The 60,948-nt window shown below is 37.5% G+C and overlaps 3 protein-coding genes across 12 annotated transcripts; 1 reads left to right on the top strand and 2 right to left on the bottom strand.

Moving 5' to 3' along the window:
- Positions 1–279: 279 nt before the first annotated feature.
- Positions 280–3,455, bottom strand: LOC104425344. 6 transcript variants are annotated; one of them, XR_005550671.1, is made up of 7 exons: positions 3,430–3,455; positions 2,646–2,719; positions 1,905–2,000; positions 1,638–1,763; positions 1,437–1,545; positions 1,066–1,313; positions 280–634 (listed from the first exon to the last, which is right to left on the bottom strand). XR_005550671.1 is itself a non-coding variant. In XM_039311711.1 (7 exons), exons 2-6 carry the CDS (start codon positions 2,665–2,667, stop codon positions 1,305–1,307), a joined length of 366 nt encoding a protein of 121 aa, XP_039167645.1. In that variant the 5' UTR covers positions 2,668–2,719; positions 3,430–3,455; the 3' UTR covers positions 280–634; positions 1,066–1,304. The 6 variants fall into 6 exon arrangements, 5 of the variants coding, with proteins under 5 accessions (XP_039167645.1, XP_039167548.1, XP_039167600.1 ...); XM_039311711.1 differs by having other exon boundaries at positions 1,437–1,549; XM_039311614.1 differs by having other exon boundaries at positions 1,066–1,261; positions 1,437–1,549.
- Positions 3,456–3,461: 6 nt separating this feature from the next.
- On the bottom strand, positions 3,462–5,839 carry LOC104425343. 5 transcript variants are annotated; one of them, XR_005550552.1, is made up of 9 exons: positions 5,618–5,839; positions 5,441–5,541; positions 5,131–5,238; positions 4,893–5,027; positions 4,608–4,779; positions 4,383–4,469; positions 4,217–4,252; positions 3,618–3,706; positions 3,469–3,521 (listed from the first exon to the last, which is right to left on the bottom strand). XR_005550552.1 is itself a non-coding variant. In XM_039311510.1 (6 exons), the coding sequence occupies exons 1-4, from the start codon at positions 5,532–5,534 to the stop codon at positions 4,610–4,612; spliced, it is 507 nt and encodes a 168-aa protein (XP_039167444.1). In that variant the 5' UTR covers positions 5,535–5,838; the 3' UTR covers positions 3,462–3,521; positions 4,217–4,252; positions 4,383–4,609. The 5 variants fall into 5 exon arrangements, 1 of the variants encoding a protein (XP_039167444.1); XR_005550546.1 differs by having other exon boundaries at positions 5,441–5,838; XR_005550549.1 differs by having other exon boundaries at positions 4,608–4,761; positions 5,441–5,838.
- Positions 5,840–15,041: 9,202 nt separating this feature from the next.
- Positions 15,042–22,781, top strand: LOC104452742. Its single transcript, XM_039316421.1, has 9 exons — positions 15,042–15,079; positions 15,158–15,234; positions 17,745–17,859; positions 18,293–18,783; positions 19,076–19,236; positions 19,317–19,478; positions 20,318–20,483; positions 21,484–21,669; positions 22,456–22,781. Exons 1-9 carry the CDS (start codon positions 15,042–15,044, stop codon positions 22,779–22,781), a joined length of 1,722 nt encoding a protein of 573 aa, XP_039172355.1.
- Positions 22,782–60,948: the final 38,167 nt, after the last annotated feature.

Below are 60,948 nucleotides of genomic sequence, written 5' to 3'. Positions count from 1 at the left end.
GCTCCTTCGAGCATTTGCAGCTCCCTTGAGCGATCGTGGTAGTTCGAGTTTCGTCGAGCGATGAGACCGTAGGTAAGCGAAGATTAAACTTGACCTACCTTTGCTTATGTGATCCTTGAAGGGCTTTATCTTGTAGATATGTTCTACAATCAAGATCGAGGGATCAGGGAGACTGCAGCTCGCTTGGCAAAACTAAAAAAATAAATGTCGTAAATTTAAGTGTTTAAAGTCTTAATCCTATAGAATTGACTTGAATGCTATGGTGTCTATAGATCTCTCGTTTTATGCGAGTTTCTCTCTACCCTCTGGTAGTGCTGTTTTTTCCCCAAAACCCTAGAGTTGATCACGACAATCACTCTCGCTTTTCTCTGTTCCTTCCCATACAATGATGTTTCAAAAAGGAAAACCCAAAAAATTTCTCATTCGATCTAGATTACACTGAGAGCAGTGGCCTCCTCTTCACTCGAGAGAACAATTGTGTTGGTCGAGGCTGGGTCAGATGGAATCCACGCTCTTGGGGCTTGATTAAGGTAGGAGTTCATCCTCATCGTCTAATGGAGAGAAGAAATGTCGACTGGGATATATGCAGCATTTGTTGTTGGAGTGATTTGATTCTGAGACTTGACGAGGAAACCTGATGCACGTAGTCATGAGTATATGTCAGTCAGATGTTTGATAAAAGAACCAGAAGACTTTGAGAAGAAGACGGAAGTAATGAAAATTTATCTTGCCCCCAACAGTATGTGTTCATGCCGGAGTCTTTCCCTGCTCTTATAACCAGTCTTTTCTTTTATTAATCTAGTCAAATAGTATGGAAAGTAAAGAAGAAAACGAGTTGCGGGTGGCAGCATTATGTAAACGACTCGGACATCTATGGTCTGAGGAAGATGTGGTTGAAGTAAGCCCAGAGATATCAGCACAAAAAAGAGATGAATGCAACAGAACAATTATGGGCAAACTATATTCTAGACCCAACGTCAATTTTCCTGCATTTTTCACTACTATGAAGAAAGCCTGGAAGACAGAAGCAGTAACGTGTGCACAAAAAGGACCAGGTCTCTTTACCTTCGTCTTTCAATCAGAGGAGGAAAAGGAGAGAATTATGCAATCTGCACCATGGTCCTACTCGAGTAATTTGCTCGTCCTTAAACAGTGTGAGCCTGACATTCCAGAACATTGTTATGATTTTTCCAGAGCTGCTTTTTGGGTAAGACTTGTAGGTATACCCCCTGGTTGGAGGATCGAACCAGTTTACCATGATCTGGGAAATAAATTGGGGCAAGTAAAGGATATCCAGCTAGAATCTATGGGCACTATGCAGCAAAAAGAGGAAGAGTAAGAGTAGAAATTGACTTATCTACTCCTCTCGAAAGCAGGAGCCATTTTGGATATCGGAAATAAATGGTTGTGGGTCGAATTTAAATACGAGCGGTTACCTCATTACTGCTACTCTTGTGGAAGAATTGGCCACTATGCCCAAGATTGTCTAGAAATTCCTTACTCAGAATCACCTTGGGCAGTTGATAAAATTGGCTCCTATGGACCCTGGCTGAAAGCAGAAGTAAGTGATCATAGTCCTTATTGGGAGGCTTTTTATGGAAACATTGATGAAGAACTTATAATAGAAGAAACTATACCTGCAGTATCATCTCCAGCTAGGGAGCAGGATATAATAGCACGAGAGAAAGGCCCAGAAATGAGACTAGAAGCTTGCAGCAATAAGCGAGCAGAAAATTCCAGGGAGCAGGAGATTATGGAAGTCCCTATTTCAAATCAGCAGGTAATCAAAGATCATGGTAAACAGGTCATGTGTTCAGATGTTCCCATACAGACTTCTTTGAAAATAGGAAAAAGTAGTAAGAAGCACATGAAGGTGCAGAAAGCAAAAAAGCAGAAATGCTTACCTGCACCATCTCCAATTCTCATAGATGACTCGAGTATGATGGAGACTCCAGTGAAGTTGCTTGCAGAAGGAACAGATTGGGCTCTGGTGGCTAGCCCTAATAAGCCACCACAGACGACATGAAAATTATCAGTTGGAATTGTCAGGGGCTGGGCAACCCCCTGACAATCCAGGAACTACGAGCTTTGAATGCTCTCGAAAGGCCCAGTATAGTTTTTCTTATGGAAACTAAAAACAAAGCAACGATGGTGGAAAATATTTGCAGAAAACTTCAGTTTCAGCACCTATTCCTAGAAAATCCTATAGGCATATCGGGGGACGGCGTTGATGTGGAATGGGGAAATAACACTGAAAGTGCAACACAGCTCCAAACAGTTCATTGATGTACATTGCACTGATTCGGCCAGAAAACAAGCTATGCAGATCACTTTTATTCATGCTTCAACAAATTTTGAAGAGAGGCAGAAACTATGGCAACAATTGCAAACAATGAAACCTCACAGCTCAATTCCATGGATATGCATGGGGGATTTTAATGAGATTCTATATGTATGGGAGAAGGTAGGGAAAAAGAGGCGGATAACAAAAGACTTGCAGCTTTTAGAGATATGCTCAATGAGATGTCTTTGATGGATATGGATAGCCAAGGATGTGCATACACATGGGCTAACAATCGAGAAGGGGGGGATTTGGTTAAAAAACGATTGGACAGGGTGTTATGTACTTTGGAATGGCGAATTACCTTTCATGATGCGGAAGTCCATGCCCTTCCAGCAATAGGTTCGGACCACAGTCCTCTTGTCCTTAAGCTATACCCTGAATGCAAGAAAAGAAGAAGAGAATTCAAAATGGAGGCTTTCTGGCTTGAACATGAAGAATATCCTGGAGTTATTCATAACACCTGGAGCCATACAGCTTATTCCCAGGCCACATTTTCAGAAAAACTCCAAGCGACCTCAAAAGAACTCATACAGTGGAGCAAGGAGAAGTTTGCTTATGCACCCAGCAGGATAAAGGAGCTCACTCAAACATTAACAGCCATAACAAATCAGTCACAAGAACATACAAGCAGAAAGGAAGTACAAAGCATTATACACCAGCTAGACATACTGAGGAAGCAGGAGGAACAGTATTGGGGATTGAGATCACGAATTAAATGGTTACAATGGGGAGATAAAAATACAAAATTTTTTCATGCCACAACAGTTCAACGGAGACACAGAAATCACATTACAATGCTGCAACTGGAAGATAATCGATGGTGTCGGGATCCAGGAGCTATTAGAAACCATATTCAAACTTTTTACAGCAACTTATACAGAACAGCAGGGCAAAGAAATTATCAGCCAATACTAAATCAATGCCTATCCCCTATTAATGACAGTATCAATGCATCATTAGTGGCAAAACCTACAATGGAGGAAGTGCGAGAAGCAGTTTTTCAAATGGGAGCATTGAAAGCGCCTGGTCCTGATGGTTTCAATGGGCTTTTCTATCAAAATGCTTGGGATATTATACAGACTGACCTGTTCCAGCTTGTACAGAATTTCTTGATGATGTATTCGGACCCTCATTTGAATCGAGACTTATATAACCTTGATCCCCAAAGTGAAAAATCCTGAGATAATCAGTCAGTATAGGCCCATCAGCTTATGCAATTTCAGTTATAAAATTATCTCAAAGCTATTAGCAAACAGATTGAAAAAGTGGCTACCAGAGATAATCGAACCAGAACAGAGTGCATTCGTTCAGGGCAGACAGATACAAGACAACATCATAATTGTACAGGAAGTGTTACATCAACTGCGCATTACAAAAAGAAAGAAAAAACATCAGGCAGTACTCAAATTAGATATGCAGAAAGCATATGACAGAATAGAATGGGACTTTGTTCGGGATTGCATGCTGAAAATGGGATTTTCTGAGAAATGGGTTACTCTAATCATGCAATGCATAACAACAGTGACATTCAGTGTCAAGATCAATGGCGAACCAACCCCTTTTTTCAGTCCATCCAGAGGGCTCAGGCAAGGAGATCCTTTGTCTCCTTATCTATTTATCATTATCACAAATGTGCTAACATGGCTGATGCAAAAGGCGATTGCGGATGGCAGCATCAAAGGTATACAGCTTAATAGATCCTGTCCTAAGTTATCTCACCTTCATTTTGCGGATGATGTCATTTTTTTCTGGATGCTACTCTAATGGAATGTCGAATTTAACTCTCACACTAAACCAGATCTTGTTATGCAACGGGGCAAGCGGTAAATTTAAACAAGTCAGGAGTTTATTTCAGCAAGAATTGTCCCTTACCACTTAAAAGGAACATGGCACATGAGTTGAGAGTACCTGTTTTTGAAAAGACAGGCAAATACTTAGGCCTCCCTACAGAATGGGGACAATCCAGAAAAGAAGTTTTCGCATGGATATTAACAAGGGTCAACGCAAAGCTGGAGGGTTGGAAGGAAAAGTTACTTACTAAAGCCGGAAAGGAAATCTTGATTAAGAGTGTGGTGCAGGCCATCCCTACCTACGCCATGTCGATCTTTAAATTGCCAGTGTCGATCTGCAAAGCAATTGAAAGGCGAATAGCTTCATTCTGGTGGCAGAAAGGGGATAACACGAAGGGCATACACTGGAGGAACTGGGAAGTTCTGAAAAACAGAAAAGATGAAGGAGGGATGGGGTTTAAAGACTTAATTACCTTCAACTGTGCAATGCTTGGCAAACAAGCATGGCGGCTTCATACTTCCCCGAATGCATTATGGAGTCAAGTTTTAAAAGGCATATATTATCCTCAGGGCGATCTATGGAGTGCACAAAAGGGCAGGAAATCATCTTGGGGCTGGAATAATATCCTGTTGGGTCGAGACACCCTCAAAGCAGATGTCAAATGGTCAGTCGGGGACGGCAAATCCATCAAAATAAGAGAGGATAAATGGTTATCACAGGAATTCACAGGAGGGCAAGTCACTCAAACAGAACCTACCTGGGTGGAAAGTTTGATTAACGAAGAATCTCGAACTTGGAAGCAGTCTCTCATTCAACAGCTTTTTGAGGACAAAATAGCCAACGAGATCCAAGCCATTCCCTTGAGCAAGAGCCCCAAACCTGATACCAGAATCTGGACAGGAAACAGTACAGGGGAATTTACAGTCAAGAGCGGTTACAACAGGGCTCGTTTATCCAACAATCGACTAAATCAGAATAGAGCAACTTGTTCTTACCAGCCTCCACGCACTTTATGGACACAGATCTGGCGCCTATCAGTTCCACCACAGATCCGAACCTTTCTCTGGAGCATATGTCAAAATGCTGTTCCCACAAGGGAAAATCTATACAAAAGAAAGATCAGTCCAGATCCATTATGTCAGCTGTGTTATACGCAAGTTGAAACAATCGAACATCTATTCCTCTACTGTAGATGGACGAAACAGATCTGGCAAGATACACTTTTGCAAGGAATAAATATCACGAAACATCTTAAGAGAATCGACCAGTGGCTTCTGGCGGTTTTTGAACCAAGAAGAGATTTACCTAATCGGGAGTTCATCGCTGGGGTTCTATGGCAAATCTGGAAGGCGCGAAACTCCTGGATCTTCCGAGCAAAGGTTCCCAAACCGGCGGACATCCTTGAACTAGTACGAATCCAGAATACCGCCTTCAGCAAAGGGACGAAGAACCAGTCCGGCCAAAGAACGACCCAATACCTACCGGAGTCATGGACACCACCGAGAGGTCGGGAATTGAAATTGAACGTCGACGCATCATGGGTTCCCGGCGAGTTTCTTTGTTCCGTTGCTGGAATCGCTCGGGATGGAGAAGGGCGTGTAGTTGATGGCTTCACAGCAGAAGCTAGGGTTTCTTCGGCGTCTGAAGCGGAAGCGAAGGCTGTGTTACACGGGATATGCTATCTCAAGGAGTTAAAGTCAACACACGTGGGAAGCCAACCAGTTCAAGGGATCTGCGAAAGTGATAGTTTGGCTGTCGTGGACTTCATCATGGGCCGGGCCAGGACACCTTGGAATTTAAAAGATATCATCCAATGCTGTAGAGACGAGCTATCCAAGTGCAACAATGTATCCGTAACATATTGCCCCCGAGACGCGAACAAAGCTGCAGATTGGCTGGTACGTACTCATCGAGCCAAGAAACTTCCGTTTAATTGGGTACATACACCCCCTTATTTTCTATGGGAAATTTTAGTTGCAGATTGTAAACCATCGTTGTCTTTTAAGACTACTTAAGCGAATATATATATATCACTTTTGACCAAAAAAAAAAAAAAAAAAAAAAAGTCTTAATCCTGAAAATTTGAAATATAAAGTTGTTTGATGACGATTACAAAGTGATGGCTGAATATAATTGAATTCTCGCCGAAATATAATGATGACATTTGTAAATTCTATGCGGCAAGATTCTAATTACCATCGGTTATTTTTCTACTGAATTAATTAAGCCAGCCAATCCACATTGGAGTTCACCCACCTCTAGGTAAAATTTACAGTTCAACGCAGTCACGGGATCGCCCAACGCCGGCGATACGTCTTTGGAGCCCCAGTATATGTTGGTAGGTTATGCGGGGAAAAAAAATCCCTTACCCATCACGTAAGCTGGAATTTTGATTTAATTGATTCTTCTAAGTCAATCCACGTTAAGCTTATCAAACAAGCTTAGCCTTAATAATAGTTGAGTATTCAATTTTTAGCGCTTAATTGGGTCAGCAAAAGGCCTAAAGAAACTTTATCAGAAAATCTTTACAAGTTTAATAATCTGATTGCACAAATCATAAGTTCAAGTGGCGCCTGAACCTCTTTCTTCCCTATTTTGAACCTTAGCTCCACAAAAAAGCAACAGATGGAGATTACGATCACGTGTGATAAAATTGAAAATTCTTTACAATTATTTATGTTGTTTCGATTAAAAGAGTTTGAATCAATCTCTGTAACTTTTTCAAGGTTGGGTGGTCAGCTATACCACGGTGCAATTCAATACTTAATTAGGCTCAATTTGTTTCGTAAAAAATGAATTATATGAAATTTTTTTCATAAAAACGATCACTTATATCACTTACAAAAATGAATGAACGAAGAATATTTTCATCGTTCACAAAGATGGTTAGGCATAAATTGTTATTGATAATGAAAACATTTTCCATGATCTAATTATTTTAAGAGATATAAGGGATTATTTTTAGAAATTAAGGGATTATTTTTAGAAATTTGTTTCTCAAATTATTTACTTTTTACAAAACAAACGAAGCCTTAGTCGTGACTATAATCTCTTCTCAAAAAGCACGAAATACAATGATGAAGTAATTAAAATAGACCTTTGGTTGCCTTTTCACTGGCTATACTCGACTATGGATGAGGTATGTGGCAAGATTTGGTTTCTGTGAAGGTTGCTCGACGGTTTTCTACAATTTGTAAGTTAGATATTTTATATTGTTGAATTTATATGAATCCACATTCGGAAAAACTAATTCATAATTTTTATTTAAGCAATTGAACAACTATCGAAGATTAAGAGTTCTCACGAAAATGCAACAATAAATCATCTCTTCATCATTAATTCGATGGAGAGCCATATTAATTCACCTCTAATTTTCCTAGCATCCATGTAGAGCACGTATATTTAATCAACAAACTATAACACGCATTCCTTAGTTATTACAATTTGTAGTCACGTGTGGTTAGAAGTGATTAATGAATTTTCTGTCACTTGTTCAAAGCCACGCGTAGATGATCACCAATAGCATGTCACCCATTGACGGGAGATCGAGCTCAAAGGATTTAGCTTAAACTTGCGTCGAAGGGGAAAAAAAAAGAGCTCATTTATTTGTAAGAATAGGTGCACTGAAAATCCTAAAATTTATCTTGTAATTGAGTACTAAAAATTAAAAAGAGAACGATCAAGTCCTTCCGTTAATTTTATCCAATTTGACTAATAAAAAATGCTGAGATGACTTTTCATATTATTTTTTCTCTCATACGCAGCATTAATATGGCTAAAATATGAAAGATAAGGCTAAAACAATGTTGTTTTGAACCAAATATGATTTTTAAATCTAAAGATTATTTATACCAAATTAAAAATAAAAAAGGAAAAGGAAGTCAAAACGATGCGACGGCCGGGGCCTGATGACCCTCATTGACCCACAACCGGCCATCACCCACCATCGCCCTTCCGTCGATTTTTTTGGTGTTGGGGAAGGGGAAGCCCTCTCGTGGTTCTTCATTTGCATTTCAGGACCTATTTTTGAATTCTTTAATAGCTCAGTTCCATGTCTAAACGAGATCCATGTCTAGATGCATCAAAATGTTTATCCTTTAAATCTCTCTCTCCCCTCTGTCTCTCCACAGGAAACAATGGAAGTAATGCTGCTCGATTGCCAACACAACCACAACAACATGCCACGTGGAACCAAATTATTGACAGTTTGAACCAAATGGAGCCTCCAGCGTACATGGGATGACCTCTCGAGTCTCAACCGGACAATAGAATCTGTTTTTTTTTTTTTTTTTAATTCTTTTCACAAATTGGTACAACCACGTTTACTTTCATGTCACGAAAAATTCAAAATTGGTACATCCATACTAAATTTATCCCAAATTTCCAATCTTTGAGTTTTTTTGTTATATAAAAGTCAATTTGGGATAAATATGATATAAATATATTAATTTGATATTTTTGTAACACAAAAATTAATTTAGTGTAAATGTGGTACAAATGTACTGTTTTGGGATTTTTGTGACACAAAATAATTTTTAGATAAATATGGCACGGGTGCATTAATTTGAGATTTTTTGTAGCATTAAAATTTAGATGAAAGCAAAAATACTTAGAAATTGTTTTTACGGATGACAAGAGAAGGTTATTACATGCTGCTACCAAAAGCGGTAATCTATTAAGGAATGGTGGAGGACATTTGGTTAATATATGACAATGGTGGTCGTACATCATAGGAAGGTTCTATGAAATGTCACTAACATGCATGCTTCACTACAAAAAATTAGACTAGCGGCGACCCTTGCTGGCCCTTCCCGCTGGTGGTGGGGAGCTATGTTTTCCTTTTCCCTTTTTTTTTTTTTTTATTTTTGTATTTTTGTATTTTTGTATTTTTTATAGGTAGCTTATTTTTAAATAATTTAAATAACATTTGTATTAAAAAAATCAAATTTGGACCACATTGTCCTCGACTGTATTTTCCTTCTTTTCTTTCCATTTTCTGTATTTATTTGAAGTTACCTTATTTTTTAATATAATATAAATAAAATGTATTAAAATTTTAGATTTGGACCAAAATGACATTATTTTAGCGTTATGTTTCGTGTATGAGTCACATCATTGCTATTTAGGAGAGAGAAAAAAAAATTCATGTCATCATTGTTATTTAGAAGACAAATTGACTTAATTGCATCAATTCGATAAATTTAAAATTTAATTACTTTTTAAAAAACAATTATGATTCAGTTATATTTTCATGATAAAATTTAGTATTTTAAGTGCATCTATCTAAAAAAATATTGCAGATGCTACTTCAAAAGGTCGACGGGGCCAATTTCCTAAATCAGAGAAAAGAAACTGAAAAGAAATCTCGGAAATGGCGAGGTTTCCGAAAATGTTCCATAAAAGTCACTTTTCTTGAAAAATCATGCCCCGTGAGCCCACTCCTGCGGACGCTACAAAAGCAGACACACTCCAAAAGTTACGTACTTTGATTTGGTGGATGAATGGATTTGTTGTCTCGTTCCCTAAATTCTAGGATAATTATAAAAAAAAAAATGTAAATCTACTGTGTTAATATTAATTAAATCTTATTTTATTTAATTTGACCAATTTAATTATGAATCTTTTAATAATTTGTCAATGTAGTTCTTTCTATCAATTTTGATTGGAAATCGTTAATATACCGATTTAATCAGTGCTACATATCTTACATGACATGATTAATGCTGACATTAATAATCTTTACATCTTGTTTATATATATTTTCATTTTTCCCCTTCTTCCCACACCCACCACAAGCAAGGGTTATTAGCACTTGGATCCCGACTAACCAATCATATTCATAGTCTCGACCCTAATCCTCGTGAGAAGGGCCCAAAGCATACAACTTTTTTGTTTTAAAAAAAAGTGGGTCTTAAAGAAATAAACATTTGGAGCCAAAAGTCCTCTATTAGCCACCATTCTTGAAGTCGCAAAACCATTGCCGGCTAGCCAGCCAAACCTAATTTAATTGTCTAATGTTTATCACAAACAAATGCTTTTCAGTAAAGATTCTGTTGTTAGTATTACATTAGTACTTAAATTTAATTGATTCATTCATTGATTTTTGTTGCTTAAATCTGAGAATTCGTATTCAAATTCCTAGACAATTGCATCTTTATCTACGTTTTCCAGGAATTTGAGAATTACTCCTTAGGCTTCCTCATGTTCTCTTTCCCTAATTACAATTATCTACATTGTTCACGATAAATTATTTGAAATCGATCTCGATAACATTTTGGAGGTCGGGTGCTAAGCTGTACCACGGTGCAATTCAATGCTCAATTTAGTCTTATCTATAATCTGTCTCTTCTTTCTTGCTCACTCTCTCACTTGCACGAAACAGCCCACTTTCTTTTCTTTTACTCTTTTTTTCCCTTTTTGTTTCGTGCTAGCTGGGCCGCCCATGGAGCTGGAACCGGCCAACACGTCGCTGTTACTTGAATTCAAGCTGGACATGTCCTCTGCAGATCGCGTCAAGTTAGCTCGCAATTTGACTCGATTCGACTCACGATTCTATTCCTCCCGCTCATGTGGAGAGTTTGTCGAGGCAATACGGGCCGTCGCCGACCATCCTAAAGGGTTGCCGGAGGTAGCGCACGATGGCGATGGGGCAAGCCATCCCTCCTGCTCGAATTTATATGTGAGTATGCTCGTCTGCGTGTGATGATGGAACGATGTTGTTCCTTGTGGGATGAGGGACCGCCCGCGAGGGAGGGGACAAATGAGATTGTTACGTATAAAAAAGGTTGTACACATAAAGGACCGCCCGCGAGGGAGGGGACAAATGAGATTGTTACGTATAAAAAAGGTTGTACACATAAATCTATGATGTTGGGACAAATTTAAATTATCTAATTGTACGGTAGGGTAAAGAGCCAGAAATCTAAGTTATCGGGGAGCGAGATTACCAGCACATTTGAGTTTTAACTATTATTCCCGAGTTTTGGTAACGGTGGTATAAAGTAATAACAACTTAATTTATTAATTGATAATACAAAAAAAAAAAAAAAAAAAAAAGCCCAAGACATTCGTGAAAGTGTGATGTTCAATCGCAACGTAATAAAATAGTGAAACTGCATATCTATGAAAAATGAAAATTTTTAACTTGGGATTTAATAAAAGGAAGAATTGACTTTTGAAAAAAAAAAAAAGAGGGGTTAATTCTATGGAAAATCAAAAATTGATACATTTATGATAAATTTATCAAAAATTAATTTTGACAACAAAAAATCCATAAAGGACACACTTGTGATGAATTTACTTCAAGCTTATTTTTGACAACAAAATATACAAACCTGGTATATATGTGACAAATTTAACTTTTCTAGTTTTCGTTAAATTGAATTAGTACAATAAAAAATCAAAAACTGATAAATCTATGACAAACGAACGATATAAATCTAATTTGGTATATTCGTCAACTAAGTGCGTGTCATCCAACTTAGTAATTTGCAGTATAATTTAACAAAAATTAATGTATGGTAAATCTATTACAAATATATTAATTTGGAGTTTTTCTTAGTATTAACAGAAAAAAATATATATATAGAAGAATGACTTAAGAGCTAAGCATGGGACCGCTCACATAAATTGCTTTCTAAAGCATGGGATTGACATGGCTTTCTAAAAATATTCAATGTCGGTACAACATTTGCTATGACCTACCATTTTCACGTGTGCGTGGTAAGGATCAGGTAAGCATTTGGCTCTCTCTCTCTCTCTCTCTCTCATTTTCAATTGATTGGAAAAGAGTCAAACGCCATGGGGTTTTCTTTGACCGATAGAAATAAAGTACGAAGTCCTCTGCACGTGGAACCAAAAGGTGGTGGGCTTAGGCCGAACTTTTGACTTTGCCAAAAAAAAAAAAAAAGAGTCAAATGTGGAAGAGGAAACCCTAATTGACTTCACATCACCCATTAATTTTGAAGTAACTCATCTCTTAATTCGATTGAAGTTGATTATGTTTGTAGTGTTTAAAGTTGTTTAACAATCTTAATTGTGCTAAGGGTGGAACTCATAAATTTTCAGCAGTCAATTGGGTTATCAAATTGGTCTTATGTATGACTTTCACCTTTAAAAATTCTTACGAGTCCAATTATTCGTCGATCCGCAATTGATCCCGTCCGATCAAAAGCCTCCTAATAAACATTGCAATTTCCTGGTTCTACCAAAGCATTTTTGGAGTGGCAGTCGTTGCAGGGACCGGTAGTTAATGGGTAATCTAACATCTGAAAACTATCAAACATGCTGCTTTTTTTGCTCGAGCACGTCGGACGAGGCTATCAAATCATATGAACCAAAAAATTTATTGTTGGAATATAATACATGGAAACGACAAAATCTTACAATTTACGTCAACACGAAATTATTAGAGAAATAAATGAGAAATAATAAGGATATCATAAATTTATGTGATTCGGTCCGAATATCGGTATTTATGTTTACGGGAAGAAGCCAATGCCAGTAATTCACTATAATTAGAAAATCGAGTTTAATCGCTTACATGCTTTGAGTATTTTATATATCTAGATTTAATTCAAAATTCAAAATATTTATAGATAAACAACTCACTTGGATATAGACTCACTCAAGACAAAATTATCGCACGTTCGCTCAAAACAAAATGCTCTATGTACGCCGAAAACAAGAACTCCAGCATCTATTCTTTTTCTCATGTACATGTTGCTTCGCATCCTCCTTTTCTTTTCTTTTTTCACGTACGTGCTGCTTCGCGTTCTCCTTTTCTTGATCGCGTCGATGGCTCCTCTTCAACGACCTGTGGCTCCTTTTTTTTTTCTCATAGGGTTTTAACCGCTCACCTCCGAACCTTCTATTTTATCTCTATATGTGCCAAATGTCAAAGACTCAAAAGTTTGTCCTCGGCCCACCACCTTTTGGTTCCACGTGCAGAGGACCTCCTACTTCCATCAGTCAAAGAAAACCCCACGGCGTGGAATATTGTGTGCTCAAAGTCAAATATTTGACTTGGGGCCCCACCATGATAACCTACAGAGGAATTCATCTCCTCTAGATAAAAGAGGAAACTTTTATTTTATTTTATTTCCTCCATTATGCAACTATAAGAAGTCCAAAAAATAAAAAAAATAAAAAATTCATCATTCAATTTGAAATCTACTTGAAAAAAATTTATTACCAAATTCAATATAATAAATCGTTATCCAAATTTAAACTCGAGATATTAATTTAACACAAAACATGAAAAATCACCCATGTTTGTCATGCCACTGCATATATGCCGTTCTCTTTCTTCTTCTCTCGCGTGCGACCAACCAGTCTAAACTGGCGTGGAGACTCCAGCAAGCGAGAGGCCAAAGTTCAATCACCATGGCGAGACGAAAGAGAGCTCACTTGCTTGCGTTGAAAATTTTTTCTGTAAAATGCTTTACGTTGACGAAAGAGAGCTAACTTAAATCCAGGTTTTTTTTTTAAAGTTTTATGGAAAATTTTGTTAATATTCATCCTCCAGGATGAAGCACGGGCATCCGTACCCTTTAATACTATTGATCAATAAAGCAAAATCCTCTTCTAATAATATGCAGATTGGAAAGTATATTATATTAACCAGATGAATATTTGCTTGGAAGCATGTCAAAAAGTTGTAATATCAGAATCGTATAATAATATTATAATGATTTGCCATCAATTGTATTATAAACCCAAAAAAAAAAAAATACTTGCATAACAAATCAAGTAACAATAATTTTTTTTTTGACATCATCAATTTAATGAGATCCATATTAATTTGCCTACAAAATTCCTCGAATGTACATATATATTCTCAATAAATAACTAATGACGCACATCTATAGTCACCATTTATTAGTAGTAGCCACGTGTGATTGAAGGCGACGAGTAGGATTTCTTAATGCGGCAGCCTTTCAGGGAAATGTACTTCGCTTTTCTTGGAGAATGAAGGGCCTAGCTCCTTCAGACGGTACAGAAATAAAACTCCACTGATTACCGAATCATTGCTTTGAGTTTGAGCTTGAGTTCGTGCATAAATTCTTCATCGTCTCTGCTACATTTTTGTTCCCGTTTGTCCAGAGACAAAATCCTTCCAAGTCCTTGAAAAGCTCCACCAAAGAAAAGAAAATCATGTTGACGCAAAAGAGAGCTTTTGCTTCCACTTCTTGGGCTCAACCAAGTCAACTCAAGCGGCCACGCACCGCTGGAACGAAGTAAGCTCGCTCTTCCCTCTTCACGTTTCGATGTTTGATCAATAATTTGATGCTGGTGTTCGTTTTAGCTTTACTTGAGGGATACTCGATGAAGAGTTCTTGAGTTGAAGATTCTTGGAATGAGAAAATATGGCAAAGCCTGCGTTGAAGCCTAACATTGATTAGCTTTTGGCTCGTGACAGTCCTAGATCGTTTTCGTTCAGTTTTTTGTTCGTGGGTTTGTGCTGTGGCTTAGATATGAAGCATTAAAGACCTCCAATGTTGCCGTCTGGAATCTGTTTTGCGATTTCGGCATGGGCCAATCGCAGCATTTCCTCCTTGTTCGAATTAAACTCCATTGGAAACTTTTACCCAGCTAGTGAGCTATTATCGTTACTGGGTTACTTTGCTGTCCTTTTTGCTAAATTTTCCTATCTTGATTGTACTTTTGTGGCGATCTGCATCTGGTCAAATATGGCACAGGTCTGGGAAGACAAGGAGTTGGTTTATCGAGAAGGTTGTCCGGAGAGTGGTAAGATGAGTAAAGTCTTTATTGTTCTTCAATCACCGATCTCTTTGATTAGAAGCGTTTGGATGCATTTCTGACCTTCCGGATCACAAAATGATCCACATTTTCAATGAAGTGACTTGGCCATAATTTTTTCCTTGAATCTTGGAAAATGCGGTCAATGACAACTTGCAAGTTGAAGGAGGACAATGAGAATACGTGTGATGTGAAACTTGAATGAGATATATACGTGATGGATTGCAATGTAATTCTTCGCTATTGCTCTTTGCTGGACAGGTCAGGGAAGAGCTCAGGGAAGGGTTCAGGGAAGAGTGGGAGCGTGTTAAATCTGACTTGGCTGAATGCTGTCAAAGGTGAATATATTTTGTTTAGTTTCTTGCTAAATCTGCATCAACTGATTCCCCTATGGGAATTCCCATGTGTATTGTCTTGCCAACTAGAAATATCATCGAGTATCATTAGTCAGTGATCCATGATTCTGTTCAGCAAAGTGTAAAACCTGCACATACATCTTTTTGTCAATCACCGAAAGGACGGTGCATTTGTCGATAGCTGGTAATTAACTTTACTTGCTTCTGTTATCTTTGTACTGCATAAATATGTATTCCAGCTTTACGCTGGCTTTTCTCTGTCGCCGTAGGTTAAGGGAATGCATCTGATGAGTCTGGTAATTGGGCCTGACATTCATATGTACTAGTAACTAAAGTGTTACCTATAGATATTTGTCTATCTGTTATGAATAAGTCCACAAGACAGCAGTTGTTCCCAATGTCAATTTCCATGGTGCAGTTCCATGGAGAATCCTTTCAAAGAGGTGATGCAACAGATAAGCTCAATGAAGAATGCTGTTCCAAAACTGGTAAGATAAACAGCGTTCATAAAATTTCCGCGTGTTGATTGTTTGAACAGCATTCATTGAGCACGAACTTTGCACATCTTCTTTTATAAGTAAATTTTCATTTTATTGGACAACCTGTGGAAGAAAAACAAGGAAGGTGACACCCCATATGAGTCCATTGCAGCATAATGTCCCACATATACAGCCGAGTCGAGGTGCCAAACCTTCCTGTAGATGTGAACTCTTGAGGAAAATCAGTCAGCTATCCCTAAAGTAACATTTATCTGCTGAGCAATGGCCCTTTTACTCGGCATTGACGAATCAATGGGACATCCTGTTGAGGAACCTATTTTAATGGGAAAGCCTGATAAGTCATCAAGTTGACTTTCAATCTGATTGCACTACACATCAAATGACAACATGACATCACAGTCTTCCCCATCTACGGTCCCAACTGCAAAAGCAAAATACTACCCACAAAAACAAGATGCAAAACCGTGCTACCAGATTACAGCAAAGTTAGCCAACAAGAACTCACCAATTTCTCCTCAAACACTTAACATCAGCAGTAAGTAGGGGTGATCGGTTCCCGGTTTGGTCCGGTTCCACCTTGGAACCGGGAACCGGACCGGGAGCACCGGTTCCCAAAATTGCGAACCGTGGACCGGACCGTTTGGTCCTAGGACCGAGAACCGGACCGGACCATTGGTTCCATCGGTTCCGGTCCGGTCCGGTCCGGTCCAAAAAAATCAACTATACTTTTTTGCACTAAAGAACTAAAGAGTGAACGCGCTCTTGACTGATCAATTCAATTCGATTCTCGGGCAATTCAACAAAACTAATCACACGTGTTCCACGTGCAAAATATTCAAACTTCACTTGTGTGATTCACGGGATCTCTTGAAGTCTTAGTCCCACGTCGGAACTATCAAAGAGATTTTTTCTATAAATAAAAGAGTAATAAAAAGGATTTTAATGGTCTCTTGGCCACATAAGAGGTTGCTACCTCAAATTGCAATTTTGGTTGCAATAAGTTATCATGTTTATATGTTTTATTAATTCTATGTATATAAATTATATATAAAAAGTTTGGTTCGGTCCGGTTGGTCCGGTTCGGTTCGGGTTCCCACCTTGAAACCGGGAACCGGACCAACCGGCCACCGGTTCCAAGATTAGGAACCGGGACCGGACCGCCGACCCGTGGGAACCGCCCAAAACCGACCGGTTCGGTCGGTCCGGCCGGTTCCCGGTTCGGGCGGTTCCCGTTGCACACCCCTAGCAGTAAGTGTCTTATTTCCATTGAGAATCATAGAGAGGTCACGACAGCCTTGAGGGGATATATTTTCATGCTTTGCTAAGTTCCTTTCTCTCCAGAGATAATAAATTGTTGCATTCCAAATAAATTTATCCTTCCAATCACTTGCAGATCTAGGAATTGGGAGTAGCTATAAAACTTGTTCCCAAAATCTGCTTTGAGAATACACACTTAAAGAGCAAGGGCATTCAAGATTTTTCATGTTGTCTGCATAGCATACAAGTGCTATCAATGTCAGATCCAATATGTGCAACCTATTGTGAATGACTAGCCAAGTTATAAAGCCACATTCTGGCACATTAGGCTTAAACCATACGAGCTTAAGCCAAGTAAGTTTGTTTATACATTTCCTCACGAGCTTCCAAGCCACCTTTACAGAGAGAGCCCCTTTATGATCCAGTAAATACCACTTTGTCTACAGAGCCAGAGTTTGGAGCAATCAAAATACCACTTTGTCTTCAGATCCAGAGTTTGGAGCAATCAACCGACACAAAGCCATCTGAGTTTCAAGCAGATCATCAGAACTTGCAGGAGGCCATCTCCATGCATTAGTCTCAATAACATCCACAACGGTGGCTTTATCACCTAAAGCTGATCATAACCATTCCAAAGCACATGTAACATTTTACACGGACATGGAATGAAAGGAGATAAAGAAAATGCTTAGGATAGTTCATATAAGCTATTTATACAACTGCTGATTGGTTTAGTATCCCTTCTGCTTCATTTATTCGATGTCTCCAACTTCGGCAACTCTTCTCTTGGTGGTTTTGGACAGATGGAAATAGTGGAGCTCACGAATGATCACTCTCCCCACCTTGGATGGTATGAATGCTCTTCCCCTGTGATGCTGGCTTTCTGTGCAGTATTGATTGGTTATGCATTGTTGATTTTTTGGGGAATAATAGGCTGACTTTACCACTAACCCAAAGTAGGCAGTCAGAGCTCAGTTTACAAGTAAGCCAGAATGATTAGGTCATGCGCTAAATTGTCAATGCTCTGATTTAGAACATAATCATATGTATCTGGAGAGCAGTGCAGCATTATATTTGGTTTTATTTTACTTTTTAAAAAATTTGCATTGTTAAACTCTCTGAGACAATGCATCTATTTATCCTAGTAGTTTCCCTGGCAGTAAGACTTGTCCAAGTGAGATGTTTGGTAGTTTGTCTCTATGTGTTATAACTTTTCCAATTTTCCGCTTCTATACCTGTTCCTGTTTCTAATGGTTGTTTTTTTTTTTTTCCGGAGAATGCAGTACTAATGCTAAAACTATGGGAAAGAATGATGTGAGAAACTTCCGGCTTCACATTCCAACCAAACTGTCCAAAGATGTATTTACCGGACAGAAACTAGAAGGAGAATGTGGTGCTCGCATTTCTGTTGCCTTGATTGATGCAGATACAGGGGAGGTTGTTAAATCAGGCCCGGAATCCTCCATTAAGTTGGACGTCGTTGTGCTTAAAAGTGACTTCAACAAAGATGAAGAGGACAACTGGGCTCAAGAAGAGTTTGAGAACTACGTGGTTAAAGAACGTGAAGGAAAGGTGCTTTTGACAGGAGTTCGCCAGGTGACGCTCAAGGGAGGTGTTGGGGAGCTGGGAGAACTGGTATTTATGGACAATTCCAGTTGGAACAGGAGTAAAAGATTTAGGATAGGGCTTAAGGTGGCATCAGGTTATTGTGGGAATACACGAATCCGGGAAGCAAAAACAGATGCCTTTCGTGTCAAGGAACATAGAGGAGAATGTACGTCTTTCAGTCTTACAGTACATAAACCTTGTCCTACATTTATGACTGACAATAAACATAGTTTCGGACATCGCGTCTCCTATAATTGAGAGCTTCACTTCATATGAACCATTACATCTCAAACGAAAATTCTGATAAATAAAATATGATCTGCTTCTATGTTATTAGAAAATGTTGACACTTCGAATCAGTTTTGGGAGAGGGTCTGCGCGCCTGCGTGCCATCAGAAGCTACTCATCAATCTAATAGGGACTAGGACCTTACTGTATATGTCCTCTTCATTTTACAGCAAACAGGAAACATTATCCACCTGCATTTGATGATGAGGTCTGGAGGCTGGAGAAGATTGCCAAAGATGGGAAATCTCACCAAAAATTGAAGGAAGCCGGAATACATAAAGTGGGGGACTTTCTACAGCACCTGTCTACAGACTCCAAGAAACTGAGAGAGGTAAGCACTTAGTTAATGATTCCCAATTATGGTTTGATTGACTATGGAGATCGTAAGTCTTGCGTGTTCACTCATCATAGGTACTTGGAAAGAGAATAACACAGAAGAACTGGGAATCCCTCAAAGATCATGCAAAGACTTGCAAATCCTCGATAACTTATTTGAACAATCCTAATGGCATGAGGGAGCATGCTGCTGCATTCAGCACTGATCATGAACCAACCAGCCTAATCGAAGACAAGGTATATTTTGCTACTGATCGACTTTCTGCCCGAGAGAAGGTGAGTAACTAAGAAGTTCCTCCTGAGTTTTGTCAAGCCAGTCCATGCACAACACACCATCATGCTGAGTTCATATAATATGTCCCATATTATCTATGTAATCAGTAATTTGATGTTTACTTGTGGCTGTGTGGCTTAATAGGTGTTAGACTTGATCAGAGATATGGAAACTTGAAAAGAGGAGTTGGTTGGACATCTAGATGCTTTGTTTTTTTATTTGTCGGTAAAAGTAATATGAAGTGCCTGTGGAGAGAACAAAATGAAAATCTAGATGCTAGTGATTTTGAGCTTTCGCTCTTTGCGATGCAAAGTTGAGGATGGTGACCTTGTAAATCTAAGTGGCCTTCTGTAGAGAGCACTTTCAGCCGTTGATTCGCTGTCATCCATGACAATTTGCAACCATAACTTTTCGAGTCTAGAACAATGAAGATCTTAATTACTTGCACGATACAAGTTGATGTGTGTCTTGATTATTCACTGGTCCTTTCTCAATCAACTTTGCATCTTTACCCTGAGGAACCTTGCCTTGATTGTACTCTCCATTGCATCTTTGGAGCACCTCACTTTCATGTGGTGCAGAAATGGGTGGCGATAGGCCTAAAGTGAATTGAGGTTCTTTCAATGTTATTCTTTATTCTTCTTTCTCTGTGCCGCTCTGAGTGCAAGTTCGTCCATTGGAATGCAACATTACTTGCGCAAAAAAGAAATTGTAGCTTCAAGTCAGAGCGTGTACCTTTTATAGTGGAGATAAATACTCCCATCAGTCCAGATTAAAGCGGTATGCTGTGTTTTTCTTCCAGAACCATGAAGATACAATCGGGAAAACCTCAAGCTCTTTTCCATCTCAAGTCTCTGACCAACAAACTGTAAATCCCGCGCCTGTTCAACATAATATGGCTCCAGGTACCTGTGCTCCTCCAGTTGGTCCGGAAGCTCCTCTGGCAAATGCGGACTCCACTGCTGACGGTACGTGCTCCCAAACACAAAACTTTCTCTCCCTATAAGCACATACAAAGATGTGGCCTGTGAAATAATGATAGAAAATAGGACTTTCCACTTGACTGTTGAGCTTTAATACATAAAAGCAACGTGTTTCAGATCCTAATGATTTGGGTTCCGCGTTATCTGAAGACATTTATTTGTCCAGCTACCCCATCAATTGAACTTGCATCTAAAAATGCTGAGAAATAGTTTTCACTGACGATGAACAAACAAGATGAGTAGATTGCTGCAGTCACTACCGAAAGCAGTAATATAATAGATTCAGTACAAAGGCAAAGGGCAATAATTAAGTACTTACATTTTGTCAAGGTTCAGTTTCAAAGATGCAACTTCAATTTGGACATGAAAGATTTAAGAGTTGAAGTAACAAAATGACCGATAAGGACATGCAATGTCAAGAATATTAAATATCTTAATGCTAACTTATCAAGAAGAGATATATTCTGTAAGATCTGATTGTTGCAAAATGAGCCTCATTCAATACACTCTATCCATATGGCCATATATATGTATGTATTTGTTCAAACAATAAATATATGTGTATGAATGAATGTATGTTTGTGTGAAAGGCCAATCAATTAAAATGCAATTAAAAAGTTAGATATGAATAGTATATAATCAAGCAATAAATTAAAACATGGCACACGGTGACATGTTTGTATGGGCATTTTTATCAAATAGCGACTGAAAAATCATATTAGAAAACGAGTTAGGTTGTTTAAACTTTTATATAAAATAGTCAATGTGTGAAGGGAAGGGCCTTGTCAGTTGAAGCACTTAAAAGATTACAAAGATCAGTGGCAAGAAAAATTAAAGAGATGTGAAGGGTGAGGAATATTAATGCTGGTAACTATTAATGGGAAAAAAATTTATGAGATCGTACACCTGTGCTCATGTAGGCCCATATTAATTTTTTTTTTTGAGAACATGTAGGCCCATATTTACCAACCACATTTTTCTCCAGGACATGATGATGTAACTGGTTTGCAATCGTCAATAGAGTCCCAAGGTACCATGAAGGATCCAGCTAATGAAGCTCGCTCTCCGCATCCGCTCAGACATGTACGCCACGCGAGCGATCTAATTTCTCCATTAAATTGCCAAGCCACCAGGCCTAGCCATAGGATCGGTTCGTCAAGCCGAATGCGCTGTATATCGAAGGAAAATGTTTCTCCCCCTATGTCACTGCGAGCCTCAATGTCAAGCTTCCCATATGGTAAAAGCTCATAACCATTTATTTGAATTTTTTTTTTTTATGAGATTGTACACCGTGCTCATGTCGTGCATGTTTGTATGGGCATTTTTATCAAATGGTAACCCAAAGATCATATACTAGAAACAAAGTTAGGTTGTGCTCATTTCGGCCCATATTTACTAGCCACTTTTAATGTTCTACTTCTTTCTCCAAGACATAAAGATGTAACTGCTTTGCCATCGTCAGTACAGTCCCTAATTACCTATTTTGAAAATCCCATGAAGTCTCCAGCTAATGGAAGTGTTCCTCTCGCTCCATGTCAGCCCACGCCTACAGAGTGCTCGAGTGCTCCATTTTCCATAGGAGAGAATGCTATTACTCCTACTGTCAGCCAGTTCCAGGATTTCCCTTCCCAACCGATCGTGCCTAGCCATGTGTTCGGTTCACCAAGCCCAATGGACTATACATGCGATGGAAATGTTCCTCCCTTTGAACCACGCCATGACTCATCATTAAGCTTCCGAAATGTTAAGAGCTCATAATCATTCATTGGAAAAAAAATTCATAAGACCGCACACCTGTACTCATGTAGGCCCAAATTTATTAACCACGTTAATGTTCTAGTTATTTCTCCAGGACATAATAGTACAACTGCCTTGTCATTGCCAGTACAGTCCCAAAATACCTATTTTGGAAATCCCATGGAGTTTTCAGCTAATGAAATTGCTTGTCCCGCTGCAGGTCTACCCCAATCTGCAGAGCGCTTGAAAGGTCTAACTTGTCCAGAAGATAATGGCAATACTACTTTCGAATCGCCACCACCGTTCCCACATAAGAATCTACTGGATGCCCCGCGTAGGCGACTGTTCGATCACATCGGGGAAATGAGCTCTCCGGAAAATGGGCTTTATCCCTTGTCCAAAAAACACCATGTTTATCAACCTGAAGACGATCACGTGATGGAAGATTTGCCATCCAAATTTGCAGACGATAGGACGAATTCTGCGAATCTACAAAATATTGACATCTCTTTTCCTACCTCACCATGGTACCGTGGTTTTGTTTAGGCACCAGAATAGGTGTTATGGCTGGCTCAAGGTGAAGGCAGAGATGCAGTGGGGTTTCTTCCTCAGGATGAGAGGGGTCTGAATTGTGCAGTTTGATGGGATCGCCAATTCAAGTCCAGGGCTTTCAGAATACCCCTCGGAAGTGTAGGTAGATGGTTTCAAGTAGACATAGAGAAAGAAGGCTGCATAGGAGTCATTCTCAGCGGTTCAATTCAGTATGGAGGTGAACAAGAGAAAGTTGGGTAGAGTCAGATCGAAATGTTGGCTCTGATTGATTATACGAATTCTTATTATTAGCTTTATTCAAAAGTAGATGCAATTAAAGACGTGTACTACGAGATTGTAAGGAGAGGAGGGCGATTGGGATAGCCGGAGCTGATAAAGGTAGTCCAAAAAAGAGTTAGAAGGCATGGAGCTTTGCTCCATTATTAGACATTGGATGGAAAGCCACAAAAGTCCACAGACTGCCTAATTGGCACCACCGAGACAATTCTTCTTGGTGCTTTAGGCCCAAGTGTGGGTCTGTCTTTCTGCGTTGCTTCGCTCTTCTAGTTAAAGCTCCGCATTTTCTGCTCTAGTACTTGTAGTGCTTGTGTGTTGGCTTAGCCGTGGGGGCGTGTGCACCCAAAAAAAGAAAAAAAAAATAAATTAATATTCAAAAATAAAAAAAAAAAAAAAAATAAGTTGAAAAAAAAAAAAATTTAAAAAAAAAGTAAAAAAAAAATAAAATAGAAATTGAAAAAACAAAACATTAAACATTAAAAAAATAAATAAATGAAGTGCAGGCTTGATTTGGTGGTTCTTTCTGTTGCCATTGGGTAAGAGGATCCTTGGATTACTCCTGTCAGATACGATCGATGGCAATTTTTTCATAGAGGAGGGCATATTAGTTGCTTGTCTATTGGGCCCTGTCATCATTGCATTATCCATTTGTGTATTGAACAGCTTTGCTTAATGCTTTGTTAAGCAGATTTATTCTTTCATTAGAAATTGCCTCTCTACTTCAATTCTCTTAACATCTTTCTTCGAAAGTTTTCTAGTTTTTTCACATGTGAAGATTGCACAGGCAATGAAGCTATATCAGAACACAAAGCACTATTAAATTAAGATGTCTAAGTTCTCTCGATATTCTCTATTCATCAGGACTGCTAGTTTTATAATGAAGTTAGAGTTACAAATTAGGAGTACCTACTGAAGAAGTAGCAGAAGTAAATCCTACAAGTAGATCGATTAAAATCGTTGGTATGTAGGGCTAAATGCTCTAGAGGGGGTGACAGCCCTGACTAGCCCCTCCTTAATGCTATGTCCGTTTACAATGCAACATTCGACCATAGAAAATTTCTCTTGAAAATAGACAAATAACCACAATTCATCCATACAGAAAATGATTAGAACAACATAAACAGGCTTGTGGCATCGAAAAAGCCGACCTTAAGCTTTAAGCTCCTTCAAGCATCTACAGGTCCCTTGAGTGCCGGTCATGGTATTTTGAGCTTCCGAGCGATACAATTGCCGGTAAGCAAAGATTAAGCTTAACCACCTTTACTTATGTTATCTTCGAAATTTCAATTTTCAATATCAAGGGCTTTTATCTTGTAGATATGTTCTACAATCAAGTTTCCTCATTGCCTATCCCAAATAATCAAATGTCATGTGCTGATTCATGATGATCAAAAAGCTCTATATTGATTATCCATTATTTTCTACAATTTACTTGATTGTATCTTCCATTACTGTTTCCATAACTTGTTTCACTAAAAAATGATTATCCACTGCTGCGCCGTTTTTTTTTCTGACATCATACTTTTTGCTACTATTAACGGACGCGCGACCATTCATTTCCCGGGATCAGAGACTATAGCTTGTCTATTAAAACTGAAAAATAAATGCTGAAAATTTCAGTGTTAGAAATCTTAATCCTCAAAAATATAAAATTCTTTGATAACAATTACAAAGTGATGTATGAATATAATCGAACTCTCGCCCAAATATATACCAATGATATTTATTGTAGTAAAATAGATGCAGCGAGATTCTATTTACCATCGATTATTTTTCTATTGAATGAATGAAGTAAGTCATTCCACAATGGAGTTCACTCACCCCTCGGTACGGTTAACCGTTCAATGCAATCATGAGATTACTCAACACCAACATTAGGTGTTTGGAGAGCTAGTATCTGTCGGTAGTTTATGCGGTAAAAAAAATCTCTAACTTTTCACGTTAGGTGGAATTTTTATTTAATTGATTCTTTTAAGTCAATCCACGTTAAGCTTATGAAACAAGCTTAGCCTTATTAATTGTCGAGTATTCAATTTTTTCCGTTTAATTGGGTCATCAAAAGGCCCCAAGAGACTTTATCAGAAATTCTTTTGCAAGTTTAATTATTTGATTGCACGTATTAGAAGTTCAAGGGTCACATGAAATGGAATGGATGGAGATTATGAGCATGCGCGATAAAATCGAAAATTAATGGATGGAGATTATGATCGAGAGCAAGCCCATGAGAAAAGGAAGCAGATAGAAGATATTTTTTTTTTTGTCGGTCCTATTTTACTTCTATTCTAACACTCACTATTAAACTTTTGTTCTGCCTCATTGCTGGGCGTGGGAGTCAAAACTAACATTTGAAACTAATTCGTCCCCACCCCAACCCCCTCAGAATGTGGTAATTCGAATCCTCCACCTTCCCCTTTTATGTTGAAAGGATGGCCACTGAGGCAAACCCCAATGGTTATATAGAAGAATTTAACGGTGCAATGAAGCTTTATCTTCTCATTGTATCATTCACCCGCATACAAACTCATCCAAATCCATTTGGTGCACCGAGAAGGAAAAAAAAAAGCTGTACAAAAAAGCCTTTCTAGATAATTTTGGCTTTTTACATTAACATGTAGCAACGAAACCTAATAATTTAGTTAAGCTGCAGGATTAAAATAGTTTAGACTACAATACAGTACAAATGCAATTAGTCTTCCAATTAAGGCTCCACATTGGATTAAAGGGTTAATATCACAAAAAAACTCAAATCTGGTACATTTGTGATAAATTTACCATCAAATTAATTTTTTGACCATCAAAATTCTATACTAGTATATTTATGTCAAATTTACTCTCTGTTATTTTCTGTTAAATTTGATTAATACCATGAAAGAATCAACAAATTTGTACATACGTGACCAATGGAGAGTAAAACCTTAAATTGATACACCTGTCAACTATCATGTGTTATTCAATTTAGTAATTTGACGGTATAATTTAATGGAAATTAATAAAGGATAAATTTATTACAAGTGTACTCATTTGGGATTTTTTGTGATATTAATCCTATATTAAAAATGCTTATTATATGGCTGTTTTCTTGGTGGAGTTGAATCATATTATCATAATTTCATTTGTTTTGGAACATTTGCGCGTCACAAAGAATAATCGAGACAAATAGATGGTGTACGAAACATCAGCTTGGTGAAAGAGAGAGATTGTGACAACTGGGAATGACCAAATTAGACGAGCATGGGAAGCCGCCAGGGGTGCTTTGGTTATCCCGATGTCCATGGAAGAATCAATTTGTAGAAGGCCCGTAAAAAGAGTTCTCATCATGAAAAAATCCAAACTAATATATCTTTTATAAATTTACCTCCAATTAATTTTATGACCATCAAAAACCCAAAATTGATATATTTGTAATAAATTTACAATTTGTTAGCTTCTGTTAAATTGGATTAATATTATGAAAAATCATAAACTAGTACACCTGTGATAAACGGATGGTCAAACCCTAAACATATCATCTAACTCAGCAATATGAAGATAAAATTTAATCTTTCAATTATATACGTGCACTTCAATACATGGGATGACCTCTCAACCAGACAATAAATTCTGTTTTTTTTTTAAATCTTTTCCCAAATTGGTACACCCACGTTTACACTCGTGTCACAAAAAATTCTTAATTTTACACTGATTATATATATCTAAAATGTGTTTTCATGTCACAAAAAATTTCAAATTGGTATGCCCATACCAAATTTATCCCAAATTACCAATCTTTGAGACTTTTTGTTATATAAAAGTCAGTTTGGGATAAATATGATATGAATATAACAATTTGAGATTTTTTGTAACACAAAAATTAATTTAGCATAAATGTGGCATAAATGTAACGTTTTGGGATTTTTGTGATACTAATGTTTAGATGAAAGCAAAAATGCTCAGAAATTGCTTTTACGGATGACAAGAGAAGGTGATTACATGCCACTGCCGAAAGCAGTAATCTATTAAGGAACGGTGGAGGAGATTTGGTTAATATACGACAATGACCATCGTAGATCATACGAAGGTTCTATGAAATGTCACTAACATGCATGCTTCATTGCAAAAAATTTAGACTAGTGGTGACCCTTGTTGGCCCTTCTCGGCAGTGGTGGGGAGCTATGTTTTCCCCTTTTTTTTTTTAAAAAAAGGTTAGCTTATTTTTAATATAATTTAAATAACACTTGTATTAAAAAAAAATCAAATTTGGACCACATTAGTCCTCGATTATATTTTCCTTCTTTTCTTTCATTTTTCTATATTTATTTGATGTTACCATATTTTTTAATATAATATAAATAAAATGTATTAAAAATTTAGATTTAGACCAAAATGACATTATTTTAGCCTTTTGTTTCGTGCATGAGTCACATCATTACTATTTAGGAGAGAGAAAATAACAATAATAAAAAAGTCATGTTAGCAATTTTTAGTTAGTCAAGTTGAACAAGTTAACAATTGACTTGATTGCATCAATTCAATAAATTTAGGATTTAATTATATTTATTTAAAATTTTATGATTCAATTATATTTTCATGATAAATTTTAGTATTTTTTTTGTAAGGATAAATTTTAGTATTTTAAGTGCATCTATCTAAAAGAATATTGCAGATGCTACTTCAAAAGGATGAGGGGGCCAATTTTCTAAATCGGAGAAAAGAAACTAGGAAGAAATCTCTGAAACGGCAAGGTTTCCCGAAAATGTTCCATAAAAGTCGCTTTTCTTGATAAATCATGTGCCGTGAGCCCACTCCTGCGGACATTACAAAAGGAGACACACTCCAAAAGTTATGTGCGTCGATTTGGTGGATGAATGGATTGTTGTCTCGTTCCCTAAATTCTTGGGTAATTATAAAAAAAAAAGATGTAAATCTATTATGTTAATATTAATTAAGTCTTAATTTTTTTAATTTGATCATTTTAATCATGAATCTTTTAATGATTTGTCAATGTAGTTATTCCAGTTAATTTTGATTGGAAATAATTAATATAGTGATTCGATTAATGCTAAACTGTCTTACGTGGCATGAACGATGCGACATAAATAATCTTTGTACCTTATTCTTATACATATATACATATATACATATATATATACATATATATATATATATATATAATTTTTCTGTATTTTTTTCATTTTTTCCCTTCCCACACCCACCAGTCACCACAAGTGAGGGTTACTAGCACCTGGATCCCGACTAACCAATCATATTCGTAGTCTCAACCCTAATCCTCGTGAAAAGGGCCCAAAGCATATAATAAAATAGAAAAAAGTGGGTCTTAAAGGAATAAACATGTTCTCTTTCCCTAGTTACAATTATCTACATTGTTCACGATAAATTATTTGGAATCGATCTCTGTAAAATTTTGGAGGTCGGGTGCCATGCTGTACCTCGGTGCAATTCAATACTCAATTTAGTCTTATCTATAATCTGTCTCTTCTTTCTTGCTCACTCTCTCACTTGCCCGAAACAGTCCACTTTCTTTTCTTTTACTCTTTTTTTTTTCCCTTTTTGTTTCGTGCAAGCTGGGCCGCCCATGGAGGTGGAACCGACCAACACGTCGTTGTTACTTGAATTCAAGCCGGACATGTCCTCTGCAGATCGCGTCGAGTTGGCTCGCAATTTGACTCGATTTGACTCACGGTTCTATTCCTCCAGCTCATGTGGAGGGTTTGCCGAGGCAATACGGGCCGTCGCCGATCATCCTAAAGGGTTGCCGGAGGTAGTGCATGGTGGTGGTGAGGCAAGCCGTATTAATTTGCCTACAAAATTCCTCGAATGTACATATATATTCTCAATAAATAACTAATGACGCACATCTATAGTCACCATTTATTAGTAGTAGCCACGTGTGATTGAAGGCGACGAGTAGGATTTCTTAATGCGGCGGCATTTCAGGGAAATGTACTTCTCTTTTCTTGGAGGATGAAGGGCCTAGCTCCTTCAGACGGTACAGAAATAAAACTCCACTGATTACCGAATCATTGCTTTGAGTTTGAGCTTGAGTTCGTGCATAAATTCTTCATCGTCTCTGCTACATTTTGTTCCCGTTTGTCCAGAGACCAAATCCTTCCAAGTTCTTGAAAAGCTCCACCAAAGAAAAGAAAATCATGTTGACGCAAAAGAGAGCTTTTGTTTCCACTTCTTGGGCTCAATTAAGTCAACTCAAGCGGCCACGCACCGCTGGAACGAAGTAAGCTCGCTCTTCCCTCTCCACGTTTCGATGTTTGATCAATTATGTGATGCTGGTGTTCGTTTTAGCTTTACTTGAGGGATACTCGATGAAGAGTTCTTGAGTTGAAGATTCTTGGAATGAGAAAATATGGCAAAGCCTGCGTTGAAGCCTAACATCGATTAGCTTTTGGCTCGTGACAGTCCTAGATCGCTTTCGTTCAGTTTTTTGTTCGTGGGTTTGTGCTGTGGCTTAGGTGTGGAGCATTAAAGACCTCCAATGTTGCCGTCTGGAATCTGTTTTGCGATTTCAGCATGGGCCAATCACAGCATTTCCTCCTTGTTTGTAATTCAGGCATCACAATATCCATAAGATCAGTTATAACTAGACCTATTATTGAGAAGTCAAGAATATATGTGACGGGTTTATAGTTAGACTAAATCTTTAAATCGTCTCCGGTCGATGGATTATTGAGTGGATATTAATAATCCTGTTGAGACCGGTGTGTTCATAACTTCACCATTAAGTATTGGATACTCAAGGGAATGATGAGTCACAAATAATTGAATATTGTGATGCTTGAATTAAGAACACAAGTGTTTGTATTAGACAAGTTCACTGAATGTGACGCATATGGAATGATTAGCGACATGGAAGTTTTTAGTGTGGTCAATGTCTAATTGTTCATGTTTTGTTCTTGTGTAAATAATCTTTAGACTTGAGGCACATTATTAACTTGTGTGTCCAACAACTATGGTTCACAGCTGCACGTAATGTAGGGTTGTTGATCCGTCTTTATACCTGATGGTTATAGTTTGTTCATATACGAAGTTACACGTGTACGTAATATGGAATCTGTCTCATTGTTACATGCAAGATAAAATAATGATGTCCTATGCAATCTGATTATGACAATGTATTGAAATCCTAGGTCGGGATTGTAACCGAGAATAAATTATTTATGTCTTGAATAAAATACATGTCAATTAGATTTGTGCATATGATTGAATTTGTGACTTGACAAATATTCCATAGTCTTTGTTTGATCGGGACATAGTAAGACAAATAGATTGAATTACACTATAGCCGAAGCTAACATGTTCATTATGTTCTTAAAATATTCACAATATCTGGTAGCCATGACATATTGCTAGATTTCAATCATGACTTGTGGGACCCAAAGATTAATCGGGACAATTAATTCTTTTGGGAGTACTAATGTGTTAGTACAAGTCTCACTACCAGTTTAGTGATGATTATAGGGATGTCACATACCATACACAATTAGAATAACGTGGAACAAGAGAAAAATAATGTTGTAAATGTGTTTGCAATCACTGCAATCGAATTAAAATTAAATTAAATGAGATTTAATTTAATTTGTATTATAATCATGAGCCTACGTGCATATGATGCACACGCATGCCCAAAGTGAATATATGTTAATGTATTCCAAATACACACATAAAGATTATGTCCTCTTTATAAATGGATTGATTAATTATTTTATTTAATTAATCAATGTGAGTTTCTTTTAAAATAAAAATAAAAATAAAGAGGGTGCATCGTGCATGAATGGTTAGCAATTGCTGACCATCATGCACAAAGCAATGGTCAGCAATTGAGCAGTTTGCTCATGCACAATGGTGTACAACCAAGCAACCACTCATGCACGATGGTTGTGCATGAGCGGTTATATATTTTTATTTAAATTCTGTTTTTAGAGGATAGAAAAAAAAAAAGGGTTGCTGAAAAACAGAAAAAGGTGCGTGTTCTTGTGTTCTTTAGAGACGCGAAAAAGAAGAGTGTTCTCTCGTTCGGGCCGTGACTATAATATATCAAGGATATGGTGGATTGTCTCCACAAGATTGCTAGCACGATCATAGTGGTGAATATCCAAAAGTTCTCTCTTCGTTTGACGTCCATTGTTGGTGTGTCTGAACTAGAGGTCCGACATTTGTGGGGCTCGAACTGTAGAACACTTGAACCAATTTGTATAAAGCGCGCTTCGAGAGGTAATTCGTTTAACTCCCTTTTTATATTCAGATTTTTGATTAAAACACACGAACAACGCCTTCAAATAATCATGTATAAAATATATCATTTTTTGTTTCCGCTGCATTCTTTTTGTTAATTTTACCTATACATGATTCATGAAACCCCAACAATGATATCAGAGCCAACCTTAGGCATTTTTCGTGCGTTTAATTGATTTATAGTTCAAATATATTTTTGCATTCTAATGGCCAATTTATTAAGAGAATCTCTTGCTCTTATGTGGCCTATAGAAGTTGATTAATCTATGTGATAAATTTAATCAACTAAGCAAAAATTAGAACTAAATCAATTTTGAATCAAAAATCCATAACTTGTTATACTTTGTGTTTATATTCTACAAATGATTCGTGATTGTGAATTTAAAGTTGACAACGCAACTTCCGTTCGGAATCACGCTCGTGAAATTTGTTTCATCAATTTTGATTTCTTGACGTGGTTTGCGTTGTTCAACTTTAAATTTGATTAAATGCAGAATTTTATCTATGCCTTCCGGAGTTTTAAATTTTGAATTTATGGCTTGTAAGGAAGGGTGGTGATCATGGAAAAATCCTTAATCATTATGATTGTTGTATGGAAGAATGTATGATGATTATAGGTATTCTTTTTGGGGATGTAATTATTAAATGGAGGCTGCATCATTCCTTTTATTTTATTTTAATTTTTCATGATATGTAATTTTAGTATAGTTTAGTATTTCAATTGTTGATGTAAATGCTACAAGAGAGGAGAAGCCATTGGAGGAGCCATTAAGCCGGTGAGCTCTATGGGCCCGGTCTTTGAAGAGTTCAAATATTGAAGAAAAAAGTGAAGAGCAGGTCCCTATTATTAAAACATTAAAATGGCTAAATGGGTCTCTTTGGCTCGAGACCCATTGAACCATAATTCCATGATCACCACGTAGGATAGATGTTTATGTGATATCTATTTATTTTTGTGTTTATGTTATCATGCATGTTAAACCGGTTAATGTGTAAAGTAAGACCATTAATAATGACCAAAATCTCATTATTAATAATATTAAGTCAAAACGGGTTTCGGACTCGTGGCCTTCCATCATCGTGGTTTGATCTAATATTATAGTGGTTAACTAACCGGCTATGGATACATAGGGATTAATTACCATTCATATTATTGGACCACTCCATTATGCATGTGATGCTGTGGGGTTGGAGCCAAATGTTTTCTAATAACTGTTAGGTGAGGAAATTGTTTGTGTTTTCAATACTTACATGAGACAATGGGCTAGACTTAACTATGATTATGATGCCAATAACTGTTAGGTGAGGCTTTCATGGTCTAGAGGCCAAAGTTATGATTGAGACTTGCATATGATGTGTTGAACAAGTTGGTTCACTCACTAAGTTCATAGGACACTAATAACTGTTAGGTGAGGTGGACTTTGAGCTAGTGGGACTCCCATCCCTACTAGTAATCTTTACCCAACAAAGATTATTGCTTCCCATCTTAAGGAGTATGGGATTCAAATATAAATTTAGTGGGAGGATCTATTTCATTTAAAAGCCAAATGAAATGGTTATTTTGAAAGATACAATGGCTAACAAATTATTTTATGCAACATATATATTATTACTCTGAAAGTTGTGACCACAAACCCACTCGCTTCTATACTTGACAATAATTGTTTGACTGGACCCAATTTCACTGATTGTGTGAAGAATTTGAGAATTGTTCTCAATTCAGAAAAAATTGGGTATGTGCTTGATAAAAAGATGCCAACCCCATGCCAAAAGGAGCATGTCACTTATGATAAGTGGCGTGACAATTGTTGGAGAAAACTTCATTGAGTGTTTTGAAGCTGACAAAACGTTTCCATAAGTCTAGTCTGAAGACTTGCAAACTCTTCCATCAAAGTCTGAAGACTCTGGACTGCTAGACTCAAGACTCAAAGTCTATCATCATTGACAAATTCTAGACCGTTGAAGAAGGCTTATCCAGAATTGGATGTTTCGTTAAGGATTTGACTTTATCGACTGGAGAAGATCTCTTGGCTGGATATAGCATGCTGGAATCCATTATTCAAATCAAGATTGATTCAGGGATTATAGATCCGTTGATTGGCGAAGTATACTTGGAAGGTTCTACTTATGGAAACCTAGATCCTGATTGTATGGGCGAGCAGGATTGATGGGCTATCATCATGTTCCTTAAATAGCTCGAAGATCTTCCTAATTGATTCTGTCCAACGGGTAGATTGAAAGAATTTTTTTGGGAAGTGCCAACGGGTGTGATGGCATAAAGGAGTATATAAGGAAGACGTTCCAATTGTTCGAGTGTGTGCGACCAAAGTCTGAAGCTCCTTGTTCTTTGTCAATTAAACTGTTGAGCGAAATCTTGTACGCAAAAGAGAGTTTATATCTTGAGAGATCTTGAGGAAATGTAGTAGAGTCTCTACACTGTGGAAACAAGAAAGAGCTTTTCTGTATAGTGAAATCTAGCCGGTGGGCTGTCGGTGTGGAAGAGTGGACGTAGGTTTGGATTAAGCCAAACCACTATAATCTCTGTGTTCATATTCTCTTCTCTACGCTCTTTTACTTTGATCGTAATTCGTTTTGTTTACAAAAGACGAATTTCCTTTTCATAATCTATTGTTGATTAGTGCTGCACACTTATCTCGAAAAATTGTTTTTACACCTATTCACTTTCCTCTAGGTGCTCATACTAGCTTTCACAACAATGACTTAAAATTTAGGTTATATATGCTTGCTTCGATAAATAATGAATTACAGAAGAAGAATGGATCTATGGAATATGCTAGGTCAATCATTTTGCATTTAAAAGAATACTTTGATGAGAATGGTTGAACCTCTAGATATGAGATGTCTAAGGCATTGTACCGTATGAGGATGGCTGAAGGATCATTAGTTAATGATCATGCTTTGAAAATGATCTGGAACATTGAAGAATTGGCTAGGCTGAATCTCGTTATGGATAATGAGTTAGCTGTTGATTTGATCCTTGAATCTTTACCCGATTCCTTCTCTGGTTTTGTCCAAAACTTCCACATGCATAAGATGGAGAAAACTCTCGCTAAGTTACATAGCATGCTGATAGTTTATGAGAAGGAAATGCACAACACGAGAACAAATGTAGTGGCTATGGCTAAGGCTTCTTCTTCAAGGGGTAAGACTGTTTTAAAGAAAAAGAAATGGAATAGGCCTGTCAAACCTATTGTGCAACCAAAACCCAAGATTGATAAAGGGAATGTCATTACTGTGGTGTCAAGGGGCACTGGAGGAGGAACTGTAAGAAGTATCTCGTGAGCTTGAAGGTCAAGCCCAAGGACCAACCTTATGAAGGTATGGTGTCTATGCTTATTGAAACTAATCTTATGGTTAGTGTTGAATCCAACTCATGGGTTCTAGATTCTGCAGCAACTTCACATATTTGTATGTCTTTGTAGAATTTGGAAACAAGTAGGATGCTAGGGCGAAATGAGATTGTCCTAACATTTGCCAATGGAGCAAGAGTTGCTGCATTAGTTATAGGGACTATTCATTTATGTTTGCCTTTTGAACATGTATTGGTTTTAAAGAATTGTTTGCATTATAAGAATGATGTTAGAAACATCATCTCTCTACCTAGTTTAGGTAAAGAGAATTATGAATTTTCTTTTGCTGATGATGTATGTTCTATTTATCATAATAGAAGATGTATTGGTTCTAGCTTATTAATTAATAATCTTTATACCATTACAATGTCTAGTAATGCGATTACCGATGTTAATAAGCAAAATAGAATTGATATAAATGCCATAACTAATAAACGCCCTAGAGATAGTCCAAATAAAAAGTATGTTTGGCATCTTCTGTAGCACCCCCGACTCACTTGAGGTCGCTTCAAGCACTCTCTCTCTTTAATTACTTGATCTCATGTAACTATGACTAGAGATTTTTTTTTTTTAAAACGGTCCCAGCGCAGCTTATTAGCGGAAGCATAACAAGTCTCACCATCTCTCTCTCCAATAACCATAATGCAATACACACCAACTACGTACCATAAGAAAAGATAATGCCGATTAACTCTTATTTATATTTTCATGATGGACATCAAGGTCGATACAACAAAAAGCCAAGATTTTAACTATACTCGGCTACCACCCCAAAAAAGGACTCGATTCTACATCGATCATGTACTACCCTCCATCTACGAGCGTCGGTTATCTCCAAAAAGTGTTAGCTCCCAACAACTATACACGCCATCATACCCAATCCGGTGCATCGGGTGGCGGCGGTGGTAAAATCCCTAACATCACTCCGTCACGTCGAACGTGGACAGACAAAAACTCTTGAATGACCGGACCATCAGTTCAACCTACATCATACATCACTGACTCGAACAAACACTAAACCAGGAGCACCGACACAGACATGCTCAGTACACTCCGCTTCCACATTAGTGGGTATGCCATAGTAAGTACCATGTGCAACCGGCAGCAAAGACATTTTTCTAATCTGAAATGTTAATCCCAAAAAGGGGTGAGTACAACCACTCAGCAATAAAGATCCATCAAACTACTCAATGTGTCAAACAGAACAATCAAGGCATCATAGACAAAGCACATATCGTTCATGCATTCAAGCATAACTTATCTTGCAGCCATGCATATGTCATCATGCCATATGTGCATATACCATCATGCACTCATCATTAAGCATTCATGCATATATCACCATGCCATATGTGCATATACCACCATGCACTCATCATCAAGCATTCATGCATATCCATGCCATATGTGCATATACCACCATGCACTCATCATCAAGCATTCATGCATATATCACTATGCCATATGTGCATATACCACCATGCACTCATCATCAAACATTCATGCATATCCATGACATATGTGCACATCCTCGATCTTTATATTTCAATTAGGTCACATCATTTTCTTCCTAGGGACCAATGTTTGCATCCCACAATTTATCGCTCGTGTCCAACCTGGCATCACAAGGAACCTCCGGCACACACCACCAGGCATTCGGCACCCCCACATTCCGAGCATCTCGTATCCCAACTGGCATCACGAGGTATCCCCTCGGCACACACCTTCGAGGCTTCCGGCACCCCCACATTCTGGGCATCTCGAAACTCCCGAGGACATCCGGCACCCCGACATTCTGGGCATCTCGAAACTCCCGAGGCATCGTCGGCTCACACTTCCGACGGTCTTGTTACCATCTCAATTCACATTGATACATCTATCTCAATTTCAACATGGCATTTGACGCAACAATATCAAGGGTCACAACCAACTTTTCATGCCATATAACACGCCATATGCCATCACATATGCAGCAAAATCAACCATTCAAAGTATTTCATCACATGGATAATTTCATTTATTTTTTTCAAAACACATCAATTTTTCGAATAAATCAGAATGCATTCATCTAATTAAAACTCCAGAAAAATTAGTAAATGACATTAATAAATTCTGAAAAATTGATACATTATAGACGAGACCTAAAGGAAGACATCTCATGAATAACATCATACCAAAAGAACCTCACACAAAACAGCACGGTCCATGCATCACAGTTTTCAAAACTTCAATATTTCAACTTGCACAGTTTCGGAAGAAATTTAAATTAAATACCAAAATTAACTCCAAAAATTCTGAAATTTTGATATGTTATAGATAATTTCTAGAGGTAGATACCTCATGAAGACATCGAAACCCAAATCGTTCTAGGTTAATAGATATAGACGATTCTTTTTCCCTGTTCTCGGTATCATCTTTTCCCAGATTATCATCTTCCAAAAGAAACTCATTTCACCGACCCACATATGTTCATTTCTTCTAAATTTTTAGTATGTTATTCCTCAGAATATCACCTACAACTTTAATTAAGGACACATGATCAAATTTTAACTGTATTATTTTATAAAAATCACGAAATCATACTAGGTCGAAACAACATTTTTCCCAGATCCAGTTTCTTCAAAAGACGACGATTTCACCGACCTATCTTTGTTCATTTCCTCTGAAATTTTGATATTTTCTACCTCAATAAGTATAATACAAATTTTATTAAGAGATCAAAGTGATAATTTCACTAAAAAGTTACTTTACAGACCACGAAATCTCTAAAGGTTAGCACAACGAATTCCAGATCTAATCTCTCCAAAGAAAAATCATTTCACTAACCAATACTTGTTCGTTTTGCCTCAAATTTTAATATGTTGTTCTTCAAGGTGTTCTATACAACTTTTATGAAGAAAGCGAAACAAGATTCCAACTAAAAAGTCACATGCAACACACAATCTCATGGACGGTCGGACTAGTCTTTCCAGAAACAGCATGCATGACCAACGAATCTCTCTCCATAGCTCCAAAATTTCATCCCATCTACCACAACCAAGACTTACCATCTACTACACATACACACAGCAATGCAAAGGGTAGGTTTTAGGACTTCACTTGCCTTAAACTCAAGCACAAACAGCAACAAGAACGGCGGCAAAGCGGCAAACGGACGGCGGCGAGCTAGGCGGACGATCCTCCTCCTTCCTCTCACATGCCCGCTTCCTCTCTTTCCCTCTTCCTCTCTCTCGGACGACACACACACACACACACACACACACACACACACACACACACACACACTCTCTCTCTCTCTCTCTCTCTCTCTCTCTCTCTCTCTCTCTCTCTCTCTCTCTCTCTCTCTCTCTCTCTCTCTCGGTCGATTCCCCTTCATCCATCCGCCTCTCTCCGTTTAGCTTTCTTCCCTACAATCATTTGCAATCATTTGATTGCATGAAGCCGCCCAAGGAAGCCAATGAGGGCAGCCACACTTGGCTCCTCCTCCATGCCACTTGGCAGCTCACATGCAAAGTTGATGGGCTTCAAGGCTGGGTCGGCCTTGGGCCTTCATGGGCAGTCGAATAGGGGGTTGGCATGGGCTGGTTGGACGGTCTTTGGGCCTAAAGATCAACCCACCCTCTCCTATTCCTATCCCATTTAATCTTTATTTAAACAAACACCTAATTTCAACTTATAAATCCACAAAAATTTATAATTTAAATCAATAAAATTCTACTTATAAAGTGCACCACCAAGAATAAGATTTCTATATCAATTTGCACCTAAATAAAATCCTTGGATCACTTGAAGACACATCACCACCCAAACAATCATCCATTACAATGCTCGGCCTTAAATTAACTGAAATTCATTAATTCAATGGCTAATACAAAATCAAACGGCACTTCCATTACCTAATCATGGTTCATGGTACTCCAAAGGTTGTCACGAGATTTTAGGATGTCACATCTTGATTAGGTCATATTGGAGAAGATAGAATTAACAAGTTGAGTAATGATGGGTACATTGATCCATCAAATTTTGAGTCATACTCGACTTGTGAGGCATGTCTTCTAGGAAAAATGACCAAAGTGCCTTTTATGGGACATAGTGCGAGCTACTGACATATTAGGATTAATACATACATATGTATGTGAACCAATTAATGAAACTGCTAGAGGTGGTTATAATTACTTCATTGCTTTCACTGATGATCAGTCACGGTATGGTTATTTATACCTCATGAAGTACAAATCTAAATCCTTTGAAAAGTTCAAGGAATTCAAGGCCGAAGTTGAGAAAGAGACGGGAAAATGTATCAAGGCTCTTTGATCGGATCGAGGAGGTGAATACCTTAGTACTGAATTCCTGGACTATCTTAAAGAGAATGTCATTTTATCACAATGGACACCTCAGAACATAATGGTGTATCTGAATGGAACTCTAAAACATAATGGTGCCAATATCCCTTTGGGGAATGAAGAAATCAAAGTGCCATCTAAATCTGGGGTTGTTTACTAATATGGTGTGATCTATGATGAGTTACACTCTTGGATATTTTCCAATATCCCTTTGGGGATATGCCCAAGAAGGAAATAATGAAGATAGTTTATATATATTGAAGAAGTGCCGTCTCGTTATAGAATCTGTTGATCATATTGTACCATTATTCATTGTGAATGTTGTTCGGAAACCTATCGTCGGATATTGATTCTGGTAAATTATGAAATCCAAAATTCAATGTATTCCAATGAAGTTTGGACCTTAATTGATCTATTTGATTAATTATACCAATTAGTTGTAAATGGATCTTCAAGAGGAAGATGAATGCTGAAGGTCAAATTAAAACTTACAAAACACGACTGGTGGCGAAAGGATATTGTTAGAAAGAATGAATTGATTATGATGAAACTTTCTCACTTATGGCCATGCCAAAATCCATTTGGATTATGTTGGCTATAGCTGCACACCTTGATTATGAGATATTTCAAATGGATGTCAAAACGGCTTTTTTAAATGGTTTTCTTGATGAGGACATATATATGGAATGGGGTTTTGAATCCAATAGTGAAAAACGGAAGGTGTGTAAGCTTAAGAGATCCATTTATGGACTCAAACAAGCCTCCAGAAGTTGGAATATCCTTTTTGATGAGGTAGTCAAATTATTTGGCTTCATCAAAAATCCGGATGAACCTTGTGTATACAATAAGATCAGTGGGAGTGCAATTGCATTTCTAGTTTTGTATGTCGATGATATACTTTTAATTGGAAATGATGTATCGATGATATTATCGATAAAACTATTCTTGTCACAAAAAATCTCCATGAAAGATTTAGGAGAGACAACCTACATTTTAAGTATCAAGATCTATAGAGATAGATCAAGATGATTGATTGGCCTCTCACAGTCTATGTACATAGACAAAGTGTTAACATATTTTAACATGCAATGTTCCAAGAGAGGATTATTGCCTTTTAGGCAAGGGATCCGTCTTTCTAAGGAGATGTGTCTCAATACTCCTGAAGAAAGAGTGGATGGCGAAGATACTATATGCATCCGCTATTGGAAGTATAATGTATGCTATGTACTAGACCTGATATTGCGCATGCTGTAAGTATTACTAGTAAATATTAGTCTGATCCAAGAGAAGAGCATTTGATAGCAGTCAAGAAATTCTTAAGTACTTGTGAAGGACTAAGGATCTATTCTTGATATATGGAGAATGAGAATTTAAAGTTGTAGTTTTTACTGATTCCGATTTTTAATCAGATCCTAATGATTATAAGTCTACGTCTGGGTTTGTCTTTACATTCAATGGTGGCGCAGTTAGGTGTAAAAGTTCCAAACAAAGCATAATTGCCAATTCCACCACTAAAGCAGAGTATGTAGCCACTTCCGAAGTAGCAAAGAAAGCCGATTGGATGAATAAGTTTATTTATGAACTTGGAGTCGTTCATTCAATTGAGCAACCTATTACATTGTTTTGTGACAACAATGGGGCAATAGCTCAAGCTAAGGAACCAAGGTCTCACTAGAAGTTCAAGCACATTGAGAGACGCTTTCATCTCATCAGAGAAATTGTTGGGAGAGGTGATATCACCTTGCAGAAAATTGCCTCAGCAAAAACATGGTAGATCCCTTCACTAAGGCCTTACCTTAGTCTTCTTTGGAAAGACATATTGACAAAATGGGTTTGAGGTACCATATAAGTTGGCTTTAGTGCAAGTGGGAGATTGTTGGAAGTATGCCCAAAAGGTACTATGTAATAGTTATATGTTAGGAATTTTAGTTGTATTATCATTATTATTATTTAATTAATAGCAATGACGTATTCATTCATTTATCCAATTATTTTATATTTATGAATGATTTCATAAGATCAGTTGCAACTAGACCTATTATTGAGACATCAAGAATATATGTGATGGGTTTATAATTAGACTAAATCTTTAAATCGTCCCCGGTCGATGGATTATTTAGTATATATTAATAATCATGTTGAGACCAATGTGTTCATAATTTCACCATTACGTATTGGATACTTAAGGGAATGATGAGTCACAAGTCATTGGGTATTGTGATGCCTGAATTAAGAACACAAGTGTTTGTATTAGATAAGTTCACTGAATGTGACACATATGGAACGATTAGAGATATGGAAGTTGTTAGCGTGGTCAATGACTAATTGTTCATGTTTTGGTCTTGTGTAAAGAATCTAGACCTGAGGCACAATATTAACTTATGTGTCGAACAATTATGGTTCACAGGTGCACGTAATACTGGGTCGTCGATCCATCTTTATACCCGATGGTAATAATTTGTTCATATACGAAGTTGCACGTGTACACAATATAGAATATGTCTCCTTGTTACATGCAAGATAAAATAATGATGTCCTATGCAATCTGATTATGACAATGCATTGAAATCCTCAGCCGGGGTTGTAATCAAGAATAAATTGTTTATGTCTCGAATAAAATGCATGTCAATTAGATTTGTGCATATGATCAAATTTGTGACTTGGCAAATATTTCATAGTCTTTGTTTGATGGGGACATAGTAAGACAGAGGGATTGAATTACATTGTAGCCGAAGCTGACAGGTTCATTATGTTCTTAAAATACTCCCACTATTTGGGTAGTCATGACATATTGCTAGATGTCAATCATGGCTTGTAGGACCCAAAGATTAATCGAGACAATCAATTCTTTTGGGAATACTAATGTGTTAGACAAGTCTTACTACCAATTTAATGATAAATCTAGGGATGTCACACACCATAAATAATTAGGATAATGTGGAACAAGAGAGAAATAATGTTGCAAATGTGTTTACAATCACTGCAATCGAATTGAAATTAAATTAAATGAGAGTTAATTTAATTTGTATTATAGTCATGAGCCTATATGCACACGCATGCCCAAAGTGAATATATGTTAATGTATTCCAAATGCACAGATTAAGATTATGTCCTCTTTATAAATGGATTGATTTATTATTTTATTTAATTAATCAATGTGCGTTTCTTTTAATAAAAAAATTAAAGAAAAATAAAGAGGTGCATCGTGCATGAATGGTCAACAATTGCTGACCTTGCTCATGCACCGCTCATGTACGACCGAGCAACCGCTCATGCACAATGGTCGTGCATGAGCGGTTATATATTTTATTTAAATTCTGTTTTTAGAGGATAGAAGGAAAAAAAAAGGGTTGTTGAAAAACAGAGAAAAAGGTGAGTGTTCTTTTTTTTGTTTTTGTTTTTGTTGGTAAAGGTAAGAAAAAAGGTGCGTGTTCTTGTGTTCTTCTAGATACGCGAAAAAGAAGAGTGTTCTTTCGTTTGGGCCTTGACTATAATATATCAAAGATACGACGGATTGTCTCCACGAGATTGCTAGCACGATCATAGTGGTGACTATCCGAAAGTTCTCTCTTCCGTTCGACGTCTATTATTGGTGTGTCTGAACTAGAGGTCCGACGTTTGTGGGGCTCGAATTGTAGAGCACCCAAACCAATTTGTATAAAGCGCGCTTCGAGAGGTAATTCGTTTAACTCCATTTTTATATCCAAATTTTTTATTAAAACGCACAAACAACGCCTTTAGAGAATCATGTATAAAATATATCATTTTTTTGTTTCTGCTGTGTTCTTTTTGTTAATTTTACCTATACATGATTCATGAAACCCCAACAGCTGAGCCCTCTCGGCCTTCACACGCGGCTCGCTTTGTTCGTTGCCATCATTGCCTTTCTGGCATTGGTTCTGCACATTTTCTGAATGCTTGCTTAACTAATATTTAGTTCTTGTCTTTGTAAAATTCTGGTACTGTGTAGTTGTTGGCTTTGGAAAGAAGAGAGGCCCCACTCACATGAGAAATGAGCTTTGTGTGAGCCAAAAGAGAGGAGCTGTGTAGGGGTATGCGAAGATGGGGTTTTTGGTTCTTTTGTTTCTTCATTGGGATATTGTGCTTTTAAATTTGGGGTTTGATTGCATACTCTGATTTTGGTGACTTTAAACATACTGGATCATGTTGAGATTTTGCCTACCCACTCAGCTACTAATACAAGTTGTTGATTTTGGATGGCTGAGCTTTCTCCATATGCTTTTTTGTTGCGGTACTTTTACTTAAATTGCACGTGTTATGTGGTGTCCGTGTTTTTTTGGCATATAGAATTGATCGGCCAAGACTGAGCGTGGTGTATGTTAACGGCTTGTGTAGGAGTCTTCTGTCCAGAACTAGGGCACGACAATGGCATCTTCTGCGAGCATTTTGGCAAGAACATGTTGATTCTTGTTATTGATGGTCGGCTTTTGCAGTTCATTGATGCAAATATGTGCCGTGCATGACGTTGGAATTTAATTAACTGCTATGAGTTCTAGGACCATCTAAGCTGCTCTGGTGTCGGCTCATGGCCATGATTATTATTTTTTTAAAATTATACAATCGGTGAATCCGATGTTTAGGTTTAAAGGTTCAGTTTTATGGAATTCCAGAAATTTAAAATGATGCAGCACCACGGTGCTTTAGAATTGATATGATGCAGCTACTGGTCAAGACTTTCAATTGTCGATTTTTTTTTGGCTGTTGGACTGGTTTATAACGTGAACAGACAAATCCTTATTGTTTGTCTGGCTTGGCAGAGTAAGGAAAATTTTCAAGCACTCAAACTGCAAGGAGAAATTTGGGAAGATGCTCGTGCTATCGTTACTCCTAACGAGATTAGACGCTTTCAACATCTGTGGTTCCTTTGGTTAAAAGACGTATCCTGCGAGGGGGACTTCACAGGTTGTCTTTCATAATTGAAATGGATTTGTTGGCGTTACTTGGATTATCCTTCTTGTCTATCTCCTCAAGTTTTAAGAGCAACCAATTTGTGGCTGGATAATCTAGTCGTGGCAGAGCTTTCTGGAGATCAAATCAGAGATGGTTTGGTAGAAAGCCTAATCAAGGTATGTCAGCATTAACTTACAGCAGAAAAACTGTCTCATTTAAAAAAGAATCAAAATAGTTTTGGTCTCTCTGACTTGCAATACTTTTGCAATTAACCATCTGTCCTGTGGGTCGTTCACTTTTGGAGGAGGGAAAGAAATCAAAAGTTCTCACTCTTGAACATAGTTTGGGCGTAACTAGAACACTAAGTTTTCCTAAATGCTTAACTTTAGAAAGACTGACTCTTCAACATTGTGCTCATTTGGTGAAAATTGATTGCTTCATTGAGTGCAAGAAACTTAAATATTTGCCTTCAATACTTGACTGTTCCAGCTTGAGTGAACTCCTCGACTCGGTTTCACAATTAAAATTGTTGATGAAGCTGGATTTATCATCCATGATGATTAAAAGATTACCTGATTCTATTGGTAGACCAACACATTTGGTAACTCTCAAGATCTCATTCACACCGATTACCGAACTTCCAAACTCTATACATGGGTTACAGAGACTTTCATCTATCCATACAAGCCACAAGGTGATTGAGGAACGCCCCAATTTCAAGGTTAACTTAGAATCGTTACAAGCATGCAAGTTGGTACGTGGGGGTTACCTAGCACGATGGGAGTTACCTAGCATTATCGAAAGGTTGACGAATCTAGAAGAGTTATACACTGATTATTTTCCAAAGCTAGTGTGTAAAGTTCCTCCTGAAATTGGAGAATTGTCCTTGCTAAGAATCTTAAGCTTAAAGTATACTCAGATCGTTAGGGTGCTTGAGACTATCGGCAAGCTTCGTCACCTCCAAACATGAGACATAGAAGGTTGTGATGAGATTCAAGAATTGTTGGGGGCTTCCTGACAGTTAAATCATTTTGCATATGAAATCCTAGTCATTCCAGATAGTCCCTAACCTCTCAAACCTTAATAATTTAGTTGAATTGCTTTTATTTGATAGCTCTGAAAATGGACAACCTTCAAATATAATTCCAACTTGTGACTTACAGTGGATTGAGAAGTTATCTAAACTGAAAAAGTTGAAATTGTGCATCTTAAATGCCCTGTTGCTGCCTCCAAAGTTGAGTTATCTTCCTTCGCTCAGCCAGCTTACTTTAACTGGACTAGACTTGCAATCCATCCGGAAACTTCCATCTTCCCTGTTGGAGTTGGAACTAAAAAATGTCAAGTCGATAGATTTACTGTCATTGAACTTGAGAAAGTTGATAGAATTGAGGCTCTTTGACGCTCGAGTGAAGGAAATACATCTCGATGGCCTTCCACAGTTGGAAGATTTGACAGTGGCGGAGCGTGGACTCTCGAGAGATTGTGCATTCTGTCAACCATAGCGAAATTGAGACAAGCCAAGGTATCTTCTTGTGCAAGGCTAGTTGAAATTCGATTTCTCAGTGCTTTGGAATCATTGGAGAAGCTTTCGGTCGAAGGATGTTATTCTATGAAGAGGCTAGTCGGTTTATTGAACTTGAAGAGCCTGAAGGATTAAGAATTCGAGAGTCTCGGAGCCACAGGTCATCGAGGGCCTCAATGAATGGAGACGACGTACTACAAGCCGGAGAAATACAAGGTGCGTCTTCTACTTTTCTCAAATTGTACGCATTGGACATCGCCCTTTCCCCTGTTTTGTTTATTCTCAAACATAAAACTAGAAGGTCCCCGAGAAGGAGTTTCTGATGGACAATCGAATAGATGATATCCTCATTAGAACTTCCATACATATTGACCAAATTCTATTTTTGGATACTCGAGCATTGAACTGATTCTAAAACGTACAATTGGTGATCAATCTTATGTTCGACAGCATTTTCTAGTTAATCAAGTTAGCCAAAGTTAACGGAAAGACTTGGTTGTATCAATTTGAAAGTTTTAGGGTTTACTTGCATTTTCATTATAAATTTTAGGATATTGAGTATATTTATCCTTAAAAAATTGTGGATGCGGCTTCATAAGGTTGAAGAGGCCAATTGCTAAAATTGGAGAAAAGAAACTAAAAAATTCTCCTTGAAACAGGCCGACTCCTCCAAACATTATAATGGTTATAAAGTCAATACTTTTGATTTTGTGGATGAACCAATTGTTGTCTCATTTGAGACTTATTTTATTTTATTTTTATTGAACATCTTTTGCTTTATACATATGATCGGTGATTCCCTAAATTCTGAGGATAATTATTGAAAAAAGAGAATTAGACCTATTGCATTGACACAAATTCAATATTAATTTTTTTTTTCATTTAATCAATTTAGTCCTGAACTTTTTAATAATTTTTCGATATAGTTTTTATATCCAATTTTGACTGAAAATTATTGACGTGGCAGTCCAGCGCCCATTTTATGCCGCATAACCGATGCTAACATGCTGCATTTTCCCCCTTTTTTCTTGTTTTTCCCCCTTCTTCCTCCACCAGCCACAAGCAAGAGCTGTGATGCCTTGGCTGGATGTTATTAGCACTCGCCTTACAATGATTATAATAAATAGAGCAACTGGATCCCAATTAACCAATCACAATCATAGTCTCGTGCCTAGATACTCATGAAAAGGTCTCAAAGCATATTATTAGATGATAACTATTTAGTTGTTATAACTTATGGTCATGTGTGATTAGATGCGATTAAATGGATATTCTATTGCTCATTCATAGTCACACATAGATGACAACCGACATATGTGCACGTCACCCATTGATTAGAGATCTAGCTCAAAGAATTTTTCTTAAAATTGCATGCAAAGAAATAACTCATTTATATATTGGACTAATACTAAGAAAAACCTAGATTGGTAGATATATGACGAATTTACCTTTCATTAGTTTTCGTTAATTATTATTGTCAAATTACTGAATCAAATGAAACGTGATGGTTGATGGATATATCAGTTTGATGTTTTAAACTGATTACAATTTGCGGTTTTTTGTAGTATTCATCCAATTTAATAAAAATTATCGAAGGGTAAATTTGTCATATATGTATTAGTTTGAGATTTTTGATAATAAAAAAATATGTTTGGGATAAATTAGTCACGTGTATACTACTTTAGGGTTTTTGATGGTAAAAATATTAATTTTGGATATATTTGTCACGTATGTATGGGCTTGAGATTTTTTGTATTATTAACACTTTATCTATTATGTATAAAGCAGGAAAAAAAACAAAATAAATAAATAAAATTGTGGGAGCAAACTTCCCGCCTACTTCCCACCTCTCTGCATCGCTCCCCACCTCTTTGCGTTGGTCCTCCACCTTTCTTCTGCCTTACTCCTCTTTTTCGATTGTAAGGTCGTTAGCTTTGGGGAACCCAAAAACAACTCGAAAGTATATCATTCTTCTTCTAATTCTTCTTCATTTTCCGTTACTCTAATTCTCCTTCTTCTCTGATGATCTAGTGAACAATAAAACAAGCATCTTCCTCCTCTTTTTCGATTGCAGGGGTCATTAGCTCTCAAAGACCATAAAAAATTCGAAAGTATATCGCTCTTCTTCTAATTTTTCTTATTTGTCTTCCTTTACTCTGATTATCCTTCTTCTATAATGATCTAGTGAACAGGAAAACAAGCATCTTCCTCCTCTTTTTCAACTGCAAGGGTCATCTTATTCTTCTTTTCTTTCCATTACTCTGATTCTCCTTCTTCTCTAATGATCTAGTGAATTGGAAAACAAGCATATTCCTCCTCTTTTTCGACTACATGGGTCATTGGCTTTCAAGAACCATAAAACAACTCAAAGGTATATCGTTCTTCTTCTAATTCTTCTTCTAATTCTTCTATTGTCTTCCATTACTCTGATTGACCTTCTTCTCTAATGATCTAGTGAACAGGAAAACAAGCATCTTCCTCCTCTTTTTTGATTGCAGGGGTGGTCTTCTTCTTTTTCTTCTTCTTTCCATTACTCTAATTCTCCCTCTTCTTTGATGATCTAATGAACAAGAAAACAAGCATTTTCCTCCTCTTTTTTGATTACAAGGGTCATTAGCTTTCAAGAACCATAAAACAACTCGAAGGTATATCGTTCTTCTTCTAATTCTTCTTCTTTGTTCTCCTTTACTTTGATTGTCTTTCTTTTCTGATAATCTAGTGAACAGGAAAACAATCATCTTCCTCTTCTTTTTTGACTGTAGGGGCTGTCTTATTCTTCTTCTTCTTCTTCTTTCCATTACTTTGATTCTCCTTATTCTCTGATGATCTAGTGAAGAGGAAGGTATCGTTCTTCTTCTAATTCTTCTTCTTTGTCTTCCATTACTTTGATTATCCTTCTTCTCTGATGATCTAGTGAACCAGAAAACAAGCATCTTCCTCCTTTTTTTCGACTGCAGGGGTCGTTAGCTTTCAAGAACATAAAATCAAAGGTACATGGTTCTTCTTCTAATTTATCTTTGTCTTCCATTACTCCGATTCTCCTTTGATGATCGAGTGAACAAGACAAGAAGCATGGCATTCAATTTCAAGAGGGAGTGATTAAATTCATCTTGTGAGTAATGCATTTCATGTTTGCATGCATTCTTTGGTGTTTTGGTTCTTTCACGGCGTTTTTGAAGAATGATGTGTTCTTGTCTATTGTTTCCTATGAACTACAGTGAGACATCAGTGGGACCTGAAAGTGACCGCTTGCCCAAGAGTTGCTTGACTAAGGAGGAAATCCATAAAGTGGTAAGATGAGTGGAAATTGCAGTCATTTCCAGCAAACTAGTACAATTAGGCTTGTGATGTTGTAGTTATAAGATAATGCTGATTGATGAAATGTTAAACAAATCGGCAAAGAATTGGAGCTTGTAAAATCTGAATTGAAAAAGGTCAAGAATGAGCAAAAGTTTTTCAAATCTCACTTGGCTGAACTTGTTGGAAGGTACTTTATTGTGGTTATTAAGCGTTTCATAATAATTGGGTTTGGCAACCTCATATTTCTATGCCTTTGCATCCTATTTAATTCACTGTACTCTTTAAGATGTTCATTTCTTCTTAGACCTCTAATTATCCTTTTCACCTACCACAAAAGTCAATTGGGTTCCACCAAAATGCATACAAGTGACAAATTAAGGAGAATTCTTCCAAATCAATCTAAAACTTGATTTCAATGAAAGATCTTAGAAGTTCAACATCATAATTTCATGAGACTGAAGTTGAGGAATTTGTAATGAAGGAGCATGAAGGGATTATGATGTTGAACCTCTAAGATCTTGCACTGAAATCAAGTTTTAGATTGATTTGGAAGAATTCTCCTTAATTTGTGTCACTTGTATGCATTTTGGTGGAACCCAATTGACTTTTGTGGTAGGTGAAAAGGATAATCAGAGATCTAAGAAGAAATGAACATATTAAAGAGTACAGTGAATTAAATAGGATGCAAATGCATAGCAATATGAGGTTTCCAAACCCAATCAATATGAAAAGCTCAATAGCAACGATAAAGTACCTTCCAACAAGCTCAGCCAAGTGAGATTTAAAAGACTTTTGCTCATTCCTGACCTTTTTCAATTCAGATTTTACAAGCTCCAATTCTTTGCTGATCTGTTTAACATTTCATCAATCAACATTATCTTATAACTACAACATCACACAAGCCTAATTGTACTAGTTTGCTGAAAACGATTGCAATTTCCACTCATCTTACCACTTTCTGGATTTCCTCCTCAGTCAAGCAACTCTTGGGCAAGCGATCACTTTCAGCTCCTATTGATGTCTCACTACAATTCACAGGAAACAGTAGACAAGAACACATCACTCTTCAAAAATGCCATGAAAGAACCAAAACACCAAAGAATGTATGCAAACATGAAATGCATTACTCATTAGATGAATCTGATCACTCCCTCTTGGAATTGAATGCCATGCTTCTTGTCATATTCACTCGATCATCAAAGGAGAATCAGAGTAATGGAAGATGAAGATAAATTAGAAGAAGAACCATGTACCTTCAAGTTGTTTAATGGTTCTTGAAAGCTAACGACCCTGCAGTCAAAAAAGAGGAGGAAGATGCTTGTTTTCTTGTTCACTAGATCATCAAAGAAGAAGGAGAATCAGAGTAATGGAAAGAAGAAGAAGAAGAAGACGACCCCTGCAGTTGAAAAAGATGAGGAAGATGCTTGTTTTCCTATTCACTATATCATCATAGAAGAAGGACAATCAGAGTAATGGAAGACAAAGAAGAAAAATTAGAAGAAGAATGATATACCTTGAGTTGTTTTATAGTTCTTGAAAGCTAATAACCCATGCAGTCGAAAAAGAGAAGGAAGATGCTTGTTTTCATGTTCACTAGATCATCAGAGAAGAAAAAGAATCAGAGTAATGGAAAGAAGAAGAAGAAGATACCCCTACAGTCGAAAAAGAGAAGGAAGATGTTTGTTTTCTTGTTCACTAGATTATCGGAAAAGAAGAAAATTAGAGTAAAGAAGGACAAATAAGAAGAATTAGAAGAAGAACGACATACCTTCGGGTTGTTTTATGGTTCTTGAAAGCTAATGATCCCTGCAGTCGAAAAAGAGGAGGAAGATACTTGTTTTCTTGTTTAGTAGATCATCAGAGAAGGACAATCAGAGTAAAGGAGGACAAAGAAGAAGAATTAGAAGAAAAGCGATATACCTTCGAGTTGTTTTATGGTTTTTGAGAGCTAATGACCCTACTAGATCATCAAAGAAGAAGGAGAATTGAGTAATAGAAATAAGAAGAAGAAGAAACAGATTGCAAAAAAAAAGGAGGAAGATGTTGTTTTCCTATTCACTAGATCATCATAGAAGAAAGAAATTAGAGTAATGGAAGAAGATTAGAAGAATAAGAATTGTTTGATAATGAAAGGAATATCTGTCTTTCAAAATGTATTGAACTCATAATTCATTAGATACTTTTTATGAATGTCAACTAAGTATCGTAAGTAAATTGCTCCCGGTTGTTCAATCATTTGATAACCATAGTCATTCTTTGATAAATGATCAATGAGTCAAAAAGTGGAAAACTGAACCAAGAATTCTCTTTCTTTATCATTAATTGGAGGATTCTATTTTATCATCAATCCAAAGATGATCTCTTTACTTGTATGACTTAGATGTCTCGTCTTTTCGAAAAAAAGTGATTTGATGGATGGGATTTGGTATGATACTTATGAGATCGATGAGATTGATATTCCAATATTTCTTCTTAGAACGTATTGATTTGAAATAAGGACCACCAAAATAAGAGTAATGGAAAACAAAGAAGAATTAGAAGAAGAATTCAGTTCAGATGAAGTACCTATCCAGAAGTTTTCGCAACTCCATCATGTATGATGGAATCACCTTTGAGTTGTTTTCGGGAAACAAAGAGAAGATGGTTCTTCAAAGCAAGAACGACCTTGTAGTTGAAAAAGATGCAGTCAAAAAAAAAAAAAATGCAAAAGAAAGGTGGAGGACCGATGCGAGAGAGGTGGGAAGCAAGCAGGAAGTTTGCTCCTACAATTTTATTTAATTATTTTGTTTTTTTTCCAACTTTATACCTAATAGATAAAGTGTTAATAATAAAAAAAATCTCAAGCCCATGCATGCGTGACAAATATATCCAAAATTAATATTTTTACCATCAAAAACCCTAAAGTAGTCTACATGTGACTAATTTATCCCAAACATGTTTTTTTATTATCAAAAATCTCAAACTAATACACATGTGACAAATTTACCATTTGATAATTTGATAATTTTTATTAAATTAGTGAATACTACAAAAAGCCACAAATTGTAACCGAGTGTAAAATATCAAACTGATATATCCATCAACCATCACATTTCATTCGATTCAATAATTTGACGATAATAATTAACGAAAACTAATGAAGGGTAAATTCGTCACATATCTACCAATCTAGGGTTTTTCTTAGTATTAGTCCAATATATAAATGAGCTATTTCTTTGCATGCAATTTTAAGAAAAATCCTTTGAGCTAGATCTTTAATCAATGGGTGATGTGCACAAGTGTCGGTTAACATCTATGTGTGACTATGAATGAGCAATAGAATATTCATTTAATCGCATCTAATCACACATGACCATAGTTATAACAACTAACTAGTTATCATCTAATAATATGCTTTGGGACCTTTTCATGAGTATTTAGGCACGAGACTATGATTGTGATTGGTTAATCGGGATCCAGTTGCTCTATTTATTATAATCATTGCAAGGCGAGTGCTAATAACATCCAGCCAAGGCATCACAGCTCTCACTTGTGGTCGGTGGAGGAAGAAGGGGAAAAAACAAGAAAAAGGGGGGGAAAATGCAGCTTGTTAGCATCGATTATGCGGCATAAAATGGGCATTGGACTGCACGTCGATGATTTTCAGTCAAAATTGGATATAAAAACTATATTGACAAATTATTAAAAAGTTCAGGACTAAATTGATTAAATAAAAAAAATAACATTGAATTTGTGTCAATGCAATAGGTCTAATTCTCTTTTCGATAATTATCCTTAGAATTTAGGGAATCACTGATCATATGTATAAAGCAAAAGATGTTCAATAAAAATAAAATAAAATAAAATAAGTCTCGAATGAGACAACAATTGGTTCATCCACAAAATCAAACGTATTGAGTTTATAACCATTATAATGTCTGGACAACAATTGGTTCATCCACAAAATCAAACGTATTGAGTTTATAACCACTATAATGTCCGGAGGAGTCGACCCGTTTCAAGGAGAATTTTTTAGTTTCTTTTCTCCAATTTTAGCAATTGGCCTCTTCAACCTTATGAAGCTGCATCCACAATTTTTTTAGGATAAATGTACTCAATATCCTAAAATTTATAATGAAAATGCAAGTAAACTCTAAAACTTTCAAATTGATACAACCAAGTCCTACCGTTAACTTTGTCTAACTTGATTAACTAGAAAATGATGTCGAACATAAGATTGATCGCCAATTGCACATTTTAGAATCAGTTCAACACTCAGAGTATCCAAAAATAGAATTTGGTCCGTATGTATGGGAGTTCTAACGAGGATACTATCTATTAAATTGTCTGTCAGAAACTCTTTCCACGGGACCTTCCAGTTTTATGTTTGAGAATAAACAAAACAGGGGAAAGGGCGATGTCCAATGTGTACAATTTGAGAAAAGTAGAAGACGCACCTTGTATGTCTCCGGCTTGTACTACGTTGTCTCCATTCATCGAGGCCCTCGATGTCCTGTGGCTCCGGGATCTCCCGGATTCTTAATCCTTCAGGCTCTTCAAGTTCAATAATAGCATCCTTCGACTGAAAGCTTCTCCAATGATTCCAATGCACCGAGAAATCGAATTTCAACTAGCCTTGCACAAGAAGATACCTTGCCTTGTTTCAGTTTCGATATGGTTGACAGAATGCACAATCTCTCGAGGAGTCCACACTCCGCCACAGTCAAGTCTTCCAACTGTGGAAGGCCATCGAGATGTATTTCAAAAAGCCTCAATTCTATCAACTTTCTCAAGCTCAATGACTAAATCTATTGACTTGATATTTTTTAGTTCCAACTCCAGCAAGGAAGATGGAAGTTTCCGAATGGTTTGCAGGTCTAGTCCAGTTAAAGTAAGCTGGCTGAGCAAAGGAAGAGAACTCAACTCTGGAGGCAGCAACAGGACATTTAAGATGCACAATTTCAACTTTTTCAGTTTGGATAACTTCTCAATCCACTGTAAGTCACAAGTTGAAATTATATTTGAAGATTGTCTATTTTCAGAGCTATCAGATAGAAGCAATTCAACTAAATTAGTAAGGTTTGAGAGGTTAGGGACTATATGGAACGACTGGGATTTCATATGCAAAATGATTAAACTGTCAGGAAGCCTAGGCAAATCTTGAATCTCATCACAACCTTCTATGTCTCATGTTTGGCTAGTCTCAGGCACGCTAATGATCTGAGTATACTTTAAGCTTAAGATTCTTAGCAAGACAATTCTCCAATTTCAGGAGGAACTTTACACACTAGCTCTGGAAAATAATAAGTGTATAACTCTTCTAGATTCCTCAACCTGCCGATAATGCTAGGTAACTCCCATCGTGCTAGATAAGCCCCACGTACCAACTTGCATGCTCGTAAGGATTCTAAGTTTACCCTGAAATTGGGGCATTCCTCAATCATTTCGTGACTTGTATGGATAGATGAAAGTCTCTATAATCCATGTATAGAGTTTGGAAGTTCGATAATCGGTGTGAATGAGATCTTGAGAGTTACCAAATGTGTTAGTCTACCAATAGAATCGGGTAATATTTTAATCATCGTGGATGATAAATCCAACTTCATCAACAATGTTAATTGTGAAACCGAGTCGAGGAGTTCACTCAAGCTGGAACAGTCCCTTATAGAGAAGTATTGAAGATTTACTAGATCTCCAATTTCCTTAGGAAAATATTTAAGTTTCTTAAACCCAATGAAGCAATCAATTTTCACCAAATGAGCACAATGTTGAAGAGTCAGTCTTTCTAAAGTTGAGCATTTAGGAGAACTTAGTGTTCTAGTTATGCCCAAACTATGTTCAAGAGTGAGAACTTCCAATTTCTTTCCCTCCTCCAAAAGTGAATGACCCACAGGAAAACGGTTAATTGCAAAAGTATTGCAAGTCAGAGAGACCAAAACCATTTTGATTCTTTCTTAAATTGAGACAGTTTTTCTGCTATAAGTTATTGTTGACATACCTTGATTAGGCTTTCTACCAAACATCTTTGATTTGATCTCCAAAAAGCTCTACCACGACTAGATTATCTAGACACAAATTGGTTGCTCTTAAAACTTGAGGAGATAGACAAAAAGGATAATCCAAGTAATGCCAATGAATCTATTTCAATTATGAAAGACAACCTGACCTGTGAAGTCCCCCCTCGCAGGATACGTCTTTTAACCAAAGGAAACACAGATGTTGAAAGTGTCTAATCACGTTAGGAGTAACGATAGCACGAGCATCTTCCCAAATTTCTCATTGCAGTTTGAGTGCTTGAAAATTTTCCTTACTCGGCCAAGCCAAACAAACAATGAGGATTTGTCTGTACAATTTGTGTTAGACTTCATTTCACTTTACATGTATCTTAACGTAATGATTTTCAAGTAAAAGGCATGCTTTAACTCTGTTGATCTCAATATGTTAAGGGCATCATCATCATTCCACACCCTACTTTGCTTCATTGGGTGCTCCAGAATTTCTTGACGAACAATTGCCCTTCCAAGATCTCTAAATTGATCATGCATCCAAATCTTACTGTCATTCAGGACCTTTATCATGGACACATTGATGAGGACATTAATACTATGTTTGGGGCTTAAGTCACAATCTTTCCACACGTAAATTGGGTTGATCTTCTTCTCATTGATGAGAATGTGGCATCCTAGAATTCCTTGCCAATCTTTAGGGGTGCTCTAATTCATGTCTTGCATTAAGACTTTGGCCAATCTTTTGGTGAATAATTATTTGATAGGAAAATTCTATTTTTGGCCATGTGGATTATGGATTGGAATTTATTAAGTTGGGTCACAAAGTTTTGGTGAAAAATAAATCTCAATTAGGTGTATATATATATAATTAAGGATTAGGTGAATTAATAGGATGAGGATGGGCTGAACAGTTAAAAGCCCAAATCAGCCCATTACCTCACCCCATCTTCGGCCGGCCCACGAAGCCAAGGAGAGGAAGCAGCCGTCGGCTCATGGCTGGCCTAAGCCCAGCCAAAAATGGAGGCCCATCTTGCATGAAGAAGGCCATTTGTCCCTCCTAGCTGCCAAGTGCCCTCCATGCATGACCTAATGATAGCTAATGATGGAGGGGAAGAAAAATTAAGGGAGGATGATGCTGGTTTAAGCGAGAGAGAGGGAGAGAGAGAGGGGGTTCATCCGAGAGAGAGAGAGAGAGAGAGAGAGAGAGAGAGGAGAGAAAGCGAAGAAAGAAAGGAAGAAGAGAAGAGGAAAGGAGGAGAGGCCGTGCATCCGTCGTCCATCGCCGCCGTGTCCAGTCGCGGTGTGCTCGCTGTTTGCTCGGTCTAGAGGCAAGTGGGATCCTTGATCTGCTCTTGCATGTTGTGCCTAGTATGTGTGCTTGAATGGTGATAAATTTCGGATGTTTAGGGTGTTAAAAGTTGAAGTTTTAAAAGGGATGTTTGAGGCTAGTAAACTGTTCTTGAGAAAACAGTTCGACCTTGGATGTTCTATTGGCTTGCATGTGATGTTTGAGTTGGATTTTGGCCATGACTTATAAATAAAAGTTGTTAAGGACTTCTTGAAATATAACATACTTAAATTTAGGACAAAAAGAACAATTATAAGTGGGTGAAATCTCTATTCTTTGGAAAGACTAAATCTGGAAATTTCGGTAACTACCTTTGATGAATGCATGGACTGTAAGGCCAACTTTTTGTTGAAATTTTACTTTTATTTCTTAACAAAAGATGTAAAGGACGTCATGAGGTTTAACATATCAAAAATTTAGAGAAAACCAACAAGAATAGGTAGGTGAAATCATGGTTTTTTCGGAGGGTGTAGAATCTGGAGATTTCAGTACTAGGAACAGAAGTTTTAACTGCATATATTTAATTATCTAGGAAGAATATGACTTTTTTACTCTATGAAAAATCTACCTTAGGGTCTTGAATACCACATAGTCAAATTTCATAATTTGTGAAGGTCATTAGGGTATTTAATCGAAAATATTTATAAAACCGTGTAATCTGACACGTTCGGACTTAGTCAGTTTCAATGCGTGGGCTATATCATTTTGTATGAGGTTCTTTCGGCAAAGTGTTCTTCATGAAGTATCTCTATTTATGTCTTCCCTGTAACATATTCAAATTTCATAATTTTTTATGTTCATTTTCCTATTTAACTAAAAATGTTTCAAAAACTGTGCAAGTTAAATGGTTATAATAATGGTGCTGTGATGCTTGGTCTATACCGCATGATATGAAGGATTTTTGGTGCAGTGTTCTTCATGAAATATCTGCCTTTATGTCTTGAATATCACATGTTCAAATTTCATAATTTTTAAAGGTCATTTGGGTATTTAATGGAAATATTTTCTAAAACTGTGCATGTTGGATTGTGCGAATTTCAAAGGCTGTAATGCATTGACCATCCTGTTTTGCATGAGCCCCATAAATTGTATTGTTGTAAGTGATTGAAGCTTGCTGCACATGTGATGATATTTGACATTAGATATATAATGAAAAGCTGAAATTGACTTGATTGCCATCGCATCATGTGCCATGTTGATATTGAGACATAAATTGTGAATATGAGTATGACAAATGAGAATACTGTCGGAGGGGTGAGCCGACGATGCCCCGGGAGTGTCGGGATGCCCGGTAAGGGGAGTGCCGGATGCCCGGAGGTGTGTGCCGAGGGGATACCTCGTGATGCCAGTTCGGATGCGAGATGCTCGGGATGTGGGGGTGCCGGATGCCCGGCGGTGTGTGCCGGAGGTTCCTCGCGATGCCAGGTGGGGTGCGAGCGATAAAATGTGGGATGCAATCACTAGTCCCGGGAAAGAGAAATGTGGTGACCCAATTGAAAGATAAAAGTTGAAATTGAATCATGCATGGTATGGTGACATGTATGCATGGCTATATGATATGATATGTATGAATGCAAGGAACATATGCACATGAGGCATGGATATGCATGAATGCTTGATGATGAGTGCATGATGGTGCATGCACATATGGTATGATGACATATGCATGTCTACAAGGTAAGTTATGTCTGGATGCATGAATGATATGTGCTTTGTTTGTGATGTCTTGATTGTTTTGTGCGATGCATTGAGTAGTTTAATGGATCTTTACCTGCTGAGTGGTTGTACTCACCCCTTTTGGGGACTAACATTTCAGATTAGAAAGATGCCTCTCCCTCCGGTCACGCGGGGTACCTTTTACGGCCTTCCATCTAACGTGGAGGTCGAGTGTTTGGAGATTGATTGCGTTACCATCCCTGGTCTGATGTTTATACGGTTTCGCGTGCTGGTGATGCATGATGTGGGCCTGGTTAGGGGCCCGGTCATCCAGGAGTTCTTGTCGGTCCACGTCCGCCGTGACGGAGTGATTCGGGGGATGTTGCCACCGCCATCGCCTGACGCACCGAGGTAGGTGTGATGGCTCGCGTGAGGAGTGGAGAGCTGACACTTTTTGGGGATAGTCGACACTTGTAGATGGAGGATGACACGTGATTGATATAGGGGTCGAGATCTCTTTTGGGTTGTGGCCAAGTTTAGTTGAAAAATCTTGGCTTTTCTTTTTGGTTGTATTGACCCGAGAAATCCATCATGAAAATATGTAAATAAAAGTGGCTCGGCTTCATCTTTTCATATGATGTGTAGCTGGTGTGCATTGCATTATGGTTATTGGAGGGAGGAATGGTGAGACTTGTTTATGCTTCCGCTAATGAGTTGCGCTGGGACCGTTTTTAAAAAAAAAAAAATGCCTATGAACTACGATGCTTCTACTAAGAGATGTAACTAGTGTTCTTTAGGTGGAGTGATAGGTACCTATGGCGACCTTAGGTGTTTCGAGGTGCCATAGAGAAAGCATGCAATATCAAGAAATATATGTTATTCATCGCTCACTAAGGCATCATAGCTGATCCTTAACTTTCCCAAGACATCCTTATGTGGTGTTCTACTTGATTTGTCCAATGTTTCTTCCCAGTATTTTCTCTCTTTGTGATGAGCAAGCAATGCACGTATTACTTGAAGAGCTAGAGGAGACCCTCCCAGGGTAGAGACAATTTCTTTTGAACGACTATAGTAAGGATTTGGAGGAGAGTCTCTGCCAAATGCATGCCTAGAGAAAAGCTGAAGTGCGTCGTCATCATTCAATGCCCCCATTTCATAAGATAGGATTTCGTACTCAAATCCTTAATTTTCAAAACCATTTTTTCCTAGTGGTAACAAGTATCCTAGTTCCAGGATACAGAGAATCTTTCCCACTAAGATCCTCAATTTGCTCGCTCTCATCAATGTCATCAAGAACAATGAGCACCTTTTTATTGCCAATTTTTTCTCCAATCACGTTCATTCCATAATCAGTTATGTCAATGTTGCGAGCCACTCTAGAATTAATGATATCAGATAACAGTTGTTCTTGCAGCTTGACAAAGCCCTCATTTTGCGACTTTTTCTGTACGTCATCAAGGAAATTGTTGTATTTTCCAAAATAAGGAGTTGGTTGAAGATGATCTTGGCAAGAGTGGTTTTCCCAATACCACCCATGCCATGAATTCCCACAAGCCGCATGCCACCAGAGTTCATGTCTAGTAAAGTGTTTATGGCCGATAACTGATCGTCAATCCCAACCAAATCATCAGTCACTTTTCTTGTCTCGACTTAAGCTTATACATAACCTCATCAACAACCAACTTGACAAGCTCCCCATGTCTGCCACAAAGTTAAACCATTAGAGTTGAGACACAGATAACAATTCCTGTATGCAGCTGGACCCTCAGCCAAGTAGGAGGGGATTAGCGAGATTGTTTAGAGTCTCATGACCTTAAAACTTTGCTAATAAATCTAGCAGAAATATTTTCTTTATGCAACGTCAAAAATATTTGGAAAAGAAATCTATAAGGGCTTTTGTCTTTCGAATGATTAAAAAAAAGAAAGGAGTCCAGGAGCAGGAGACCCAAAGCTGAAGTCTTACAAGTATAAAAGTGAAAAGGATACTTGGAACAGACAATTTTGATTTTTGAAGACAGATTTTGATGTCTTATGATATATAACTAGCTATTTCTCACATTCTATTGCACAGTTTTATTTTTCGATAATTCGGCCTAGAAAAAGAAAAAGAAAATTATAAATTAGTTACCCTTGATAGTTCTCCAGCTCCCATCACTTTGTGTCGTTGACTTCCGGGAGAGCCCTTCTCCACTTCTTTACTTCCTCCGGGCTGAACTTGTTCTCTTCTGTTGCTTCAAATTCGATATGGCCTCGCTGTACAGGGCCGTCTTCAGCTTCACGTCATCGGATTTCACGTCATAGAAGATTGGAAGCATCACCTTCTTATTTCCATCTTCTTTGGATTCAGAGATGTTCTCCATCATTTTCGCAAGCTCCCGGAGGCACCAATGACTCAAAGCATAGTTTTTAGAGAAGATGGACATACAGATTTTCGAGTTGTCGATTGTTTGCGGAAGCTATTGGCTGATTCTTTCCCCAGGTTAAAGCTCTTCATCATCCATGAAGATGCGGATCTCAGCATCGGTTATGCCGTGGCAAAGGGTATTGGTGAATTCGCGACGAGTATCGGGCGCTCTAAAACTCAGGAACACCTGATACTTGACTCCTGGTGGATTGTCGCCGCTAGCTCCTGCCTCCAAGTTCGCCATAAGGACTTCTTTCCCCTGGTATAAAGATCAGGTTTCACTTTGGTTCTACAAATGTAAAAGAAGAGGCGGACGAACACGAAAGGAAATTCCGCAGCAGGCCAAGGTATTTACTAAGAGTTTGTCGACGAACTCGATGGCATTGTTCAATTTTAATTACTAACAGCTGTAGTGGTATTATTAAAGCAAAGTCAAGACAGCTTTACAAGTAATTGATCAGATGGAGATGGAGTCATATTAGATTATAAATAGAATAGGGAGTTGGTATTTAAGGGTGCGTTTGTTTGTGTTTTTGTTAAAAAAATTGTTCCAGTTCTGTTCTGTGGAACAATTTTTTACCAAAAACGCGTTTGCTAAACTTGTTCGAGAATAAAAAAAAGAACTGAAACACATTTGATAAATTTGTGTTCTTTTTTGTTTCTTTTAATTTTTAAAATTTTTAAATTTTATTTTTCCTTTTTCTTTTTTTCTTCTTTTGGCTGGTTGTCGACCTCAGCCATAGCCGGCGACCGGCCGACGAGGACCGGCGGCCTCGCCCAGCCACGGCGAGGCTCGCAG

The sequence above is a fragment of the Eucalyptus grandis genome, chromosome 1, assembly GCF_016545825.1.
Source record: "Eucalyptus grandis isolate ANBG69807.140 chromosome 1, ASM1654582v1, whole genome shotgun sequence".
Taxonomy (NCBI): Eukaryota; Viridiplantae; Streptophyta; class Magnoliopsida; order Myrtales; family Myrtaceae; genus Eucalyptus; species Eucalyptus grandis.
The sequence above is the reverse complement of the archived record's forward strand: the minus strand, read 5'-3'. Positions and strand labels throughout refer to the sequence as shown.

Excerpts from the sequence above, each read along its gene's own strand:
- LOC104425344 (XM_039311614.1), bottom strand. The coding sequence starts at position 2,667 with ATGGACTTCCGCATCATGAAAG. Across the intron at positions 1,764-1,904 it reads GAGAATTGGAGATGGTGCAG|GGACTTCCATAATCTCCTGC; the intron begins GTAAGCATTTCT and ends GATTTGAAATAG. Across the intron at positions 1,262-1,436 it reads ACAAGAGTAGCAGTAATGAG|ATCATGGTAAACTGGTTCGA; the intron begins GTAACCGCTCGT and ends TTTATTTCCCAG.
- LOC104425343 (XM_039311510.1), bottom strand. The coding sequence starts at position 5,534 with ATGTCCGCCGGTTTGGGAACCTTTGCTCGGAAGATCCAGGAGTTTCGC. Across the intron at positions 5,028-5,130 it reads CATAAAGTGCGTGGAGGCTG|ATTCTGGTATCAGGTTTGGG; the intron begins GTAAGAACAAGT and ends TTTCCTGTCCAG. Across the intron at positions 4,780-4,892 it reads TAATCAAACTTTCCACCCAG|GGTGTCTCGACCCAACAGGA; the intron begins GTAGGTTCTGTT and ends ATCTGCTTTGAG.
- LOC104452742 (XM_039316421.1), top strand. The coding sequence starts at position 15,042 with ATGACAACTTGCAAGTTGAAGGAGGACAATGAGAATAC. Across the intron at positions 17,860-18,292 it reads CACTCTCCCCACCTTGGATG|TACTAATGCTAAAACTATGG; the intron begins GTATGAATGCTC and ends CGGAGAATGCAG. Across the intron at positions 18,784-19,075 it reads CAAGGAACATAGAGGAGAAT|CAAACAGGAAACATTATCCA; the intron begins GTACGTCTTTCA and ends TTCATTTTACAG.